This window comes from Benincasa hispida, chromosome 10 (assembly GCF_009727055.1).
Source record: "Benincasa hispida cultivar B227 chromosome 10, ASM972705v1, whole genome shotgun sequence".
NCBI lineage: Eukaryota > Viridiplantae > Streptophyta > Magnoliopsida > Cucurbitales > Cucurbitaceae > Benincasa > Benincasa hispida.
This window is the reverse complement of record NC_052358.1, coordinates 12,577,127-12,649,215: the sequence shown is the minus strand read 5'-3', so window position 1 is coordinate 12,649,215 and position 72,089 is coordinate 12,577,127. Positions and strand designations below refer to the sequence as shown.

Genomic DNA, 72,089 nt, shown 5'->3' with positions numbered 1-72,089 from the left:
GGTAAGTTGGTTATCATATTTATTTATAATAATATCAATTATTTGATAATTAAATCTTTTTCTTTAATAACCGATTGGGTGGGAGATTATTGGTGATTTTATGGTAACCGTGAGATAAAAAGGAAAAATGTTTTCCTAAATTTAGAAGTTACTTCATTCGGAAAGAACTCACGATAAATGCTATCAAGTGAAAGTATTTCACTAAGCGATAGCTCACAAAGACTAAACGATCGTGGAATTTGACTATACAATAGTTCATCAGCTGATCATAGCTAAACAATCGCGTGGCTTTGTCTATACGATAAGTTGTCATTTACTAAACGATCAGGCACATCGTCTATATGATAGACGCTTCTTATCTCCCACTTGCTTGATCATCTACACGATCATTGTTCTCTAGTCTCTTCCTCAAAGCCAAGGTCATACAGAGCCCACAACTCTTGGATTCTCACACCGATAATACCAAGGTAACCATTGTGGTGGTGTCCTCACTAAACTCGATTGGTTTCGAGGAGTCGTTTGGTCGTTCATTGGGTTCATGATCATTATGTTTGTTGTGTTCGTGCTAGTGATCGTGTTGCACCGGTCGTCGCGTTCGAGGGCTGTGTTGTTGTGGATGCTTATAGATTGATCGAGGGAGTTTGAATAATGTTTCTTCAAAGGTATGCATACTCTATCCCTTGATATTCTTTGAAAGCATGCTGTAATTTCTAGTTGTGCATGACTTGTTAGTTTCCGTTTCTTGTACTGTAATTGTTTGTGTTCAATTTCGAATGGAATTTGGAACGATCCTTCCGCTGCTCATGGAAATCCTCATGCTTGATTTCCTTAAACTAGAACATGAATAGGAACTGAAATTGGGTCATCCAATATCTCAACTTCCTCCTGTTTCACCTTCGATTGAATAGTTTCCCATTGTTCTTCCAGGGTCCTGAGGTTTTTTTTGGCATTCAACAACTATTTTCGAACGGTCCAATATGATGTATCCTACCCAAAAACTATTAGGAACGTACTACGACATTGAAAAGCACACACTGACATCGTAAAATACTAACCTCAACAACTTTGGTAATTGAGGTTATGGATGTCTTGTCCTTGCGACTAGTTGTCTTCCTCTTTTTGACCCATTCTCATCGTCCATCGTCTGTATTGTCTAAATTTCAAACCAGATTGGTCTGAATGAATAAACTTAAAATAACATCGTACATAAAACATATACAATACCAACCGATTCGGTCTCAGTAACTGAGGTACTATATGCCTTGCATCTACGTTTTGTTCTCGAGCCTTTTTTATGCGGACTAGGTACAATGATGTCGTCGGGATGAACATATGATTCATATTTTAATAGCAACATAAATTAGCAGAAATAGGAATTTGTGAGAGGGTAATCTTATTTATCTATTTTCACATACCTTTGGTTCAATAGAATCATTCTTACCGTTGCCATTGGCACCTGAAGGCACAGTTTCCATGAAACTCACATCCTGTGAGTCAACTGTAATGATCTCCTGCCTCCAAGTGCCAGTTCCAGAGGACTACAAATATCCTTAACGACAGTCTTCATTGTTTCACCATGTCATTGGGATGAACATGTGATTCTTATTTTAATAACAACTTAAATTAGCAGAAATAGGAATTTGCAAAAAAAGTAATTTGATTTATCGAGTTTCACGTACCTTTGATTCAATAGACTCATCCTTACCGTTGCCACCGACACCTGAAGGCACAGTCTCCATGACACTCACGTCCTATGAGTCAACTGTAATTATCTCATGTTCTCTGAGTGCCGGTTTTAGAGGACTACGAATAACCTTTGTTTCTTCAAGCCTTCCTTCAGAGGGATCCGGATGCAATATCCCCCCAGCTCCAGATGGGCCACCAACATCCTTAGTCACAATATGATGGAAATTGGTTTCGGGTTCTACGTCCACATCATTAGACTGCAACATCTTTTCCCTACAAGCGCGTTAAAGATACTTTAAGCAAACATACAAAATTGTAAAGAGCGTATATGTTCAATGGAAATCGTACCTTCAATAGTTTCCTTAGATATCCCATCATAGTAGAGACATGTCGTTGTACATCAGCAACCTTATAATGGAGGGCATTGAACTCAAACTTAACACTGGCCTCAAACTGATCCAGACAACCCTCCAATCGTCTTATTTCTCCCACAGCTTCAGATGTCAATTTCAAGACATCGATCTTAGACCTCAAATCGAACTTAAATATATTTATACGCGTGTAAAATCATTTGAGCTCATCTGTCACCTGGGTATCCGATATTCCACAATGCGTCGGATGTGGAGAATTGTCAATATTGATGTTTGGACAGGAGAGATCTTCTTCCCTGGTTCTGCTTATGAGGGTCATCATGTCCATGATCACCATCGTCGTTACCCTTGTTGTGACGGCCCCCACCCTTGTCGTCATGATTGTGGGCAGCATAACCATGATCGTGGGTAGTATCACCATGATCGGAGGTAGCATCACCATGATTGTGGCCAGTATCACCATGATCGTGGCCAGCATCACCCTTAGCACGACGATCGTCACCTTCATGAACAGGAAACGGTGGGTGGACACGTACTTCAGGGGCAGAAATTATGCGATGCATGTAAGCTTCCTCGTCCTTGGTTGTCTCGGTTGGTACCAGTCATACTGTTGTAACGGGGTTTCCCTATATGTAACAACTTAGGGTCATAAGCAACATAAGCAACAATAAATCAAAAAAAAAATTACATCCATTACCCGTCGTCAATTGAAAATATCTTTATGCAATAAGACGTGTATTGGGTTTTTCCTGCTTTCCCATCGAGACAAGCGTGGAATGACTATCTCACTAATACGAATTGCCACAAGGCTTCAGAGCGTAGAAATCATCCCATTCATCCACACTACAAACATAAAAGTATAATCAAATTATGAAAAACATTTGACGATAATATAAAAGGAAGTGTGCGTAGAATATGTACGTGAACTAACCTGAAAAGCGAATGACAATTCGTACAGGTTATATCTAGCTAACGTTCTGGGTTCTACTCGATTGATAGCATCGGTGAGAATTCTCTTTAGACTACTAATTGCCTTCTAAAAAATCACACTACTCCAGTTGTAGTTGCAAAAAATCTCCCAATCATCCATAATACCGAGGATGATATAGTCAAACACCTGCTTCTTCTCCCTCCCTATCATGACCAACTCTATGAAATAGGCAAGTGCCACTTTCACCACATTCTCGTCACTTTTAAAGTCCATAGCAAAAAAATGTTCCTCGGCTTGAGTCAGTTACAATCTAGGCCTATTGTTGAAGTATAGGTTTCTAAGCCTGGTAGGGTTAGGATTATTCTGCACCACTTGCTCCGTACCCTCAACCCAGTGATGAGGTCAAATTCATCCTTACCAAATGACACCTTAGAGCCAAACAAATTAAAGAAAATTACATTCGGTCTATTATCCACAACCTCATTGAGAAGTAGGTGATATATCAATTCATTGAGGGGGAGAGTACTATCTAAAATGTGTCCAAATATGGTTTGTCTAAACATGTCTAACTGGACCTTGATTAACTTCATATGGATCATCATACAGTTCTTAGCCAAAGAAGAACACGAAGAAAACGAAGTCTTAAATAATCATGCTGGCTCGATTCTCGACTCCATAATAGTTACCTATACGTGCCACAAAACATGGTACGGTGTTAAAATCCCTAGTGAAAGAAAATACTCTTAGAAAGGACGAATGTCACGAGACAAAAGACATAAATTAACTAAACTTTACGGACTATAGACTATCTTTTGTCTCATAAAGTTGAGTTCGTAAGTAAATTTTTATCTCGTGAAGTAACTTCACAAGACAAACTTATAACATTATGAGACAAATGAGATAGTCCATCGTTTGTCTCATAAAGTTATAAGTTTTTCTCGTGAAGTAACTTCTCAAGACAAACTTACAACATTACGAGACAAATGAGATAGTCTATCGTTTGTTTCGTAAAGTTGTAAGTTTGTCTCGTAAAGTTACTTCATGAGACAAAAGACATAAATGAACTCAATTTTACGAGATAAAAGACTAACTTTTGTCTCTCGTAAATTCGAGGTCATTTCTGTCTTTTATCTCATGAAGTAACTGAAGGGATCAGATCCCGCAACGGAAGCATTTCGACGAGGAACACATTTCATCCTACAGTTCGATTTTACATTAAATGAAATCGTTACACTAAATAGAATAAATAAACATGTAAATTAGCATGCTTTTAGGGAAAGGACTAGAACAATTCTTAGCTTTGTAGATTCCCTAATGTCATGAACAAGTCTCTCCAAGGTTCCAACGAACGAATCTCCAAACGGTCTTGATCACGTATAACTCCTTGAACGATCTCGAACACTACCACGAGAGAAACCTCGTTATTCTCTTAGGATTCCAATAGAGGATAAGTGGTATCCAACTATTGGGAGAGGGAGAGAAGAATAGTGTTTTTTGGATAGTAGAGAGGCTCATAGAAAATTATGCACAATAACACTAGGAAGTTGTGTATTGTCAGAGTTTCTCTACAATGAAACTGTATTTTGTGTTTTGCAAAGGGTCATAAGGAAGTCTTTGCATAGGGAAGGGTCGAGACCTTTCCCTAATATATTTTCTTTTTTGCAATTAATTAAATAATGCTTATTTAATTAATTAACCTATTTAATTAAATAACACATATTTAATTAATTTGCAATTAAATAACACTTATTTAATTTTAATTTTTACAATAAGTAAATAACCAATTATACATTAAACTCAATTTAATGTATATATTTCATATGCATCACATGCATATGTGCAATACCTCTCTATTAATTAATTCTTTATGGATCTAATTCACTTGAATTAATTAATTTGAATTTTATTCAAATATTACCTTCCAATTTAATTATAGATCATATCCATAATTAATTATATATTAATCACATTAATATATAGTTTCCTCAAATGAATTTGAACAATTCAAATTATCCCTTTTAAGTATCCTCTAGTGAGCTAACGAGGGAACATGGTGGACCTGTAGATTAGAAGCTCCAACCATATGAGATTAATTGGTTAAACTCATTAACCAAAATAATCAATATTCGTTAACTGTGGGTATACTTCACCAAAGACCACAACTGCACTTTTCTTGCTACAGATATATTTTTGTGTTCACAGATATAAACCAATACCAGCAAGTTATTCCTTCACGAGTGTTCGTAACACCAACTGGATCAAATTACCGTTTTACCTTGGGTTACCTCAGAATTCTTAAGTACCAGTACTCCTCTAATGAACAACCTGTTTATGGTCCAACCAATAAATAGAAACCCCTCTTGGGCCAATGAGAGGGTAAGACCCTTTGTTCAAGTCTCAGAGATACCACTTAAGGGAACACTCATCTACTTACCTTTAAGGTGGGAAGGAGTGAATTCCATCTTATATCATTATGTTTCCAGCTCCCCACTCGGTCTTGTCCCCGAGATGATAGACATATTTGATCGACGATCTGGTCAGCCTCACCCATACAAGTCAAAGGACAATCCCTCGTGAACAGGAGTTCATAATATACTCAAGATTAAGACTAAGTTGCCTAGGTCATCCAATTGAAAAAGGAACCTAACTAGTTAACGGTGTTACATCTAGTGGTTACTATTTCGTGGTCCAGTCTTATGCAAACTCATTGCATAGGATACCCCCACTTACATGTCATTTACACGAATGCGGTGGATCCTGTATCAAATATAAAGTAGACTATATCCATAGTATTATCATGATAAGGTACCCAACATTATCCCTATACTATGGACCCTTTAGGCTATATCTTAAACATTGATCCCTGTATGTCTCCACATATAATTCAAGACTCATAAGACAACCTTGGATGTTAGTTTATTGGATTTAGGGTTATTAAGATAAAATAAACAAATAACACAAATAATAACCTTTATTGAATTAACAACTCTTTATTGATGACGGTCAATTAATAATGTTTAATATCTACGAATTTTAGAGCATAAAACCTAACAGTAATTTCACAAGACAAACTTATAACATTACGAGACAAACGATAGAGAGCTTTCAAGTAATTTTACAAACTTCCCACTGTTGCGAATACTTTCACGAGACAAATATTGGCAATAACATCATGAGATATTTGCCTTGTGAAATTCACCCAAAAAAATGCAAAATCAAACCTAGACGAACATTTATCCCACATAGGATATTTGTCTCGTGAAGTTCTTTTAAATTCGTTAAAGTTCAAATGATGAAAAAGGATTTTGGGTTTTTCACTATCGATTCCCTACCAAAAATCACACCGACTCCCCTTTATATAAACAATACAATTGATTAATAATTTAGAAAGAAAGAAGATGGAAAAGGTACTTGTGTACTTTTGTCAAAATCTGAATCGGGTGAAGGGGAAACGGAATACGTCTAACGACCACGAAAGGTGGGTCTTATTTGTGAGAAGAGAGTCCAACAATGGTTGAAATTTTCACGGGAAGATGAATAAATTGAACTCAATGAGAAGAAGAAAAGAAGTAAAAAAAACCCTAACTTCTACGAGAAGATGAACAAATTGATTTTTATTGAAGGGTAAAATAGTATTTTCATATATTGGATCTCCTATTAAAGTCGGAAAAGATGGAAATATGTTAAAGAAACTAGATATAAAAAATGACGTTACTTTTAAATTGGAAAAAACTTTTCGAGTCAAAATCTACAATTTCCCAATTTTTTCCTTATTCTTATTCGGTCAAATATCGGGAATTTGCCACATGCCGTCCATAATGCTTTCCAGATCGACCGGGTTCATCGTTTCAATTGTATAATGCGAACTCCGGCCACCGAGGCTGGTCTCTTCTTCTTTTGAATTCAAATCACAGCAAAAGAGAAGATCCGGAGACCTCATTCAACCATGAGATTCCATATTTCGTCTGCAATTTTCCCTTCTTTGTTAATCTCTCTCCTCCTTCTAAACACAGCATCCCTCTGCAGAGCTGAAGTTTTAACCCTAACTGCCGACACGTTCTCCGACAAGGTACCATTTCAAACCCTAATTTACTCATCAAAGGTCCCCTTATGTGTTCTTTATGTGCCAAAACATGTAGGCGAAGGGAATGGGTCTTTTGGCTTTTGAACACTGTCTGACGTTGTCAAGCCTATTTTTGTAGTTTTGATTGATGTTCCTCTAAAATTGATGATTCGTCACTGAACCCAATTGTTATTTGGTCTATGAGCTCTATGCATTGCATGGATGTGACCGATTGGTTTGAGATTGAAATTGCTACTGTCCACTGGGATGCTACAATTTTTGATCCGCAAGAACGAACTGCGGCAGCACCGAGGAAAAAATGAAGATCCTATTGCCCAAATTAATTTCACTAATAAACTTTATTCTGAATTTCATCGTATGTTTCCAATCACCAGTAGAAAATAGCTTTTGGTATTGGGTTTCGGTTGGAGTATGGGCAAACGAGGAACCAACAGTTGAGAAGGAATTACATGCTCATGAAGATCAAACTAACTTGTTATGAAAACGTATTGTCTCATTTAGAGTGCAAGTGTATTGTTCAGCAGGATTCTGATTAGTTACATTTTAGTTTTGTTGTTCCTAGATTTAGTAACATTGGTGAAACTTGTTAAGACAAGGCTGCTCAGAAACTGTTGAAAGACCGTAAAATTTAAATTTGCAAATTATTTCATTTTTAGTAGGCGAGCCATTCTTAGTCTCACTTGGTTATTTCGACAGTGTCATTTCAAATTAAACTCTTGATTGATGGTAGGTAAATCAGCTTTCATCTCTGGCTTACAGTTTTCATCTTCGGCCTTCATGTTTTTATGCTGTTATGTTTCCTTTGGTTTATACCCTAACGGATTTTAATTTTACTTCTATCATCCAAGAATGCGTAATCAAAGTTTCAAAATAACAGTATCAATCTTTGAAAGGGTTAAATCTGATTAAGATTTGATGCCACTGTATGCCATTTAACATTGTTTCTCATGATAGAGAGTTGTATTTTGCAGGTAAAGGAAAAAGATACTGCATGGTTTGTCAAGTTTTGTGTTCCTTGGTGCAAGCATTGGTTGGTATCATTTCTCATTTGTAGTGTCCTGGTTATTTGTCCTGCCATTAATCCGTTGTTTAGTATTGCATAATTACTTGCAACATAAATTGTGGATTTCAGCAAGAATTTAGGATCATTATGGGAGGACCTGGGGAAGGCAATGGAAGGTGAGGATGAAATCGAGGTTGGAGAAGTTGATTGTGGTTCTAACAAACCAGTTTGTTCTAAAGTTGATATCCATTCATATCCTACATTTAAGCTTTTCTATGAAGGGGAAGAAGTTGCAAAGTATACAGGTACTTTTCCTCCCCCTGGCAGTTGCATTGCTTTATTTCGGTTATCCTCATCGTCCATGTCCAATATTGTTCTGGTTCTTTTCCCCCCCTTAATTTTGTAATTTAATGACTTGCAATTTAAATAGTGAAGCTTTTTCATCTATGCACATTCTTCACTAGTCAGCATACACAAATTAAAAAAGATCAGCTCATTGGTCTCAAAGCTCCTCACTGTATCTCCTCCCTTTAAATAATCAGGTTGAGCTTGGTTCTGAATCTTATTAAATGTTTTGAATAGACATTCTTCAACTTTAATGATTTTCAGATTAAGTTAAGTTAGATGGTATAACCTAACCTATTATATATCCACATTCCAGTTCTCTCAAGTTCTCAACCTCGTGGTTCTACTATAAATGAGTTATGTTTGTCAATATTGGAAAATTGAATGAAATGCCCCGTTGCATTTTTACATATGGAGTATGTAAGCAGTAAAAATTATTTTTGGATTAGGATGATTTACTAGCTATGCTTCTACAATGACTCAGGGCCAAGAGACGTTGAATCTCTCAAAACCTTTGTTCTTGAAGAAGCTGAAAAGGCAGCAGAAAAAGCGGAGCAGGACAGTGATAAAGAATTGTGATTATAGGTAGGACAAATTTTTAACTTATTCAGAGTAGTTCTTTGCCCCTTCCCTCGAGATTCCATTCGCTTAGTGCACCAATATTTGATAAACATATTTGATTTATACAATCAAATAGATTCTTTTCGATGCAGTGTTGGACTATATACACTTGATGCTCTTGGCATCCATAGACCATGAATCTGGTTGTTCATGAACTAGACCATTGATCATCACGGTCGTTTTTGCACTGTGATTAGAATGCTTAAATTTGGATAGATTTGGACCGCGATCTCGGTACCATTGTTTGCTCCCCCTTCTGTTTAGACTTCTCCCCCCACGTTTTTCTGACATTTATGGGTAGCTGCCTTTTGGTTGGGTTATGCCAAAGAGAGGTAACAAAATTGGATTAGAGTATTTTGTACTTAATAGGTTGATTATATATTATACCTTACATTATATGCAGACTTTTTATTTGGAACATTGGTGTTTATTTCTCTTGTTGATAGCAATATGCAAGCTGGGTACTGCCAATTCTGTGTAGTTTACTGAAATCAGAATGGGTGATTTTGAAAACCAAATCATGGTTTGGGTTGATGGTTCTGGTTCTGAAGTTTCAGATAATTTTTTTTTTCCCTCTAACTTTCGTAGAGAAAAAAAATGATAGAAAACAAGGACAAAAAAAAAACAAACCCACAAAGAAAGGGAGCTTCCTCTACAAAAATGGACTCAAACCATGCGAAATAACGCCTATTGAATAGTTACAAAAAGTGTTCAAAATTGAAACCTATAAAAAAAACATGAAAGTGAAGGAGGGACCATACTTCACTAAGGTTTCTTTCCACTTTCCTTAACACAAAACTCATAACATGGTGCACACACCAACAAGCTATAAAAAACAGTCACTCTCCTGAAAAAAAAAACGGATGGAGAAAGAAATCCTAATCATAGCACTGGTGTCTTTGTGACTAGCGTACTACTTCTTGTGAGGGATCTTTGGCACTTCAAATAATGTTTGTAAATCTCAGTATTTGTCCGTAAAATTTTATAAAGTTCCTTAACAAAACCCATTTCATATGCCAAGAAAAATTAAGATTCGGCTGAATCCTATGGAATTGGAAAGCTTTATAAACAATATAGGACAGGGCAGGCAAAGGATGGAAGCTCTGTGATTGTAGTAGGGGGAAAGAGAGTGCTCGCTGGACTAGGATTTCATTGTTGGCCATTATTTTTCAAGAGGTGTGATTTTGATGGATGGAGAACTAGATTAACGGCCTGATTTCATTGTTGGCCATTAATTTTCAACCTAGAAAGGATTAACATAGCAATCTTTTCAATAAGGTCAATAGTTACGTGATCGTAGAGTGGTAATTTTTCATTGTTCTACTCACATTGTTGTTAAGCACAACTGCATCAAAATTTACCTGAAACGAGTACAAACTTGTTTCGTAACAAAAATTGTTGCTTAGTTTTGATAGAAATTTTCTTTTTCTATGGTGGAAGATTAAATTATTACCCAATTTAAAACACATTGTTATAAACTAAAAGTTGGAAGTTAAATTATTATAAAGTTAAAAACAAAGGGACTAAATTCAAATCATACGTGTCTTTTTAGGTTTTGCTGGTTAAGGAATTCAAATTCTGTTTTATGTTTTTAAATTCATCAAGTATAGTAAATATGTGTTTGGTAGATATCTCCAATTTTGTTTTTAAAACTATTCTCAAATTGTGTCCAAACAGTGCAAATTCTAAATTTAGTCCCTAAATTGCAAACAGTTCTCAAGATTTTGGATTTTAAATTCTAAATTGTAGAATTATATTAAATAAAGATAAAAAAAAATTAGAAATAAAATATGTCTGGTCATAAAATATTTTAAATTCATTTTTTTAAAAAGAAACAAGATATGTATTATGTACAGTATTATTAATTATATAATATTATAAAATAATAATTATATAAAAAATTTAGGTTAGAAGACGCGATTGGTCTCTAAAATTTTTTGTGGAAGTAACAATTTAGTCCTTAAACTTTAGTTTGTAACGATTTAGTCTTTATACTTCCAATTTGGTAACAATTTAGTCTTTGAACTTTAGTATATAACAATTTAATTCTCATACTATCAAATTTGTAACAATTCAGACCCTAACATAAAAAGACAATCAAAATTAGATGCTATTTTTTTTATTATTATTATTTTATGATGTAGACTTTATATTTTATACAAATATTGAGTCTCTAGTCAGTTTATCAGTTTATTGATGCAAGAAATCTTATTAAACTTTAACACTAATTTCTAAAATAGGGATTAAATCATTACAAATTTTAAAGTACAAGGACTAAATTGAAATTATAGAGATTAAATCGTTATAATCTAAAGCTTAGGGACTAAATTGTTACTTCTTTGAAAGTTTAGAGAGATTTTTAACAATTTTTTTAACATAAACCATATTCATAAGTAAATTAATTATAATTTATTATCAATTAAATATTAGTGAGTAACTACAACTAATTTTATTATTTATAAATATAGTATCAAACATATTTTAAATAATTGTTCAAATTATAATATAATTTTTGAAGTTGTTACCAAACATATATCTAAAAATATAAATACAACTTTGTTTTTATTGATTCCGTTGTTTTTAGATTCTCTACCAAACCGATTAACCTTTCTTTCTTCTTGGTCTTTTCCATTTTGTTTTTTCACGTCATGTTTTTGGGTCACAAATTGCATCTTTGGGAGTAGACCGGGTAGGCAGGTTCCGGGTAAATTCCATAATGTGCTCATGGTGTCTCTGCTTTCCAAAACCCAGAACCACTACCGGATACCGGCTGCGGAATAAAATAATCCCATTCGCCATAAAACCTCAACATATCAATCTTCTTCACTGTACTCTCTGTCCCCCATACTAACTATTTGCTTATCATGCATAACCATCAAACTTTACTTTACGTTATTTTCAAATACAAGAAAATGAGTAAGTTTATTTACGAATATAATAAAACGTCAGTGTTTATTAGTGATAGCGAGGGATTGATACTAACATTTTGTTATATTTGAAAATATTTTCAACAGTTTTTCATTTAAAATAATTATCCTAGAAATAAATATATAAAAACTATTTCTACTTTTCATTCATCAATATATTTTTTGTTTATTAATTCTATAGAAAAATACTCCCACTAAATTTTCTGTAACTAAGCTCCAAGTTGGTAAATATCTATTTCTTTTTCAAATTGATAATTCAACTTTGGGTCGTACTCGTCTCACAGGTTTCAAGATTATCCTTCAATGCAACGAAATCAAGGTTCTTGAAGTTATGACTATCCGTGATGCTTTGAATAACAACCTTTCTACCAATGTTCAAAATATCATGATGAGGTATAATTGTCTAGAGGTCGTTCATCTCCTTAATGATAATGTTTGATCTCTTTGAGATCTCTTTTTTTAGTGAGTAGATCAAGTCTTTAGCAGTTGATTTGCGGTATGTTTTCTTCTCTCAAGTCTCATGTAAAGCGCTACTACAATTTTTTGGCTCATTCCCTTTCAAGAAGGGTTTTGGAAGAGCAAACTTCGTCTCTTCTTCTTTCCCCTTAATCGAAGTGGTTTGTTTTGTCACCATGAGTGGTTGTGTTTTGTTTCCTCAATTTTTTTAATGGTATGTATATATATTAAGTTAAGTTCATTTATTAACATTTCTTTATCTATCGGTGAAGAAGTTTAATGGAAATTATGAAATTAGAAAGTATTGTTTCTTAAAACACAATACCAAAAATAAAATCGTTATCAAATTGCTTATTTGATTATTCAAATCTCGATGATATCAACCAAATAAGTAGTTTTTCCTTAATGATAGATCATATCAAACAATGTTAAAATTTAAAAAACAATCTAAAATTCTCATTGCCACTAAAAAATTATAACGATAGTTTTACTATTAACATAACATTAAGAAATAAAAACTGAAGTATGTTACTTAAATTAATTAAAAATAAGTTAAAAAAACATATTTGGTCCCTAAATCGAGTAACAATTTAGTCTTCGAACTTTGGTTTGTAACGATTTAGTTCATGAACCCTCAATTTTGTAACAATTCAGTCCTTAAACTTTATTATGTAATAATTTAGTCATTATACTTTTAAATTCATATAACAATTTAATCCCTAACTTAAACAAATTTATCAAAAGTACGTGTCAATTTTTATTATTTTATGTGTAGGTTTTGTATTTTATAAAAATATCAAGTCTCTAATTAGTTTATTGGTTTATTTATGTAAGAAATTTCATTAAATCTTAACACTCATTTCTACGATAAGGAATTAAATTGTTATTAATTTTTAAAGTTGACCAAATCGTTACATGATAAAATTTAGGGATTAAATTGTTAACAACTAAAATTCAAGATTAAATTATTACTTCTACGAAAATTTAAGAATTAACGATTATTTTTAACCTTAAAAATATCAACATGTTAGGCAATTGAAAGGTAGTTTCATCCCTCAATAAAATTAATTAATATCCAATTAATAATTTAACTATTTTTCGTTTTTCTCCCTACTTCCTTTTGTGTGTATGCATGTCCCCCATGGTTGAGACAAAAAGGCTAATGATGTTTGTGACAAAAAACAGCCATACTTTTTAAGAAATAATTTACTAAAATTTTAAATAAATTGCACTTTTAAATTAATGTTAATTTCTATAAATAAAGTTCACATTTAAATTTCTATAAATAAAAAAGTTCATATTTAAAAATAGTTTTTTTTTAATCTAAAATTGGTTTTAGAAATAAATTTAAAATTTTCGGAGTAAATTAGACAATTTCTTCACCTCCGCTTTCTGCCTCATTTGTTTATCCCTCGTTTCTTGAATCGGCGGGAGCTCCCCCATTCCGGCTTCTCCATTTTTCTTCGTCTTTTTGAGGTTTGATTCTATTACAGCTTGATGGATAGTTTTTGTATAAGATTTATTTGATCTTCGTACGTGCATGACGTTTAATCCATTGTTGTATAACGGATTTGTTTCAATAGGTGGATCTATCTAGGTATTGATTCGTATCAGGAGGATTTGAATGTTATCGTCTTTGATTTAGTTTGTGGTATCTTTTAATCGTTTGTTTCGGTCTAGGAGGATTGATTTTCTGTTTCGTATTTGTGGAACTAGTCGAATGCTGCGATTACGTAGAAGAGACTATCATCAATGAATAATTCTAAGACTTTTGGATGATCTTATTAAGGTTCGTTAAGTTTCTGGGGGATTTGGTTTTCTTTTTCTTAAATGTGAAAGAGGAAATTTCATCGATAATGTGTTTACGGTTTTCATATCCTAAAAGATATACGAACTGGATTATGTTTATTTATAGATTTAATGCAAATATATCGAGGAGATATCCATTTGGATTACTTGTACAGAGGACATTGTTCGGTAAACTTACCGTTTGGTTTACCATTATTAACTCTTTCAGGCTAAAAGTTTATAATGGGGAAAGAGAAGGCCCACATTAACATTGTGGTCATTGGTCACGTTGACTCTGGGAAGTCTACCACCACGGGACACTTGATCTACAAGCTTGGTGGTATTGACAAGCGTGTCATTGAAAGGTTTGAGAAAGAAGCTGCTGAAATGAACAAGAGGTCCTTCAAGTATGCCTGGGTGTTGGACAAGCTTAAGGCTGAGCGTGAACGTGGCATTACCATTGATATTGCCTTGTGGAAGTTCGAAACCACCAAATACTATTGCACTGTTATTGATGCCCCTGGACATCGTGATTTCATTAAGAACATGATTACTGGCACCTCACAAGCTGATTGTGCTGTTCTCATTATTGACTCCACTACTGGTGGTTTTGAAGCTGGTATTTCTAAGGATGGTCAAACCCGTGAGCACGCTTTGCTTGCATTTACTCTCGGTGTCAAGCAGATGATTTGCTGCTGCAACAAGGTGAGGTTTCTGTTTCGCATATATGCTTTTTGATCATGTTTGTGACCTTGGTTTTCTTTTAGTGTTCGTTGTTAGCTTAGCTTCTGCATTCACCTTGTAGATGGATGCCACCACCCCCAAGTACTCCAAGGCAAGGTATGATGAAATTGTCAAGGAAGTTTCTTCCTACCTCAAGAAGGTTGGATACAACCCTGACAAGATCCCATTTGTCCCCATCTCTGGTTTCGAAGGAGACAACATGATTGAGAGGTCAACCAATCTTGATTGGTACAAGGGTCCAACTCTCCTTGAGGCTCTTGACTTGATCCAGGAGCCCAAGAGGCCCTCAGACAAGCCACTCCGTCTTCCACTTCAGGATGTGTACAAGATCGGTGGTATTGGAACTGTACCAGTCGGACGTGTCGAGACTGGTATCCTCAAGCCTGGAATGGTTGTCACTTTTGGCCCTTCTGGATTGACCACCGAAGTTAAGTCTGTTGAGATGCACCACGAAGCTCTCCCTGAGGCTGTTCCTGGTGACAATGTGGGATTCAACGTGAAGAATGTTGCTGTAAAGGATCTCAAGCGTGGTTTCGTTGCTTCCAACTCAAAGGATGACCCTGTCAAGGAGGCTGCCAATTTCACTTCTCAAGTCATTATCATGAACCACCCAGGACAAATTGGCAATGGTTATGCTCCAGTGCTCGATTGCCACACCTCTCACATTGCCGTGAAGTTTGCCGAGATTCTAACCAAGATAGACAGGCGATCCGGTAAGGAACTTGAGAAGGAACCCAAGTTCTTAAAGAATGGTGATGCAGGTATGATTAAGATGATTCCCACCAAGCCCATGGTAGTGGAAACTTTCTCTCAGTACCCTCCTCTTGGACGTTTTGCCGTGAGGGACATGAGACAGACTGTTGCTGTTGGCGTCATCAAGTCTGTCGAAAAGAAGGATCCGAGTGGTGCTAAGGTTACCAAGTCCGCAGTCAAGAAGGGTGGAAAGTGAACCGTACTTACAAAACCTCACACAACTCTGTCTGAGGCTTGCAAGTATAATTGTCAGAATAAAGACCTGGTAAATTTTCTTGATGCTGCTTTGTTGAGTCTTTTAATTTACATTGGTGATTATAGTTGTCGGCGTTGGTTATTAGGAACCCAGTCTCAGAATTGGGTGCTTGATAGACGGTGGCACAACTATAACTATAGTCCTTTTATCTTTGTTTGGTCTTCTGCTTTATTTGTCCTAAGTGGCTCAAAAGTTTTCGATTTCTATGTTTCTTGGGATATACATATACTACATATTAATATGAAAGACTAATGTCATTGCTTATTTTCACAATGAAGAAATTACTGTCTTTCTAATTTGTTTGATAGCATATGTTCAATTTGTTGCACTCTGACCTTTGGCCCTAAAATCGTTTAAGCTAGAATTGCTGTTCTTGTTATAAAATATTTCATACAAATTTTGAAACTCTTCGAATCTATAAAAGAAGTTTCGAGGAGATCTATCGTAAAAAATGAAGAAAATATGTGAAGAGGACCCTTGCTTAAAACTTATTCTCCTCCCTCACTTCGATGTTTTTTTGCCTCTCCTTCTACCTTGATGATTCAGAGTTGCAATCGTTCAAGTCTCCAAAATGTTTCATACATTAATTTATTCTACTTTCGAAGTTTTGTCTCTGTACTTTTCTCTAAATTTGAATTGTATATGAAATTATTTTTTTCAGAACATAATCAGGAATCATACACATATGTTTGGTAAATTGAATATTAGAAAAGTAAGTTCTACTATCTTTCGAACAAACACCTACACTCGAAAATCTGTAATTAGTCATCAAAGAGCCACATATGACATATATTTGATAAATTGAATATGGAAAAAGTCATCCATTATCTTTCAAACAAATATCTACATTCGAAAAAAAAATATATGAGTTTACTAAAAATATAAAAACAGAATGGATACGCAAATATTCTCTCCCTATTTATATAGTATAGATAAACATAAGGGAATGTGAAACGTGGTCTCATTTTGTTCAAACATTTCTACTTTCGTATCCCAACCTATCTTCTCTCCCGTCCCTTTCCCACCTCCTTCATTTATAATTTATTTTAGCTTTGTTATGCTCAATATCTCGTTTCATCTTTTAATAATAAATAAATAAAACAGTCTTATTTTGTTTGTTACAACTTACAAACTTACATCTTCATCAATTAAAATCTACTAGATGACAAACAAGTTCCTGAAATTTTGCTACATTCCATCCATAACAAGTCAAATTTTTAACCATTTAGAGCCAAATAGTTCCCAAGCCCAACTCAGATCAAACAAGAACAATACATAAAAACAAACCCAGATCAGAATTGACAAAATATATGAAAAGAAAGATCCAAACCCAACAAAACCCAGATCCTTTTTTCTAATCTAAGCAGCTTTTGCAACACAAATTAAGGTGATTTCACAGAATTCATTGACGAAATCCTCAAGATCTCCCTCTTTAATCGCTTCAAACAACCTGTTTTCCTCCATGTTTCTTGATCTTTGCATTCTCGTTCTCATGGCTTTCCTCCTTCGATCATGATCTGCCATCCTACAACTCCCAAAAAACAGAGCAACATAACAATATAGTGTTTGTATTCAGAGAAAGAGAAAAGTTAGGAAGGGTCAAGGAAACATACTCAGTAGAGAGGGAATGATTAGAGAGAGTGAAGGCTGAAACACAGAGAGGAAGACCTTGAGATCCAGTCTTGGATTGCATTTCTCTGACGAGAGCAAGAAGAAGAAGAAGAAGAAACAGAGGAGTTATAATTTCAGTTGTTTGAGGTAGAAAAAAAGAAGAACAAAAGAGAGAGAATAAAGAATCTAAAGCACGGGTTTTGGTTTTGGGGCTTTTTGAGGGGCCTTTGGTGCCTGATTAATTCTCCGTGTCTTAAAACAAAGAAAGTAGTAAAGTGAAGTGAAGAAAAAAATGGGTTGTTGGTTTAATTAAATTTAGGCTAGGAAATTTTTTTGGTTCTGGTTCTCAAACTTTGATGAAATTTGAAAGTAACCTTAGTGGGTAACAATTTTGTCTCTATATTTTCAGATTTAATCCCTATCGTGAAATATGTTATCCCTATCGTGAAATATGTTAATATGTTTTCATAAAATTTCTTACATGTATAGATTGATAAAACTGACTAGAAATTAAATTTATTTATAAATTGTAAAGATCAAGTCGTTAAGTGATGTTGACAATTGGTTTGGATGAAATATGCAAACGAGGTTCAAACTTTTGTTGACCCCATTCAAAAATCTATCTTCTGGGGGTCTATTAAAGGCTTTCTTTTGATCAACTGCAAGAGTAATCATGTTGCATCTAACTTAGTTTACCATGTTCAAGGATTCCGTTTTTTGACGATTTGGCTTGAAAAACCGCTCTTCATGGGTGGATTTTGCTTTACTTGTTGATTTGTTAGTTTTTTAAGGCCTTTTTTTAATCTTTTTGTTATACTAAAAAAAGGATAGATTAAATTGTTACCGACTAAAGTTTATGATAGGAATTAAATCGTTACAAATTGTAAAGTACAATGACTAAATCATTACTTATTATAGTTTAAGGACAAACCATTACAAAAAAATTTGATAGTACAAGATTAAATTATTATCAACTAAAGTTCATAGATTAAATTGTTACTTGTATGAAAATTTAGGAATCAAAAGTATTTTTTAACCTTAAATTTATCATAATTCACCAGCTTAAACTTTTAAGTGATGATTTAACATGATATTAGACTGAAAATGATAGAACTTTTAAGTGATGATTTAACATGATATTACTTCGAGAATAATTGACCAATACTAGAATAGTTATTGAAGTACGACCATATGTTATATTCGCGAGCGTGTAACACATAATCGAAGGAAAAGTAGCAAGCACAAACCAAAATTTGAAGGACACTACACTTATTATTCATAATTATTCATATTTATGTAACTTGTCCTTATTGCATTTACCATCATTTATCTCTCTTTACTATAGTTTGTTACCATCATTTATGTCTCTTTTTACTATAGTTTAATGAGCACTACTTAGATGTACAATTTTTGAACAATTCAATTCAATTGCGTACAAAAAGAAATATATATTTAAGAAGAAGTAAGAAATATATTTAAAAAGAAGTAAGGAGTTTATTTCATGATAAAATTAGGATTATGATATAATATTAAATTAGTTTTCATCTATCAATTTAAACTTCTGAATCAATTTATGATTTAAGATGATATCAGAGAAGATGGTCTAGTAAAATTTAATATGATATCATCTAACAAACACTTTAGTGAGATGCATAAATATAGTCATATAGGTATAGGATGCACCTAATTATTTTTCTAGTTTTATTTTTAGTGCTTTCTTTCTTTTGGTTTCAATTTTTTTTAGTGGTTGAAATTGAGTTTACAAGATATCATTTGATAATCATTTTGTTTTGATTTTCTATTTTAAAAAATTGAACTTATAATGTTTACTTCTAACCATAATTTTCTTTCTATATTAGCTAAATTTTTTTAGAATCTTGTCTATAAACGAAGTCATAATTTTTTAATCGAAAAATGTCAAGTTTTTAGAAGTGAAAAAATGGAGGTAGTTTTTCGTGAATTTGGTTTTGTTTTTTAAATTTGACTTGGAAATTAAATGTGTTTTTAAGGAAATTAAAAAACTCACGAAAAATGGTGAGGAAATAAACATATTTTTAAAAAATAGAAAAAATAAATAAATAAAATGATTACTAATCAGGATCAAAGTAATATTGACTTTTATCCCATCTAAAGGTAAACTTGGTTGCGAATCAATTTCAAATGCCTCAAGTAGTAGGTTTTTGAACTTCCGATTTTGAGTATAATCAAAGTTCTTAACTCACAAAATTTGTATCTTCTATAGAAATTTGATCTCATAGAAAGTAAAATGTTATGTAAATTCGAAAGTCAATAGACTTTAAATTTCTTTAAAGTATATGGACTAAATAATTAAATACAACCTTACAAGTTTTAAGCAGTTTCACAACTTTAAAAATGTTAGAGAAATAGAAATTTTTTAAAACACAAGCCTAAGCATAGTTATGCAAGTTCTAGTATGAACTTTGTAATTTAACCTTCATTTTTCTAGCTGAGTGAAAGTCTATAATCTTCAATAATTGATGCTAATTATTCAACATTAGATATTGTTTTGGGTAACTTTCATTCAAATGTTAATGATGGGATAAAGGATGTAAAGGGAATTGTTAGATTATCTGTATAATGTAGTTAATGGCATAGTTTAGTTATTAATTTATACTAATTAGTATTTAATTAGTGTTAAATTTTCAATCTTCTTATTTTCTTCACATGTCTATGCTTTTCTTTCAAGGTTTGGCCCTTCTAAGTTCTATAAAAAAAATTTAACTTCATATATTATTCTTTCCAATTCTTTTTTTTTTTTTGAAAAAAAGAAAGAAAGAACATTATACAGAGGTTTTTTTTTCTCCTTGTGAATTTTTGGGAATACCGACATTTGTAGAGTACTTTCATTTAAGTTTTGGTGCATTGATTTATATTTTTATTTACATACTTTTGTATTTTTAATAGGATATTGAAATCCATCGCCTTTCATACCGTTAATAAAATAGGAAGAAAATATCAAAATGAGCATAATTTAACTAACATATAAAGGTATTAGTGACTACGAGATCTATTCTTCAAATTTTTCTACCATTTATTGTAATATATATATAGAAAAGGAAAAGCTATTGAACATTGTTCTAAACTTTATGTTTTTGAGGTAGAAAATGACAAAACACAAGGGGAAAGTTATATCTAAATCATTGTTCTTTTGCCATTTCAGAATGAGTAAGAAAGAGGGGGGAAAAACAGAACAGAACAAAGACCTGAAAATAAATGAAATTTTCAATTTTTTTTTGTACATTTTTTTTTAACGAATGACCCATATAGAAATCTCATTGCGTTAATATCTAACGACCTAAATTTAGAAAACAACTAATACTAACTTCTTTTGTTTTTACCACATGTAGGAATCCCCAATTAAATAGGGAATGGAGAAGGGAGCGAGGATAATTTTTGTTCCCTCGGCTAAACGGGGACAGGGACGGAGATTTATTCCCCGACCTCATCCCGGCCCCACCCCGCTTCTTCTCCTTCTCCTTCTCCTTCTATATAAATTATAATAATAATAATATATTATTATAATTATTATAATAGTTATAATTATTATTATTATATTTATCTATATACTTTTAAAAAAAATGTGGTATAAAAAAGTTAGTTATTTTTTAATTTTCATTTCAATCTTTTCATATTTTAATACATTTCTAAATTGTTTTAACATTTAAGACTTTCTACATAAATATTGTAGTATTTAAAAAAAGAAAAAAAAGAAAAAAAAAAAAAAAAAATAAGAAAAAAAAAAAAGAAAAAAATAAAAAAAAATAAAAAAAAAAAAAAAAAAAAAAAGAAAAAACAAAAAAAATATAAAATAAAAAAAAAAAAAAAAAAGATAAAAAAAAAAAGATAAAAAGCAAAGAAAAAAAAAAAAAAAAAAGAAAAAAGAAAAAAAAAACAAAAAAAAAAAAAAAAATTGGGAAGCTTGACCTAGTAATTTAAATTTTAAATTTTAGAAAATTATAGGATTAAATTATATTTTCACACAATATAATAGTATTATTTTTATAATAAATTTTTATACTATTTTTTTAATAAAAAATTTATTGGAAATAAATATCATTTAATATATATAATTTATTTGGTTGAGAATAAATAAATTTACTAAAAATGAATATATTAAAAAAAACAAACGGAGAATTTTTTCCACGGAGAATCCAATTTCGTGGGGACAGGGAATGAAATAGAGGGCAGGAATAGGGACGAGAAAGTCTTCCCTGTTCCCACCTCGTCCCGTGGACATCTCTAGCCACATGCCACTTAGATCGCACTTGCTACTTTTTTTCATTTCTCTCGCTCATACTCCATGCTCCCCCTCCACTCGCGCTACATTCTTCCATCCCGCTCTTGCTTGCCCTTTGGCCACCGTCTGACCGTTCATCACCCACTCCAACGAATGCTCACGCTCGCACTTCAAGCCACCAACCAACTGTTCATCATCCGCTCTAACAAATCTTCACATTCGTATTTGTAGTCACCAAGAGAAATAGAGCAGAGTACGAGAAAGAGAGAGAAAATAGCGAGCGCGACTTAAGTAGTGTATGTATTCTTTTCAAAATCAGGTCATTCAACATTAGTGCAACGTAAATTTTTATATCATCTAGTAAAAAATGATAATAATAATAATACAAGTTATATTGCTGTTGTGTTCGCTGGAGCTGCTGCTGACGTACGAGGACTGACCTCAGAACATGACATTGCAAATGTAATAGGTAACCAAACAGCCGCCTTTAAAGAGATATCAAAACCCAACCACCCAAAACAAAATAATAATAGTATTAAAATAATAAGAATGAATTAAGTTGACTTTTCAAGCTACAAATAATGCATTCAGCAAATAAATATACATCAAACATTAAAATATGCAGCTGGATCCTTTCTGGATGGAAGAAGAAAGCTTTTCTCTATACAACGTAGAACCCAACAAAGAGTCTGCAACCAGAAGCAATGGAAGGTTTACTTCGCAGAAGAGATGGCGCCGACGCTTGTTCTTCTCGGTTGGAGGTCTGGTATCGGCGTCATGTCTTCTACGCAGCAAACCGCTCGATTTGAGTATAGATTGAGAAAAAAAAAAAAAAAAAAAAGGAAAGCGTTTTGTGTTCAATCTACCCTCCCATTGTGGTTCACGTGAATCTCTTGTTTGATGTATTAAAATGTTCATACAGTTGGTTAGTGAAGAGGTGAGAAGGTATGTTAACTTAAGCTTTTCGGTTTAGTGTTTCATTTAGTATCGTATTATACTAGAAATCTGAGACTATACTCTTGGGATGTAATGTACTTTTTATTTATGCAGTAGTTTAGACTCTGTTTGATAACGTTTTTGTTTTTGAAATTTACATTTGTTTTCTCTCGATTTCACAGTTGTGGTTTTCACAAACATTTGAATTACTAGTCAAATTCTAAAAATTAAAACAAGTTTTTAAAAGTCACATTTTTAGTTTTCAAAACTTTAGCTTGGTTTTACCTGGAAACTTATGGGTCAAATTAGTTTTTATAAGCTTATTTTTCAAAAACCAAATGATCATTAGAGAGAGTCTTATAAATTGGTATGGTGCTAATATCTAGATCTATATGATATCAAATATTTTAAAAGGAAGGTTAAAACTAGAAAAGTGCATTTATTCTAATCTATCCAATTAAAAATTAAGATTTTATGACAATATAAGACTGTTCTTGGAATGACTGTTCTTGGAATTACTAGCTGATACAGATAGTCTATAAGTGGTTGATTCCCAGATGTAAAGCCAACTTGAATGATGTGGAGGAGTGAAGTGAAGTAATAGTACGGTTCAAGAATGTTTTTTTTTTTAATTCAACGTGTAGAGATAGAAGGATTCAAACTTTTGATCTCTTGATCGAGTATATATGTCTAAACTAACTTAGTTATATAAAAGTTTGATAAGTATCTTTGTTTTGTGTTCATTCTTATAGCAATTAATTTAGTTTCACATGAGGTGAAGAAGTGGGAGGACTTTAATTGAAAACAAAGTGGTATTGTGTTAATTGAAATGGAGTTGAAAAGTGTTTATGAGGGAACTAGAAAATTCAAAATATCAAAGGCATTTGTTGAGTAGTTGGCTGTCATAAGATGGTAAAATTAATAGCCTGTCATAATATGGTAAAATTAATAGCCTTGGATGTGAATTCCTCCTTGTAACTGTGGGATATAAATTTGGTATACTTTTCCAATTTTTTCCTTTGAATAATTTACAGTTGTTTATAGGATTGGCAAAATTTCCCGCGAAACCCCCCTAATCGAGACGAGGAATCCTCGATTTGACCGGGGATGGGATCTAACTGGGAAATTTTTTCAGGGCCCCATTTGGGGACGGGGATGGTATCCCCATCCCGACCCCGACTCCGATTTTATATAGTTATATTTTTAATATTTTATAAATATGTATTTATAATATATAAAACAACTTTATATGTATGTTTATAATGTATACTACAGTGTTGTGAGCCAATATTGAATATATAAATTCTAAATTTAAGTCCAAAAGCCAAGCCCAAACTTAAAAAATTAAAAGAAAGAAAAAATGGAGGATCACCAGCTAAGGCCCCTAAATGACCGCTCAGTGATAAAGGAGGTAGGGGTGCAGAGACAGCCAGGAGGTTTGCCTAGAATCAGCCACCCTCAACGAGTCCATAAGAAGTGATCCCATTTTTTTCATCGGGTCCGGGTAGAGACCAAAGGTCTTGAACGACCGATCCGGCAGAACAACTCAAAAGATAAAGAAGTATCGTTAATTTCTTCATGCTCGTTCCAAGTTCGAAGTATACCAATACCTATGACAGGTATAAGGATAGAGATCGCAACAAACAACTCTCGTGGGCCCGAATAAAAAAAATAAGAATTTTGAGCATTAAAAAGCTTGTATCCATAAAACATCTGGCGTAACATAGATAATAAATAAATAGGAGTTAATATCATTTGGCATACCAAGATTAGCACGGTTAATAATATCAGCCCAGGTATTAATTACACGACCTTGACTATCAACTACAGATTGGTTGAAATTGAAACCAATAGACGCATCACGAGTTCCATACAGATTACTTCTCAATACAACTTCTTTCAAATTCATTAAAATTTCATTCACCGTGCAATGCATGCCGTTATCGATAGACAGAAGAATCATGGTATGCACTTCCGTGTACTAGCTAAAGCGTTACGTATGTCTGGTGGAGACCATATTCACGCCGGTACCGTAGCAGGTAAACTTGAAGGGGAATTCTTAATTAATAATAAGATAAATCAATTTTTGGGTTTTTGGGGGAACTCCATAGATTTAGGGAATTGGTTACTATTCCCGAATCGCACAAAAGAGATAAAAAAAAAAACAAAATAGCTATTAAACAATGTCTTTGGTTTACTAGAGACGTTGACATCGTTTTTTAGCTCGCGGAAACAAAATACTTTTCCTAAGGATTATTTTAAATAGAACCAAGCTAATTTTGGAGCAGCCTTGTGATAATGAAACCAACCGGCAAAAAGCATTAAGGCTGCAAAGACTAATGCACCAATTGCGGTATAATAGAGTTGAATTCACTAGTTATTCCAGATGCTCACCACAGCTGAAAAAACCCAGAAGTTATTTTCCCTATGGGGATCTAATAAGGGATTCCTCGTGAGGAACGGGAAATGGGGTCCCGACGGGGGAATCCCCGCCCCCGTCCCCACCTTCATAATGGCGGGGACAGGGGTGGGGATGGGGGGAATTTCCCCCACGGGGCTGGGACGGGGGACCCTCTCCCGCCCCGTTGCCAACCCTAGTTGTTCATAACATCATATTTTATGATTATTAATATAAATTGAAATACAATCTAAATGTGCATTATTTGTCTTAGATTTAGAATGGTTTTTAACGTGATTTTATAAGATTTGATGTGTTTGATAGTGATTTCTAGGGTTTATGTTCGAGATTTGAATTTATAGTCAAATGAGCCAAAAAAGACCTAAATACGATCAGGGAGGTCAAAACCGAGCAATGGATCAAAGAAAGCGAAGAAAAGAGAAGAAAAAGCCCAAAAACCTTAAAACAAGGCAGAATCGGGCACTAGGCTGGTGCTGCGCTTGGCACTTTTTTCTCGAGAGGAGAGTTTTCAGGCACATTGCATAGCACCGTGGTGCTACTATTCCATATTTGAAAATTTGATCATTTTGGCAAGTTCTTGGACTCCAAGTCTGAAACCTCTATAAATTGGAAGTCTCTCAATTGTTCAAGGCATGGAATTATGGACGAAATTAGAACCTAAGGAAGCTACAAAATGAGAGAGTTTGAGGGATTATTTTGGAGGCCGTTCGAGTTTCCAATGTGAAGACCGAGATGTTCTTGATGGATTCAAAAGATGATGGAGGCTTCGATAGTAGTCTCTCTTTTGGTTCCCTTTCTTTCTTTACTATCTATGTTTGAAATTATGTATGAGAGTATGTTGTTGCAAGTTATGAGTGGCTACATTCATTAGTTTTAGAGTGTTGATAGTTAACAATAAGATTATGTTTTAGTACTTTCATGGATGTTTGTTGAATCTTATGTTTTTCGATGATATTATACTTAGTTCTTATTGATTGGCCTTCAATGAATGTTAGATTAAATATTTTAATTGATGGATTTAATGTTTAACGGAATTATATTATTGAATCATTATTAATCTCTCATGAAAATAGTTAGGTTAATAGTGAAGATTGTTTATAGCAATTTTTAATGTCTTGTTTCTTAATTTGATATCAAGAAATTAGTTATAATTAAAGTTACATGAGAATAGGTTATTTTTGGAAGAAAGTAATCTTAAGTTTCTAGACTTAAGCATATTGTTATACATATTCCATGAATAGACTAAAGTAGACCTAATGAAGTAATTAATGGATTCAACACCCTAGGACACTTAATTCTTGAATTTTCAAAACTCTTTTATTGCTTTTCTTTATTGTTTTAGACTCAACTCGATTTCGATTTCTTAGCTAAAATTGAAATAATTCTGAGGTAGATAAATAATAACTGTTTGTTTGATCCTTGAGGACGATACTCAGCTTCGTCATTTTAATTAATTTAACTTGACCATATACGCTTGCGTATTCACATCAAGTTTTTGGCACTGTTGTAGAGATAAAAATAACTGTTTTTATTTAATATTTTAAGAATAGGAGATATTATAGACTAAAGGTTATTTGTGTTCTAAACTTGGTGTTTTCTTTTGTGCATGTCTCGCATTAAGAACATTACTCTTTTTCCTTTTGATTCTAAAATTGAACGTACTTTAAAGAGAAAACTTAGGAATAAGCAAGAAGCAAGAGGAGAGATGGCCGAGAAAATGGAAAAGTCGTCGATGCGTGCACTTACACATATCAAGTTTTTGGCACGTATAAAGTTATTAATATAAACAACGATATAATAATTCATATTATTTGTCACTACGAGTATAACTCAACTAATATAAACTTGTATTATTGACTTTGAAATTGAAGTTTCACCTCCTTGCCTTACCTATTGTCAAAATAATAATAATAATTTTAAATACTACTTTGATTATTGTACTTTTGGTTTTGTTTCATTTTGGTCCCCATACTTTCAAAATGTTCATTTTCGTCCCATCATTCTCATTTTTACTTTATTTTTAAGGGATCAGAATGATTTTAAAGTTTAAAGACCAAAATGAACCCAAATCAGAAATACAACGAACATTTTGAAAGTATAAAGACTAAAATGAACCAAAGTTGAAAGCATAGAGACCAAAATGCACGTTATAAAAGATCAAATTGAACCAAAGCCAAAAGACAAGGGACCAAAATAGTATTTAAATAAATTAATTAAGGGGAAAAACGTTGAATTAAGAAGACCTTTTTTTCCAAGAGAGAACTTCAATTTTTCAAACATGGCCTGGCTAATCGTATCTCGCCCATTATGTAGATAATTGGAAACCTGTGCAAAAGTAATCGAAATCATTCTGCACTTTAGATTGTGAAGGATGAAGGATTCTAAGTACACATTTGTAAAGAGTTGAGAAATAAAGTTGAGATGAACCGTTTTCATGCAGAATATAAATCTTGCAACTAAAATCCAGAACAAGCCATCATCAAGAATTTTTTGTTTCTAAAACCAAACATATATTTAGTTTCAACTTTCAACCAGCTTCCTAGAACAAGCCAGATTTAACTTTACTTTATGTGAATCAAAGAGGTTCAGGCAATTGAGTCGGCAGATTAACAATGAAAAAGCAACCGATTGTGATTAAAAAAAGAAGTCAAGACAATCAAATCAAGCATTCACTGAGTTGGATATAACTGATAGTTTTAAGTAGAGATTCCATACAAATCCAAGATAGGAACGAGTATCTAAGACGAATCTAACTTTGATCTGTCAATTGTTTCACATCTGTTGATCTGAAGAACGATTCACAGAAATGGAATCTGAGATAAACGAGGCAGCTCCAATCTACCATGACCCCTCAGCACCAGAAGTTGGATTCTCGAAAGCAGAGTAGTTCCAGAATGTTTTCAAAGAGTAGGGTTGGGAGATTGTCACACCTTCCTCAGTTATTTTTGCAATCTGAAAATTCCAGATTCAAATGCATGAGAATACCTTCCAGCCATTCAAGTCTATAATCAGTGAACAAAACACATGTTTCAGAACTAGAAGGTAGCTATGATCAGAATTGGGTTGGGTTGGTTGAGTGATTTTGTTAGGGACAATATAAATAAAAAATAAAGGGACTCTAGTAGAATATGCTGAAAACCATAGAGATCCAACTCTTTCTGATATTAAAAGCTTGACAGTTTCCATGAAAACCAAATGTTATAGTGTTAGATGATTCTGTGAGATTTGTACTCACAAATATGTAAAGCAAACAAAGTAATGACTGTAGCTCATAGAAAAATCCAAACCTGGAGCTTGTTGACAGCAGACCTATCACGGTACAAGAGTACCCTCATGCATTTCTCCAGCAATTTCACACCTTCTTCAAAAGTCAGGTTCTCGTGCCACTCATCGCGAAGAATTGGCCGTGCAAGGTGATTGCCAAAACCAGTAGTAACATGGTCATCTTCAAAAGTTACACCAATCATATTAACCTGGAGCAAAGTCCAAATTAATAATAATAAAAAAAAAAAACATAAACTTATTTGAATGAATCGATGAGAACCAGAGATCTACCGTGCCAAGATACTTTTGCCCATTCTTCACCCCACCTAGAACAAGTGAGTTCCAAAGTGGGTTGAACTTGTTCCGCCTGTTATACATCACTCGAGTTAAGTAGCTATGGATCTCCTTTGGCCCCAAAGCATTACCATCATCCCACATGTTATCATACAACCTGCACCATTCAATACAATAACAGATTTCATTCAACTTCTGAACCAAAATAGATGCACAGTACAACTACAAGCAACTGAATTCCAATGCAGAACACCATCCATTCCCAATATGAATATATATAAAGAAGCATGACAATAAAGCAAATCATCTTAGGCTTACATGAGCTCATCAAGATTTCGCAATAACTCCTGAAAGTCACTAATTTCACCACTAGCACCAAGTAGAGAATGTTTTCCAATAGCTTTGATTCTCTCCACACTCTTATACCGCAGTGTAGAACCATAGGAGCCTGTAGTTAGTTAAAACGCCATATAAATAAGTAAATACAGACAGGATTGCCTTATAATTTGGCAATACTTACAACTGAGATTCAAAATCATATAACGAAATAAACATCACTTCCAGAAGTATTTTGCTATCAACTAATAAAAAGTGATAAACATGCTGACAGTTATCATCAATTTTCTTACGAAGACATAATAAAATGGAGGGGATTTTCCACTGACCTCCCAAATCAGCAACCATTAAAATCCCATCTTTGTATTTGATGGCAACCACGGATGTACCAGTCACATAAGGATACCTATTCAACAGCAGAAGTATCCGATTCAAAAACCTCGATTTTGCCATTCATTCACCGCTTAACTCTATATCCGAAAATCTTAGGTCTTCAAAACCCCAAAACTCCCAGCTCCAAAATACGAAACGTATAGTCTAAGACCAAAAAGTACCTACAAAATCAAACGGAAAGAGATAGATAACGTACTGGGTTCTTTGAATTGGAGCTTCCGGGAAGAGAATATTGTGGTTCGCCTGGTTGGAATCAGCGGGCTGCATTGAAAAATCGGAAGATCGATAAATGTTAGAATTGGAATGTAATAAGGAAAGGGGATGGGATTCAGCTGATGAACTTACACTCATATTCGGATCGATTAACTTCGGCCAAATGGATTGGGAACAGAATCAATGTCGAGCGTCGCAGCGAGATTTGAGTTTTTCGACCGCTTTAGTAGAGCTCTTCTTTTCCCTTCGCTCAAGAAATGATTTTGCAGGTCGTCCTCTTTTCCCCAGCTGTGACCCTAAACGCCGTCGCTTTGGGCCTTTTATTATTGCTTTATATATACACACACTTCTGATTACTTTTCAGAGTATCTAATTTTAACTTGGGTTGAAATAAAGGTTAGATTTTTGTCTATTAAATCCTTAATTAGTTATTAATTTAATTCTTGTAATTTTAAATATTAGGCAATTCTTATAAATTGAAAAGTACCCAAACTATTTACAATCTATATCAAAAAAAAAAAAAAAAAAAAATCACACGGTAATCGACTTTTCTTTTTAAAAATTTCCTAAAATACCTTTTTAGATTTGAACTCCGTGCGCGGGCCTGCTCTTCCTCCTCCGATAGATCAGATAAAGCTATATACATATTTTTACCATTAGTTTCTTATACAATCTATCACTGTCTATCACTGATAGATCAGATAAAGCTATATGCATATTTTCACTATTAATTTCTTATACAAAGCGGATCGTATTCGTAGTGTCACCTAGATAAGATATTCAGTTTTATCCATTTACTCCAAACCATGATCCACTTGTATGTCTCTACATACATGTTTAAACAACATATGATAACCTTGGATGTTAGTTTATTGTTTTTGTGGGTTAATGCTACTAAATGTCAAATAAAATATCTCATATTTTATTAAATAAATAAAATGTTTGTACATTACAATTACAAACTACAGGATCCATGAGATTTAGGACATCAACCCCAACAGCTGAGACTTCCCCATTTCCTTTTTCTCCTTCTTTTCTTGAGGGGCTTTGTTCTGTTGGGTTGTATGTCCTAAAACTCACCGTTTGTAAAATTAAACATATTCTATTTACAATAAAAATGTTATTGAGGTTTATTCAATAAAGATGTTATTGAATATGTAAATTGCACTTGTAAAGCCTAAAATCCAATAAACTAACGAACTTCTGGCTATAGTATGAATACTTAAACTTTATGTAAAGACGTAATAGAGGATCAGGTTTGGATATATAGTCAAAACGGTCTATAAATATAAGGATAGGGTTGGGTAACTTATCCTGAGGACACTATGGATGCAGCCCGCTTTGTATTTAATACAAACAATATGATCAGGAAATCGTTCATGTGTAGACATGCGAGTGAAGACATCCTATGCAAAAGATGTTTGTATAAGATAGGACCACAAAATAGTCACTTTTTCTTTATTACTACCATTCACTGTTAACAATTATTATTTCAATCTGATGAGCTAAGGTAACTGATCTCAATCCTAAGCTAATTATGAACTCATGTTTATTCGAGATTATTCTTTAATCTGCATAGATGAGAGTGACTCAATAAGCCTCCCATTTTAGGGGTAAGACTAGGTAGATAGTTGGGGACATAGTTATTCGAGATTATCCTGGTCTTGAACAAAGAGGCCCCACCCTCTTTATGATTGAGGGAGATTCGGTTTATTGGTAGGACCATAAACCAATTGTTTATTAGTGGATCAATGGAGAATTAAGGAGCAAGATGTATTATAGGGGTAAAACGGTAATTTTGACCCAACTGTTAATATGAACAATCTGTAAAGGAATGACTTACTGATCATGATTAAATCAAGTTGACAGAAATATATCTACAGTGAGGAGAGTGCAGCTACTAGGCTTTAGTGAAGTGACCCGGTAGTTAACGAATGTTGATTAATTCGATTTAAGGAGTTTAATCAATTAATCTCGGATCGTTGGAGCTCATGATCTATAGATGAAGGGATCGAATTTCGTAGCAGAAGCGTCTTGTGTGAGAACACCTTGCATCCTGCAACTCGATTTTTACAATAAACAAAAGCGTCATAATAAACTGAATGAATAAACATGTAAATTAGCATGTTATTGGAGAAAGGATTAGAACGGTTCTTACCTTTGTAGATTTCCCAAGTGCCACGAACAATGCTCTCTAAGGTTCCAACGAAAAGGATCTCTAAATGGTCTTAATCACGAACAATTCTTTGAGCGATCTCGAATACTACCACGAGACTTACCTCGTTAATCTCTTGGATTCCAATAGAGGGATAGGTGGTATCCAACTATTGGGAGAAGGAAATGAGAATAAGGTTTTTGATAGTATAGAGGTTCAGAGAAAATTCTGCATGATAACACTAGGTAGTTGTGTATTGTCAGAGTTTTTCTATAATGAGAATTGTGTATTCAGTGCATTCCCAAAGGGCCATGGGGATGACTTTATATAAAAAAGGGTCAAGCCCCTTGCCCAATATATATTTTTCTTTTCTATAATTAATTAAATAACATTTATTTAATTAATTAGTCCATTTAATTAAAAAATACTTATTTAATTAATTAGCCTAATTAAATAACAATTATCTAATTTTAATTTGCACAAAAATTAAATACCTATTTATACATTAAACCCAATTTAATGTATATAATATATAATTAATTATCATATACATCCCATGCATTTGTGCAAACCTCTCTATTAATTAGTTCTTTGTGAATCTAATTCACTTGAATTAATTAATTTGAATCTTATTCAAATATTACTTTCTAATTTTTTTTTTATAGATTATATACATAATTAATTATATAGTAATCACATTAATATGTAGTCTCCTCAAATTAATTTGAGCAATTCAAATTATTCCTCTTAAGTATCCTCTAGTGAGTTAACGAAGGGACTTAGTGAACCTGTAGATCAGAAGTTCCAACAATATGAGATTAATTGGTTAAACTTATTAGCCAAGTTAATCAATATTCATTAGCTGTGGGTACATGATGCGGTGATTTATCATGCGATGAAAGGGTGTGTGGATGCGATGATTATGCAAGTTTTCCTAACAAAGCCCAAGTATAAGCCTTCTTAAGGTGCTGGTAAGTCCAGGGTCGAACGCAAGGATTACTCAGACAGATATGCGACAGACTCTATCTTTGATCTTATCACTATTTTAAGTTTAAGAAGTTGGATGGTGATTGACTTTGATTTCTTAAGGCGAAGGAATTAAATACAAAGCGATAGAAGAATGGTGTTGTAACAAATATGCGATAAAGGGTTGAGAAGAGGTTTTGCTAACATTTCTTAAGATATTCTACAAGTCATGCGATCATGCTATACACAAATATTAAGCACTACATTTCTCAATGCATATAGGCACATTTCCTATGTCTAAGATGCATGCGATGTGTAGGGAATGCAACAGATAGAACTTATTTCTAAGTCTCTACTCTTGCTTAGGAGATCTAATCTGACTCTTTCAAGCCTGGATTCTATGTCTTTAGACTATTCTTTCAAGTACTCAAAGTGATGAATGAAGCATACATAAGACAAGATGATCGCATGAAGTGTATAACTTAAGTCATGCTAGCTAAGTACTTCTCAACCCATTCACAAATTTAGCTACTCATGTATGGCGTGAAAAGAATGAACATAGATTGAAATGTAATTTCCATTCTTGTAAATAAAATGCTCAAGTACAAAACAATAGACGATGTAAGTGTTAAGCCAGGTAAGTAGTGTCTTGCTTCCTCTAGCGTTTACATGACTTTTAGCACTCCAAATATTTTCTAATTTGTAAACTCTTGCTCTCACAATGGTTTGGTGTGGGTTGGTGTTTCTCTTCCATGTTGTTCCAGCAGTCTCTCGACCTCCTGAAATTAATTCACCCGCGGTTTGGTAGCATTGAATGGTATTTATAAACTTTCAGAAAAAAACAGTTTTTCATTTCACTAATGATTACGTGGGTGGGCAACATTAATTTTCATATCCTGTCGTGCCGTTTGATGGTCACCGGAGGTTCAATGGATTTTCAATGATATGGTCTTCAATGGCAGCCAATTGAATTTCTGATTTGACCGTTATCGGCTTCACGTCCCATCACGTTTTATCACATTAGGTCACTGCCTTTGTGTAAGGTCATCACGAGTTCGTCTTTGAAGTACCATTGGATCCCCAACTCAGGAGATCGCGCTATCGCCTTGTTTCTGCACAAAAATATAAGATTAACTCAGTTTAATTGCTTTTATGCGATGAGAGTTAGCGATCACAATTTTGCTTTTAGTTTGATGTGTTCGATCGTAATATTTCCTATTTACTATCGCCTTCTCTCATTGTTTTAATAATTTGAGCTTTAATAACTTGTATTTCTACAAGCTATCACACCCCCAAATTTAAAACAATGTTTGTTCTCAAGCATAAACTAAAGATTTCTCAAAATTTCAATTGCCTTTATCCTGCCTAGACTTCTCATCATGCCTCATTCAAACCTCTGAACCATTGCCATTATTAATTTTTATCCTAATCTCTTCCTAAAATATAACCTTTGGGGACAACGAGCTTAATATTAAAAAAAAAAAACTTTACTCATTTCCTAGGACATCGCATGATTTATTTAAAATCTTATCAAACCGGGGTATTCAAGTGGTTTTGGTCTTCACATGATTTAAATCTTAGTTTTGTGATCTTGCACTGATCCGAGTGCCCAGCCTTCGTTTTGGCTTGCCCTCATGGGTGTCATGCGGACATCTAACTACGAGCGAGGCGCTCTTTTCAGTCAAAACTCATGCTTATCTTTTTGTTTGGCAGAGGAGTTGCGATCACTTAGTTTCTGCGTTGATCACGATTACCGCCTTCGTTTTGGCTTGCCCCCATGGGTGTCATGCAGACATCCAATTACGAGCAAGATCTGAGCTCAATGTCATATATATATATATAGAGAGAGAGAGAGAGAGAGAGATTGAAACTCTATCAAGGCAGAAAATATCACCCCCTAAATTTAAAACGAATCCCTCATTGCTGAAAACGAAATAATTCATGCGATGGACTCAGAAAAATTTGTAAAAATAGTTTTGAAGTAAAGCTAGTATACCAATTTTAGAAATGTTTTGTGAATTGAATGTCCTGAAATTAATCTGGTGCTAGTTCATGCGAGAAGATAAGAGGCATATATTTCATCATTGAAGTCGTAATGGGCAAAGGATAAATGCAGGGACCAAATGTTAAAGTAATAAAAAATTTAGAATTGAGTCAATCGAGAGAGAATGCGATAATAGAATTCGGTAATATTAAATTGAAACTGAAGTACAAGAATTGAGATAAAACATTAAGGCAAGGAACCCCCAAATTTAGTTTTCGCCCGTATCATTCTGATCGCATCCTTCGTGAGAAGCTTCAGATAGGTCTAAGGCCGTGTCCAGATGGGGGGGGGAAGTGGTGGTACCACCATGAGACGTGACACGACACTTTCAAAGTAATTTACCATGTAACGAAACTAGCCGTGCTGTCTCTGAGCCATCTTCCTGATGAATTCACATGTTTGCCTCTACTGATCGCGTATAATTTTCTTGAGCTCCTTATTTTCTTTTTGTAACTTAGTTACTTGAGATTGGTTCACAAAGGTCATTGTGAAGAAACTTATACCATTCATCTTCAAAGTTGACGTCTGCGGTCACATTGGGGTGAGCTTGTGGCTGTTCGCCATCAGGCTGCCACATACCAGTCTCACCAATGCCTGAGCTATTGCCTTTTTCAATATGAGGTGATAGTTGACTTGGGTCATCAATAGAACATGGCGGGCTCTTTTGGTGCTTAAGCGATGGTTGGGGAGTTGGGTGTTGAGCGGCCAAAGGAAGGACGGCGAGAGAATCGTCAGTGGAGCTAGGGGATCGAGACTTGATAGATGGCGTATTTTCTGGAGAGGGTGGAGTGTTGAGATCGATGCCAACTCGCGTTTCTGCAATGATGGGTAGAGGAGTGGATTTTTGAACTTTAGGGGAGAGGACCAGGTTTTTATCAACCATTTGCTTCTTTTGCTAGGGGCTTTTAGTAGCTGCGGATTTGGGAGGTTGCTGCTTTTGAGGAGTCATGGATGGGCCTTCTCCTTATGGTGGCAATCTCATCAGTCTATGTAGAGACTTGTCTGTGAGCATGGCCTTGAATGCCACGTCATTTTCTTCTTCAAACCATTCTTGCACACATAGCTCTGTAATGAGCGACGGGAAGAACAGCTACCCTTTTGGTTTGGATAACAGTGTCCAAATTTGGTCGACGATCATCTTTCCAACGTTAATTAGGATGCGACGCATAATGCAATAGATCGTCATGACTCTTTCCCGTGAAATGGTGTGGTCGTGAGTTGTTGGCATCAATTTTCACTTGATGAAGTAAAGCCACACGTTGGCTTCAAGGTCAAGTCGTGAGGCGATAGCGTCTTAACTCCTTTGACAGAAATGTTCCATTGCTTTCAGGGCAATGCTACCGCCTTCAAATCCTTTTTCTACTCCTCAGTGGTGGGGTTTCCAATGATTTGGTTTCCTTCAGCGTCACCAGTGTCTTTTAAGTTGAAAATTCTATTGATCTTTGAGACGCCAAACCCGATTGAGCCATCCCCAATGTCAACCTTATAGCGCCCCGAGTGGGGTTTCCTTTCATAAAATGTAGCAACTGTGGTCGGCTTAACCGTCTTCACTCCCGTGCAAAAATCGTGCCATCCTAACGCCTCGATCGTTTGCGCGATGAAGTTAGGGAGAGGCAATGCAGATGGCAGAAAAGCCATCTCCATCAAGATCGAAGGTCTCTTCTTTAGCACCTTTTCCTCCACCAGGGGTGCCTTACCCTTGTTCTCTCTTCGCACCGTTTGTTTCTTTGGTGCCTTCTCTTTTCCTGCTGCGCTATTTCCAGTGCCTTTTTCCTTAGCCTCTTTTGCTTGCGTTCTTTGAGGCTGACGCTTAGTGTACTTTCCTTTCTTTTGGCCAGTTTCCTTTCCCTGTCACTTTTTTCCTGCATTTCTCGCTCAAATTCTATCGCGGTCCGCTCTATATTGTCCAAGGATTTTTCAGGTTGGGGTGGCGGACATTCTAACTCCTCATCGCATAGTTCATGATGAAATTTAGTTGCGGTGATGAGTGCTGACGCATCCTTTCGAAGGCTTCCCAGACCCTCACATACTTTCTTTGCTTTTTTCTGAAACTCCTTGGCCAATGCCTCAGCAGATGAGGCTGCAGCACCAGAACGACTGCTTTTCTTAGGTTTGCGATCGCTTGAGTGTGGTTGGTTGACGAATTCCTCATCAAGTTGCTCGAGTGGTTTGAGGGTTTAAAGGATATCGCCATAAACCTCGCGTTCATCTCTTCGCCTGACCTTGCTTGCAATGGAGAGGTCTTGAGGGTTTTGGCCGTGTGATGAGGATGATTGCGAAAGGGTAGTGGCTGAGAGATTAAGGTAGGAGCGAATGGATGGGCGGAAGCCACCATAGCTGGTGGCGCGTATGTGGGTGGTGGGGCGGTTGGGAAGGCAATGGGCTGCAACGAAGTCGTCGGTGAGACAACTTCGAATGTGGAACCTGGGTTGGATGAATGGGTTGAGGTAGGGGTACCCTTGCTACTTGCCATTTGGAAAGGAGGTTTCCGGAATCTAAAGGGAATGATGGTCGAAAAGGGATATGCTAATTCATCGGAGGTTAGAGGGCTCGAAAGTTTTGAGAACAGTGAAAGTAAAACGTTTGAATAATAGGAGAGGGGAGTTTAAATAGACGAAGAAGGAAAAGGGATGGGGTTTTGTGCAAACCTAATTATTACCTGACGCCACATTAAATAAGGTGACAATTTTTTACGTCTTTTCAGTTTTCAAAGGAGACGTACGATTTCCTTACCTACGATAGGCTAATATTGTAATCGCGAAGAATTGGGCTTCTTCAAATGCTCAACTGATCGCGTGTTTTTTTCTTTTAAGCCCATCGCACTAATCCATTGCGATCAAAATGACACAATCAAAAGGATAGAATGAAGTACGAAGTTGAAAAAGAGTTGATAGTCATATAAAGTAGTAAATATGCAGAAAGTAAAATAGATTCTGAAAGAAAACAAAAGGATACACAAAAGGATATACTTCGTCCCTGATGAATGTATACCGCTTAACATCACAGGGACTGAGTGTTTCTTCTCTATTCTAGCTTACCTAAGTCAATGGAGGTTTTCTCACGCTAGATATCCCCTCCATGATATAGCTTCACTCTCTGTCCATTCACTTTAAATGCGTTGGTTCCATCTTCGTTCACCATTCCATGCGGGAATACTTCCTTGATTATGAAAGGCCTGGACCAACGCAACTTTAGTTTTCCAGAAAAGAGACGCACCCTGGAGTTGAACAACAATACCCTTTGACCTACCTTGAGGTTTTTCTCACAAATATGCTTATCATGCCATCGCTTGGTGCGTTCTTTATAAATTTTGGAATTCTCATACGCTTGTAATCTCCACTCGTCCAGCTCTAGTAGTTGAAGTTTTCTCTCTTCTCCTGCAGCCTTAAGATCAAAGTTGAGTTTCTTAACTGCCCACATCGCCTTATATTCCAGTTCCAACGGTAGATAACAAGCCTTTCCAAACATCAATGCATATTGTGACATGCCTATGGGTGTCTTATAAGCAGCCCGATATGCCCATAGGGCATCATCTAGTTTCATGGCCTAATCCTTCCTCGATGGGTTCACCATCTTCTCTAAGATTGACTTGATTTCTCTGTTAGAAACCTCTGCTTGCCCATTTGTTTGAGGGTGATACGTGGTGGCGATCTTATGGTGGACACTATATTTGATCAACAGTTTACTAACAATGTGATTCACACAGTGGGTCCCTTCATCACTTATTATGGCACGTAAAGTGCCAAAACGAGTAAAAATGTTTTTCTGTAAGAACTTAGAAACTATTGCCGCATCGTTTTCAATGCATGAAACAGCTTTAATCCATTTGGATACATAGCCGACAGCCAATAAAATGTATTTATGACCATTTGATGATGGAAATGGTCCCATGAAATCTATTCCCCAAACGTCGAATAGCTCCACCTCCAGAATGATGTTCATTGGCATCACATTTTTTTTCTAAAATGCTTCCATTGTGTTGACACTTGTTGCATTTCATGGAGTATTCTCATGCGTCTTTAAACAGAGTGGGCCAGTAATACCCACATTGCAAAACTTTTGCTGTCGGGCGCTGTCTGCCAAAATGCCCTCCATAAGGTGATTCATGACATTGAAACAATATGCGATGGAATGTAGTTTCTGGAACACAAAGTCTCAATATTTGGTCTAGTCCCCTTTTGTAGAGATTTGGATCGTCCCAGTAGTCAATTTTTCATTCATGTATGAGTTTTTTGTTTGGATGGGGTGTATAGTTTTTAGGAAATTGTTTGCAGACCAAGAAGTTGACAATATCCGCATACCAGGGTAGAAGTTCTTCAATCTTGAGCAGCTGCTCATCAGGAAATGTGGCATTCACCACTGATTGGATGCGATCCACTTTTGAATTTTCTAATCGTGATAGATGGTCAATGACCTTGTTTTCTATTCCCTTTCGGTCGATTATTTCCATATCAAATTCTTGGAGTAAGAAAACCCATTGGATTAGTTTAGGCTTCGCATTTTTTTTGTCATCAAATATTTTATCACGGAGTGGTCTGTGTGGACTATCACTTTTGACCCCAACAAATAGGGTCTAAAATTTTCAATAGCAAAAATCACTGCTAAAAGTTCCTTCTTGGTAGTGGTGTAATTTTCTTGCGTGGAGTTTAGTGTCCTGATAGCATATGCGATGGGGTGTAAAATTGTCTTTACTTTTTGTGCCAAGACTGCCCCCATCACATACCCACTGGTGTCACACATCAGATCGAATGGCCTCACCCAATCAAGTACGATCAAAATTGGTGTTGTGTCAAAGCGTCTTTTAGTGTTTTGAATGCAGTGGGGCAGTGTGAATCAAAATCAAAGGGTCTATCAGCTTCTAACAACGTATTCAAAGGTCTAGCGATTTTGGAAAAGTCCTCCACAAACCTTCTGTAAAACCTTGCGTGCCCTAGGAAAATCCTTAAAGCTTTCACATTCGTTGGAGGTGGAAGTTTTTTTATAGCTTCAATTTTTGCTTTGTCCACCTCTAACCCATTCCTTGAAACCTTGTGCCCTAGCACAATTCCTTCCTCGATCATAAAGTGACACTTTTCTCAGTTCAACACCAGATTAATTTCTTCACAACTTTTCAGTATTTTCTCCAGGTTTTGCAGACAGATTTCATAGGTTTGTCCATAGACTAAAAAGTCGTCCATAAAGATTTCAATTGAGGCTTCAAGGTACTCGAAGAAGATCACCATCATACACCTTTAAAACGTACTAGGTACATTGCACAATCCAAAAGGCATGTGACAAAAGGGGAATGTTCCATATGGACATGTGAACGTGGTCTTTTCTTGATCTTCTAGTGTGATCATAATTTGGTTATAGCTTGCATACTCATCAAGGAAGAAAAAATAATCATTCCCCGCTAATTTGTTGAGCATTTGATCAATGAATGGTAGGGGAAATTATCTTTCTTTGTTGCCGCATTGAGTTTCCTGTAATCTATACAAACCCATCAACTCGTGATGGTCCTCATGGAGATCAATTCGTTGTTTGCATTAGGAACCACTGTCATCCCACCCTTTTTGGGAACACATTGCACGGGGCTGACCCACGTGCTATCTACGATGGGGTAGATAATGTTGGCATCTAACTATTTGATGATTTCTTTTTTGACAACCTTTTTCATCACAAGGTTCAGTCTGCGTTGAGGTTCTATTGAGCTCTTTTGATTTTCTTCAAGCCGGATTCGATTCATGCAATGCGTTGGACTAATACCTCTGATGTCTGCGAGCGTCCATCCAATCTCTTTAATATATTTTTTGAAAACACTGACCAACGCGGTTTCTTTTTCTTCAGGTAACGCAGAGGATATGATGACTGGTAAGGTTTCATTCTGGCCAAAAAATACGTACTTCAACTGGGTTGGTAGAGTTTTTAGTTCTAGTGTAGGTGGTTGCTCTAAAGAGGGCTTTTGTGCTTTTCTTTCTTCATCCAAATTCAGCGTTTTATCATTCTTCAACATCTCTGTTATCGCATGGCAAGTCTCAATGGATGCTAGAACATCCTCTCTTTCTTCATTCTCTTCCTCGGATTCCCAATTTCCAATGCAAGTTTGTTCATCATCGGAATCAGATAAGCCTTCCTCATCTGAGAACTTCATGGCCTTGATAATATTAAACCTGAGCTTCTTTCCGTTGACGCTCATTGTGATTTCTCCCTTATGCACATCTATTTAAGCATGACCAGTAGACAAGAATGGTCGTCCCAATATAATTGGAACATCTTTATCTGCCTCATAATCTAAGATAATGAAGTCTGCAGTTAGGATGAATCTGTTTTTTGTTACCAAGACATCCTTTAATTTCCCTTCAAGGTGCACCAAGGATCTATCGGCAAGTTGAAGAATCACTGTTGTGGGTGTTAGCTGTCCCACATCTAATCTTTTGAAAATTGAAAGGGGCATTAAGTTTATGCTTGCCCCGAGATCGCATAATGCTTGGCCAATATAGATTCCTTCTATTAAGCAGGGTATGAAACTGCCTGGGTCACGCATCTTTGGTAGAATTATAGTGTTGTATTCTTGTGTCAATCCCACCGTGGCGAATCTTCCTGTGTTTCTCTTCTTCGAGACGGTGTCCTTAAAAAATTCCGCATACAGAGGCATCTGCTCCATCGCTTCTATGAATGAAATATTAATGTGTAATTGTTTCAATATTTCCAAGAAGCGTTGATACTGGCTGATAGCTTGTAGAAATACAAGCTATTGTAGCCTTTTACTTAAAATTATGAGGACTAACAAGCAGAATATGCATTGATAATACTAAGAATTCATGAGAAAAGTAAAGCTTGCGTCAACCGGCACTAAAAATCTCTACAACCCTATATTATGCGTTATTCTGCGTCAAAATGTCTATTTTTGTAGCTATCGCAGGAATCGATCGCATGCGTTGATCCTAAACCATCGCAAAGTTGATCGCATGTGTTAATCTTCAAGAAGACAAGTTCATCGCATGGATGTTGCAGCTACAGAGTAATAACCGTGATAGAAGGTTGATCGCAAGGTGGGTGGAATGCATTGGTACTTCAGGAGAAACGAGCATGAACGTATACCTTGGGAGTATCAACAAGATAAGGTGATATTGATATTGCCCATACCACGACAAAGGTAGCAGTGAGTCAGAACACAATTATTAATGCTGTCGGCGTTTGAGCTCTATAAATAGCACTTGGATCTTCACTTCAAACAATCCGAGCTTCTGCCTTAAGACAGATCCTTGTGATCACATATGAGAGCATGAGCAAGATTTTCTTTGAGGATTCTCCACCTCCATGGACCATTCCAAGTGACTACCAGAGTTACTCTGGAGATAGAGCTCGAGAGAGATGACTCCACCATCCATCCATGGCACTACCAGCAGCCTTGACGCATTTCTGATGAAAAGCAAGAGATTGTTTTCATCTAGCCTTCCACTTCTCCTCTTATCTCTGTATTGTATTACATTTTGGCTTAAGACATTAATACATTTTTTAATCAATGCATCTATTAGTTCCTTTAACTTCATCTTCTTCTCCTTTATCATCGTCTACATTCATCGTTTAGTTATCAAGGGTAGTCACATACTCAATCGTGCAGCTTAGAGATAGGATGCATGTAGTAACCCATCGAGAGGTGTGCATTGCGAGAGTATAGTGAGTTAATCTTCTTTGCTTGGTGTGTTGTGGTAGCAAAACTTGTCTATGAGCCATCGCAATGCTTGTCTATGAGCTGATTAGCCACAAATAATCGCCTGAGAGGGTGGGTAGTGGAACACACTAAAGCAAAGTATGCATTGTTCCTAGAGATAGGCACGATCTTATGCTCGACGCAACCATGCATTATAGAGATAGGCATGCGGCTGGCCACCGAGAGGTGCAATGCGTTAGTGTGGTAAGCTGGGATTACTCCTGTGACCTAACATAATGAACATTATTATGCGTTAACGACTGTTGCATCTCTATCAATTCTCATAGTTAAACTTCCATTGCTCAATTTGTTTAGTTAAGAGTAGGAGTAGCACATATTCCATTAACTTCTGTCTTTTTACTTTTATTCATCGCTTCAAACACATCACTTCACAAACATTGAGTTACAAGTCCCTGTGTTCGATCTCGATCATCCCAAGAAACTTGCGTTCTCGTTATACTTGGCGCGAGAGCAAGAAAACTTGTGGCAGGAATGCATGGTCATCGCATTCGTACTTAAATGCATATTGTATCTTTTCTAGTCCAACGCATGACCATCGACACATGGAGATCAACGCATAGCATAAGACAAGCATATTTATTTTCCTTTCTCCCTTTCTTAAACACAACACTACCCTTCATTGTTATGTTTCTTTTTCAGTATTTGAGGAAATGAAGGTAGTTGTACTTCCAGTGTTTCATGGTTTGGAGGCTTAGAAGTGATCGCATCTTTTAGTTCCCTGGTTGTCTTGGACTTCTTTGATTCAGTTTGCAATAGAGACTTCTTTGATTCAATCGCAGGTTGCTCCTTTGATTCAGTCTTGCGAGGCTTCTTTCTGGCTTCTATCGCTGCTTGACAATGTTCTTTCCTGGCATTCCCTAGATTGCGTGGAAGCTCGGTTAAGCTAGGCAATGTCCCTTGGGGTCTGTTATTTAGCTCTCCCGCAATTTGTCCCATTTGAGTTTCTAAATTGCAAATGGATGTAGCTTGGTTTTGAAGGACTGTTTCATTCTTTTTGATGTATTCCTTCAACAAGTTCTCCAGGGATGATGAGGATGATGGTTGAGAACTGTTAGCTTGCTGTTGTCCATTAGATCTATGGAAGAACCCTGGTGGTCCCTCTCTCTGAGCCACAGGCTGACTGCTTTGATGTTGGTTGTTCTTCCAAGAAAAGTTGGGGTGATTTCGCCACCCCTGGTTGTAAGTGTTTGAATAAGGATTGTTTTTGACAAAGTAAAATGTTTGAGGATTTCGTGGGTATTTCTCAAAAGAATGCGATTCTTCACATAAGACACAGCCAGTGCTTGTTTGCTCTATTTCATTCATTAGCCCATTTCGAGCTCCTGAATTGTTTATTGCGATGGCTTGCAACAAGTTTATCATCGCATTCATCTGATTTTGTAATGATGAGATGGCACCATTACTTGAATTACTTTCTTTGGGCTTCGTTCTTTGATCGATTTCTTGCCAATCTTCAATGTTTTTTTGAGATGCGATCAAGAATATTCTTTGCTTCATCATATGTTTTATCCAGAAGACCTCTTGTTGCTGCGGCATTGACAGCTGTCTGCGATACAGAGTTAAGTCCATGATAGAAAATCTCCATTTGGAGGCAATCAGGTAATCCATTGTGTGGGCAGCCATGTACTAGCCTCTTAAATCTCACCCATGCGTCACTAAGTGATTCATCTTCTTCTTGTTCAAAATTGGTGATCAATCTCCTTCTTTTGGCATTTTCTGTGGATGGTCATTGACTTTGATTTCTTAAGGCGATGGAATTAAATGCAAAGCGATAGAAGAATGGTGTTGTAACAAATTTGCAATAAAAGGGTTGAAAAGAGGTTTTGCTAACATTTCTTAAGATATTTTACAAATCATGCGATCATGCTATACACAAATATTAAGCACTATATTTCTCAAGGCATATGGACACATTTCCTATGTCTAGGATGCATGCGATGTGTAGGGAATGCAGCAGATAGAACTTATTTCTAAGTCTCCTCTACTCTTGCTTATGAAATTTAATATGACCTTTTCAAGCCTAGATTCTATGTCTTTAGACTACTCTTTCAAGTACTCAAAGTGATGAATGAAGCATACATAAGACAAGATGATCGCATAAAGTGCACAACTTAAGTCATGCTAGCTAAGTACTTCTCAAATCATTCACAAATTTAGCTACTTATGTATGGCGCGAAAAGAATGAACATAGATTGAAATGTAATTTCCATTCTTGCAAATAAAATGGTGTAAGTGTTAAGCCAAGTAAGCAGTGTCTTGCTTCTTCTGGCATTTACACGAGTTTTAGCACTCCAAATATTTTCTAACTTGTAAACTCTTGCTCTCACAAGGGTTAGGTATGGGTTTGTATCTCTCTTCCGTGTTGTTCCAGCAGTCTCTCGACCTCCCGGAATTAATTCACCCTCGGTTTGGTAGCATTGAATGGTATTTATAGACTTCAAGAAAAAATAGTTCTTCATCTCACTAATGATTGGTGGATGGGCAGCATTAATTTCCATACCCTGTCGCGCCGTCTGATGCTCACCGGAGGTTCAATGGATTTGCAACGGTATGGTTTTCAACGGCCGCCAACTGAATTTCTGATTTGACCGCTATCGGCTTCACGTCCCATCACGTTTTATCACATTAGGTCATCGCCTTTATGTAAGGACATCACACGTCTGTCTTTGAAGTACCATTGGATCGCCAACTTAGGAAATCGTGCTTTGTTCCTGCACAGAAATACAAGATTAACTCAGTTTAATTGCTTTTATGCGATGAGAGTTAGCGATCGCAATTTTGCTTTTAGTTTGGTGCGTTCAATCGTAATATTGCCTATTTACTATCGGCTTCTCTCATTGTTTTAATAATTTGAGCTTTAATAACTTGTATTTCTACAAATTATCAATACATTCCATTAAAGACCCACAGTTGCACTCTTAGTCAAAATACCATTTTACCTTTGGGTTACCTCTGACTTCTTAAGTTCCAATGCTCCTCTAATGAACAACGTGTTTATGGTCCAACCAATCAACAAAAACCCCTCTTGGGCCAATGAGAGGATAGGGCCCTTTGTTCAAGTCCCGGAGACATCACTTAAAGGAACACTCATCTACTTACCCTTAAGGCGGGAAGAAGTGAATTTCATCTTGTATTATTATGTTCCCAACTCCCCATTCAATCTTGTCCCTAAAATGGTAGACATATTGGGTTAGCGATTTGATCACCCTCACCCATACAAGTCAAAGAAAAATCCCTCATGAACAGGAGTTCATAATATACTCAGGATTAAGACTGAATCCCCTAGGTCATTCTATTGAAATAGAAACCTAACTAGTCAACGATATTACATCTAGTGGTTACTACTATTTCGTGGTTTAGTCTTATGCAAACTCATTGCATAGGATACCCCCACTCGCGTGTCACCTACACGAACGCGTTGGATCATTACATTTGTATCAAATACAAAGTGGGTCATATCCACAGTGCTACTAGGATAAGGTATCCAGTCTTATCCCTATACTATAGACCCTTTAGGTTGTATCTTGAACATTGATCCATGTATGTCTCTACATACAGTTCAAAACTCATAATGTAGCATTGGATGCTAGTTTATTGGATTTAGGGTTATTATGACAAAATAGACAATAATACAAACAATAAAATTTATTGATTTAACATCCATAACTCTTTATTGATGATGGTCAATTAATAGCACTTACTATCTACGAGTTTTTGGGCATAATATCCAACAGTAGGTCCATTAGGTCTCCCTTGTAGCTCACAAATGGATTAAACCTTAGAATAGTGTGATGGAAAAATTTGAAACATTCAAATTCAAATTAAGAGAATTATTAATTATATGTGATATAATTAAACGTTTAATTATCAAATTAAACGAAATTGAAGAATATAGACAAAAAAAAAACTTGAGCTGGTGAGATGAGCGCATGCAAGATCTAAATTTTTTAGAGATATTATTTCTCTCTAGTTCTTGACGCAAAAACCAGAAAAATTCTCCAATACCCTTGATTCAACGTCATTTTGGAATTCACCTTCCAATCTAAGGTCCTAAAGAATAGTAGGAAAGATCAAGTAACAGTCTTCAAGCATTGGAGTGAAGAATTCAACCGGATTTGCAATTGGAAGAGGATTCTTCAAAGGTAATTTCTGAAACCCTACTTCTAAGTTGATGAACATGCTTGCTTGATTGCTAAAATTTTAATAGAATTAGAGTGCTTAAGATCCAAATTGCTTCCGCTTGTTGATTGCAACACCAACAACTGGTGTTAGAGTATGTTTTAAGCACTCAATTTACATTAATTTTAGCATATAGTGGGTGATTATTCATATGATGGATGAATATGTTCTAAAAATGGATAATTTAGGTATTGACATCTAAATTCTATTCCGGTTTGTAATAATTATTGTAATTGTCCGATATTTTATGGGCTTTAATATGTCTTGAAGGGTCTGTAAATTTACTAGAGTTAATAGAGTTGATTTTAGGTCGTAATTATTCGGTTCTAGTGAAGAGAACAACTTGTTTTTTCTGAAGTTTTTTGCTCAAAGACCCGAGAAGATCCTCCTAGACCCGGTCCATGACCATCGACCCATTTTGTGAAGTTCCAGCTGTCTCGTGAGGTTGCGCTTTAGCCGTTTCGTGAAGCTTTAGCCATCTCGTGAAATTACGCTTCAACTGTCCCGTGAAGCTTCAGCCATCTCATGAAGTTCCAGTTGTCTCGTGCACTTCAACCATCCTGTAAGCTCCAGTCATCCCATTGTTGGAATGTATCAGCAATTAGCGGAAGCAACAAGGATCAATAAGTACTCTAATTCATTAATTTTGGCATAAACTAAAGCATGCTCATACTAAAACAAGAGGGTTTCAAGTCATACCTTTGTAGAACTTCTTCAAATCTCGATTTCAACTGCAAACTTCTCCAAATCTTATTGTAGACCACCTCAAGATCTTCCCCACTATTCTCTTGAAGCTTTAGATTGAGTTGTAGAACTCAAAATAATCTTGAATTAAGGAAACTTGGAGAAGAGCTCACTGCATCAACCCACTTGAAGAACACCTTCTTCAACACGAATTTTTTAGCAAAAATTCTATAGATGTGTCATAATTCTGCTCCAATCTTCTTCATATATTGCATGACCTTCATGCAAAGAAGATGATTGCATGAGACGCAGCTCATGCTTGGAGTTATTGAAGCCAAATGGGTGGGTTTTGTGTGAACAAGTTGAAGGTGTAATGGAAAAAACTATTTTTCCATTTGTGTTTTTCAAACATTTTCAAATTTTCCAAAATGATTTCAAAAATCAATTTGATTTCTAAAATTGAAAATATTATTAAGTTTACAAAATTAATTTTCTCAATAAAATTAATAAGTAATTATTTAAACAATATAAATAATCTTAATTAATTTAATATCAAATATTAAATTAATTTTACACAAATTCACCTTCATATATTTAAATCATATTTAAATATTAATTCTTCAATTCTGTTTAATTCTTAAAATTAAACGTGCAATTATATCTCATATAATTATTAATTCCTTTAATTCTAATTTGAACGTTTCAAATTAACTTATCACGCTACTCTAAACTAATCCATTTACGAGCTAGTAGGAGGACATTACGGACCTACAGATCATGGGCTCCAACGATCCGAGATTAATTGACTAAACTCATTACACCGAATTAACCCCATTCGTTAACTAATGGGTCACTCCACTATAGCCCATAGTTGAACTCCCCTCACTGTAGATATATTATGTCCACTCGATATAACCATCATTAGTAAGTTAACCCTTCACATGTTGTTCGTAATAACGGCTGGGTAAAATGTCTATTTTACCCCCGAGATTACCTCTTGTTCCTTAAGTCCCACTGATCCTCTAATGAACAATTGATTTGTGATCCAATCAACAAACTGAGTCCCTCTCGGGCCAATGAAAGGGTGGAGCCCCTTGTTTAAGACCCGGAATCAGCACTTAAGAGAACAACCTCTCTACTATCCCTAAAAGCGGGTAGGAGTGAATTCTTTCTTGCACCATATGTCCCCAGTTATCTACCCTACCCCTAAAATGGAGATTTTTTTAGTCGGTGTCGTTGAGCCAACCTTCACCTACGCAAATTTAAGGATAATCCCAAATAAACGGGAGTTCACAGTTAGCTTAGGATTAAGGTCAAGTTACCTAGGTGCTTTGAAATAGTCAGTCTTAAACAGTAAACAACGTTATAAAGTAAAAGTGACTGATTTTGTGGTCCGATTTTCTACAAACCTTTTTGCACAGGACAACCCCACTCCTCATGTCATAACATGTACGAATTAAGATCACTTCATTTGTAGCACTTTACAACTCTTTGTAACAACTACAAAGTAGGCCGCATCCAATAGTGTTACCAGAATAAGGCACCCAACCTTATTCATATACTATAGATCATTTTGACTTTTTCCTCGAACCTAATCTATTGTTATATCTCCACATAAAGTTCAAGTACTCATGTAATAGTCATGGTTCTTTTAGATTTATTGGATTTCTAATAAGCAATACATATATTCAATAACAACTTATTGAATTTTGAGAATAAATTTTATTGTTTACAAACCACGAGTTTTAGGACATAAAAACCCAACACCCATGCACTCCAGCCATCTTGTGAAGCTCCAGCCATCTCATGACTCATCAGCTCTCGCGCACCAGCTGCACCATCCAAATCGCCCGCTTGACTGAAGTTAACTTAGCCAATTCAAATGGTCTGGACCGATTCGGTTCGACTAGTTTGATCGATTTTTGGAGTTTTGGAGTCGGTTCAAGGGGTTTTCAAGCGATTCAAAGTGTTCGGAGGCGGTTTGAGGCAATTTATTGTTTATTATTGTAATAAATTTAGTTATTTTCTAGCTTAGGATGCCAAAATCGATTCATTTTTAGTGTGGTTTATTTAATTGCGCATTATGAATGTATAAATTAAATAGTTTATCTTGTATGTGCATAAAGCATGCCATGTAGATTTAAAATCTCACCATAAGAAGCATGCATTGAAAGTATGTCATAATTAGTTATAATATATAGTATGCATGTGTTAGGGTTTCATGTGTTTAATATAAAATGTTATATTAAATTGTGAAATGGCCTGATGTTGTTATGGATTGGAAGCATGTATATATTTTATAAAGTGTTATAAAATAAATTAGACATTTAAAATCTATAACAAATATAAAATACATGCTCACCTAGGGTTAACAAATAACAACTTATTTTAAATAGTTAAAATAGGTCGTTGTCTTGTAAAACTTTGGTTACAAACTCACATAGGCTAAAATCCTATCTAAGACTGAATGTACTTAAGTTGACAGTTTATGGAACACCTACTACTTGAGGATTTTAGCTGGTTCTTGAGCATTGTTAACCCTGTTTTATAAGCATGCGTGAGCGATTTGAGGTAATAAAATGGTTTATCACTTAGATATTGCAGGTTAAATCCAAATAAAACATCATACTTGGATAAACACCTAGACTTAGGTTGTTTATTAGCCAGAATATACCTAATTAAATATTTACCCAAAATAAATAGAACACTTCAGTGAGAGATTAATAATATATATGATATATTATTTTTTAGCTCTCACGTCCTTAAGAATTCACACCGTGAGATTCATGCTCGACTTCGTGTCACTCTCGGAGTGACCTCCATTCAGAAAGTGTTTGCATGGGTCAATAGCAAGGTGAAGAGGGGAAGTAGTTCATAGTAAGTGGGTGGAGGATATGTGTCAACGTGTCTTGCGGTCTCTTCCATTAGTTTGGACTGTGAGATTCCTATGCTGTGCTTGCTTTTCGTTTTTAGGTGACATAAGCTAGTCATCTTTTCAACGACTATCCACTAGGAGGGTTGTAACATGAGATTCAGAACAACTCAAACTTCAAAAATGGATAGGATCTTTTTGGATCATTCCCAACCTTGGACTCTCCAGTTCGGAAGCATTGTTAGGGATGATCTCTAAGGTCTAAAAATGGAGGGTTATATTTACAAGAGTTACTAAGTGTTAAGTAAGTTTTTGACCAAACTAAATAACTATAGGAATAAGAGTTATTCTGGAGTTAGAATTTAGTTAAGAATGTCTTGCTTTAGTGAAGGAATATTTGAATGCCCCTCAGTAGCATCTATTCTGACTCATTAAAGTATCGTTGCAAATAAATAATGAAATATGGGTATGTTATTACCTTTGCTAAAATTTGATTGGGTTTAAAAGCAATTTACTGATTGGAATTTGTTTATATTTTCAGCATGTCAAATTCTTCCAAATTACTGGCTCTCGATATTTTAACGGTCATAATTTTTCAACATAGAAATCAGATATAAACGCAATACTAGCAATTGATGGTTTAAGATTTGTTTTAACAGAGGAATGTCCTCCCCCTCCCAGCTCATCTACAAACCAAAGAGTTTGGAATGCATATGACAGATGGATTAGGGCAAATCAAAAGACTCAAATCCATATCTTAGCAAACATACCCGATATACTAGCTAAGAAATTCAAGAACATGGTTTATGCTAAAGAAATCATAGATTTATTACAAACGTTGTTTGGACAAACAGTTAGGAACGATATTTTCGAAGAAGTTTATAACTATGGCATAAAGGATAGAACCTTTATTAATGAACATGTTCTAGATATGTTAAAAGTAATAAACATGAGTGTCATAGATGAGGAAACTAAGAAAGCACAACAAAGTAAATATAATTTACTTGTCATTGAGACATGTTTAGTGGATAATGATAAATTAACTTAGATATTAGATTCAGGTACTGCTAATTATATTTGTGCTTTCGCTTAGGAAATTAGTTCGTGGAGGCAGCTTGCAAAAGGCGAAACAACCTTTAAAGTAGGGACCGAAGAGGTTGTCTCAGCTAAAGCAGTGAGAGATATAAAGTTATTTATTGAAGATAGATTCATTTTACTTGAAAAATATTTATTACATTCCTGGCGGGAGGAGGAATTTGAAATCTATCTCTTGTTTGTTAGAACAAAAGTATAAAGTCTCTTTTGAATTTAACGAAGTGTTCATTATTTCAAAAGGTATTAAAATATGTTCTGCAAAATTGAAACATAACTTATATGTGTTAAAACCAACTAAGGTAAAAGTTGTTTCGAATATAGAGATGTTTAAAACAACTAAAACGAAAAATTTCTCCTAATGCTTATCTTTGGAATTTAAGACTTGCCACATTAGTCTCAATAGGATTGGGAGATTGGTTAAGAGTGGACTCCTAAATCAGTTAGAATACAACTTTCTACCACCATGTGAATTATGTCTTGCGGGTAAAATGACCAAAAGATCTTTTACTAGAAAAGGTCTTAAAGCCAAAGAACCATTGGAACTTGTACATTCTGACCTCTGTGGTCGAATGAATGTTAAAGCACGAGAAGGGTATGAATATTTTATCAATTTTATCAATGATTATTATAGATATGGCTATATTTACTTGATACATCATAAATCCAAAACCCTTGAAAAGTTCAAGGAATATAAGGCAGATGTTGAGAACCAATTAGGTAAAAAGATCAAAACACTTCGATCAGATCGAGGTGGCGAGTATATGGACCTAAAATTCCAAGATTATTTAATAGAACACAGAATTCAATATCAACTCACAGCAACTGGTACACCTCAACAAAATGGTGTAGCGGAAAGGAGAAATAAAACCCTGTTGAACATGTTTCATTTGATGATGTGTTATGTTCAGTTGCCTAATTCTTTCTAAGGACATACAATAGAGACTAATGTGTATATTTTGAACATGGTTCCCTCAAGAAGTGTTTCAGAAATACCTTATGAGTTATGGAGAGGGCGTAAAGGTAGTTTACATCACTTTTAGAATCTGTAGATGTCTAGCACATATACTGGTACATAACCCCAAAAAACTAGAATGTCGTTCAAAAGTATGCCTCTTGTAGGCTACCCCAAAGAAACAAAAAGGTGGTTTATTTTATGATCCTTAAAATAATAAAGTATTTATATCGACAAATGTAACCTTATTAGAGGAGGACTACATAAAGAATCATCAACCTAGTATTATGTGAAATAACCACAGAAGCTACAGACAAATCAACAAGGGTTGTTGATCAGGCTGAACCTTCATCAAGAGTTGTTGATGAAATTAGTTCTTCACATCCTTCTCAACAGTTAAGAGTGCCTCAACGTAGTGGGAGAGTTGTTCAACAGCCTAATCATTACACGGGTTTAACATAAACTCAGGTCATCATACCTGATTATGGCTTAGAAGATCCATTAACTTTTAAATGGGTAATGGAATATGTGGATCGAGACCGATGGATAAAAGCCATGAACCTCGAAATGGAGTCTATGTACTTCAATTCTATTTGGAAACTTGTAGATCAACCAGATGGGGTAATACCTATTGGTTCAAATGGATCTACAAGAGAAAACGAGACCAGCTTGGTAAGGTACAAACCTACAAAACTAGACTCGTGGCAAAAGGGTTTTCCCAAAGAGAGGGGGTGACCTATGAAGAAACCTTTTATCTAGTTGTCATGATTAAGTCAATTAGAATACTCTTATCCATTGTTGCCTTTTACGATTATGAAATCTGGCAAATGGACGTCAAGATGACCTTTCTGAATGGTTATCTTGAAGAAAATATCTATATGTCTCAACTAGAGGGGTTTATACAATAGGGTCAAGAGCAAAAGATTTGCAAGTTTAAAAGATCCATTTATGGGTTGAAACAAGCATCTCGATCCTGGAATATGAGATTTGACACTACGATCAAATCTTATTGACTTTGAACAGAACTTTTACAAACCCTGCGTTTACAAGAAGATTGTCAATAAGACTATGTCTTTTCTGGTTTTATATGTTGATGATATTCTACTCATCGAAAATGAAGTAAAATTTTCAGCTGACATTAAGAGATGGTTGGCATCACAATTCCAAATGAAATATTTGAGAGATGCACAGTATGTTCTTGGAATCCAAATAGTTCGGAATTGCAAGAACAGAACGCTAATGTTATCTCATGCATCTTATATAGACAAGATGTTATCTAGATATACAATGCAAAATCCCAAGAGAGGTATGTTACCTTTCAGACATAAAATTCATTTGTCTAAGGAACAATGTCCTAAGACACCTCAAGAGATTGAGGTTATGAAACAAATTTCCTATGCATCAACAGTTGGAAGTTTAATGTATGTCATGTTATGTACCACGCCCATACATATGCTATGCAGTTGGAATAGTCAGTAGATATCAGTCTAATATAGGATATGATCATTAAACTGTCGTTAAAAATATCCTCAAGTATCTTTAGAGAACGAGGGACTATATGCTCGTGTATGGTGCTAATGATCTAATCTTTATAGGATACATTGATTCTGATTTTCATATCGATTTAAATTATAGGAAATCAACTTCGAGATCGATATTCACTCTGAATGGAGGAGCTATAGTATGAAGGAGTATAAAGCAAAGTTGTATTGTTGACTCCACCATGGAAGCAGGGTATGTAGTTACATGTAAAACAACCAAGGAAGTAGTATGACTTAGAAAGTTCTTGACCAATTTGGAAGTAATTCCAAATATGCACGTGTCAACCCTCTATGGCGATAACAGTGGAGTAGTTGCAAATTCCAAAGAACCAATAAGTCATAAGCACGGAAAACACATCGGGTGCAAGTACCATCTCATCAGGGAGATAGTACACCAAGGAGACGTGATCATCACGCAAATAGCCTTAGAAGACAATTTAGCTTATTCATTCATAAAGGCCCTCACGACTAAAGTGTTTGAGGGTCACCTAGTTAGACCATGCTTACGAGATAGATAAAACTAGGGCAAGTGGGAGAATTATTGGGTATCTGTGCCCTAGTTTATTGTGTTCTCTCATACTCAATATTGTATATGTAAACCCACTAGAGTTTTAGTCCAGGTGGGAGTTTGTTGGGTTGCATGTTCTAAAACTCGCATTTTGTAAAATTAAATATGTACTATTTACAATAAAGATGTTATTGAGGTTTATTCAATAGAGATATTATTGAATATTTAAATTGCACATGTAAAGCCTAAAGTCCAATAAACTAACGAACCTCTGACTATAGTGTGAAAACTTAAACTTTGTGTAGAGATATAAAAGAGGATCGGGTTTGGGTATATAGCCAAAATGATCTATAAGTATAAGAATAGGCTTGGGTAACTTATCCTAGGGATATTATGGATGTGGCCATCTTTGTATTTAATATAAACGATGTGATCCCAAAATTATTCATTTCTAGACATGCGAGTCAGGGCATCTTATGCAAAAGATGTTTCCATAAAATTGAACCACAAAATAGTCACTTTTTCTTTATAATTATCATTTACTGTTAAAAATGACTACTTCAATATTGTGACCTAAGGTAACTCCATCTCAATCATGAGCTAACTATGAACTCTTGTTTATTCGGGATTATCCTTTAATCTGCATAGGTGAAAGTGGCTCAATAGCGCCGCTCAATAAGCCTTCCATTTTAGGGGTAAGATCGGATAGATAGTTGGGGAGATAGTCCTACAAGATGGAATTCACCCTTACTCATTTTAGGGTTAGTAGATAGGTTGTTCCCTTAAGTACTGACCCCTAGTCTTCAACAATGGGCCTCACCCTCTCTATGACTGGGAGGGATTCGGTTTATTGGTAGGACCATAAACCAACTATTCATTAGTGGATCAGTGGAGACTTAAGAAACAAGATGTAGTGCAGGGGTAAAATGGTAATTTTGACCCAACTATTAATACAAACAACCTGTGAAGGATCGACTTACTAATCATGGTTAAATCAAATGGACAGAAATATATCTACAGTTAGAAAAGTACAACTACTGGGCTTTAGTAGAGTGACCCAGTAGTTAACGAATGTTGATTAATTCGGTTTAAAGAGTTCAGCCAATTAATCTTGGATCGTTGGAGCTCATGATTTGTAGTTCCATTAGGTCCCCTACTAGCTCACAAACAGATTAAACCTTAGAATAATGTGATGTGAAAATTTGAAACATTCACATTCAAATTAAGGGAATTATTAATTATATGTGATATAATTAAACGTTTAATTATCAAATTAAATGAAATTGGAGAATGAATACTATTTAAATATGATTTAAATATTAATTACACGAATAAGGATTCATGTTTGAGGAATTAGTGTTTAATTAATTTAATATTTGATATTAAATTAATATAATTAATTAAAATATTTAATTAATTATTAAAAATTAAATTTATACAAAATTAATTATGGAATTAATTTTTTTAAAAACTAATGAATTTTATATAATATTAATTATTAAATTAATATTTTATAAAATNAATTAAAGAAAAACTCTAAGTGAGTTTTTCCCACTTTTAACACTCACATTTCCACCCAAAATTGTTGTAGCTTGAGTGTCATCCTCTTGGGTAATTGGATTACATGATGGAGGAAGACAAAAACAAAACTTGAGCAGATGATATGAGGGCATGCAAGATCTGAATTTTTTAGAAAAAAAAATGTTTATCTCTAGTTCTTGATAAAAAAAAAACCAGACAATTCTCTAATACCCTTTATTCAACCTCATTTTGGAATCCACCTTCCGATTTAAGGTCTTAGAGAATAGTAGGGAAGATCAAGTGGTAGTCTTCAAGCATTGGAGTAAAGAATTCAACCAAATTTGCAGTTGGAGGAGGATTCTTCAAAGGTACTTTTTGAAACCCTACTTCTAAGTTGATGAACATGTTTGCTTGATTGCTAAATTAATGAAATTAGAGTGCTTAAGATCCAAATTGCTTCCGCTTGTTGATTGTCAACATCAACATGTTCATTGTCTTTGTTGTTGGTTTCCTTTATCTCTTCGGTTTCTCATTCACAACTTTGCTATCATCACCTTATACTTTTGGTCTAAACTTTCTACGTCTCCCTTTTCCTCCAACAACCTAAAATAACTGTAATAAGAAAGAATGTTAGTGATATAAATATTAGAATGGGAAAACTATCTATCATGATATCAATAACTATTTACATCTACGTAGCGAGAAATATATGAACATAATATTAACAAACAATTTGATTTATCAAAAAATCTCTCACTATCTACCATTGATAAATAGTGACAGTGGTTTATCACTGTCTAATAGACAGTGATAAACCACTATCGCTCTATCTATCATGATATGAACATGTACAAATATCTAGCAAACTATCACTAGTAAATATTTAGCTTATTTTCACTTGGTTGTTTTCTTTTCTTTTCAATTCTTTTATTCTTTTCATTGTCATTTTCTTCATTAGTCGCTTCCTCAATACAATCTCCTCTTTCTTCTTGCTCAACAACATTCTCTTCTTCCTCAACGGGCTGCAATAAAGTATTTTGAAGTAATAATACAGTGTTAGACATTGATAATATTCTATAAATATCATTGATTATATTTACATTTTTTCTCATTATTAAAATTTGATCTTCTCTCTTTTTTTTCCTTCTTTATCAGATATCTCTAGATCAGATTCTTCGAATTCTTCAAGCTCAACTTCCTGCAAGAGATCCAAAATTCTAAAATACTTAAGAAGACAATCTATCACTTTCTTTCATAGTGTCTATATATTTACCATATTCTTCTCAACATTATCAGTTTTTTTTCCATATGTTCAACATCTTTAAATTCATGTTGCTGCAATAATATAATATGTTATTATTTCATAAAAATCAAAGGAAGTTATAGAAGTATATCATTGTCTTTCAGTAATAGACACTGATAGAATTCTATCAATGTTTATCACTGATAGTAGGGTTGTATGTTGGTCGGTCGGTGCCAGTTTTTGGAGGAAATTGGTACCGAAAATCGACCAGTCAGTTTGTATGCTTTTGGAATCGGTTTGCAGAAATTGTATCTTGGAAACCGACTGACGGTCGATCGGTCAGTTTGGTGGTTTTTTTTCTTTTTTTCTCCCTCTCTCCTTCCTCCTCTCTTATCTAAATTATAATGATTTCGTTTTATTTTAAATTTGTTGAAAATTGAAATGGTGTTTGGTATAGTAATGTTTGGTGTTGGTCATTTGATTAGAAACTTCAAATTTGGACCAAATCTTCCTTATTTTGTTAGATGTGGACCACAACTAGACTATACATCTAATCTAGGGCTGCCAAGTGCCATTAGAAGTTATTTTAAAATCAATATTTTAAACAAAAACATTGGAAAAGAATCATACATGTTACATATTACATAAGTACAAAATAAGTCATAGACTCATACAAATACATTTAAGTCATGTTCTCAATTTCTTTTTCTTGTACATATTGTATAAGTCAAAGTCTAAAAGACATAACATCCAGTCACCAAACAAGATAGGAAATACATATTACATACTACAACATATTAGATATGACATAAGTCCAAAATAACATAACAGATACACACCACATAATATAAGTCCAAATGAAAAAAGGAAATACATAACAAGTCCAAATTAAAAAGAAAAAATACATAACAAGTCCAAATTAAAAATGAAATACCTAACAAGTCCGAATTAAAATTCAATCTAAGAAGTCAAAGTCGAAAAAAGTCTTCAAAATCTTCATGTCTTTTTCCTCATCCATGATCATTCTGAATCCTACAAAATTAACAAATGTACAAAAATAATAATAATAAGTCAATATCGTTTATGATTTCTCAATTCTTACCTTAATAATGGTAAAAAAAAAAAAAAAAAAAAAGAAGTAAAACTAATACAATACCTTCTTTAACCGTTGAGTCTTCCTTGAATTGTTTGTAAAGATCAATATCTATCTATTTAGAATAAAGCCAATTTTGAGTACATATAAGAGCCTCAACTGTTCTAGGAGCCAATGAAGAACGTGATGAGTCAACTATACGTCCTTCAATACTAAAAGTGGACTCAGATGCTATCGTCGATACTGGGATTGTCAATATATCTTTACTTAGTGCACTAAGAATCTCAAACCGATGACTATTATGAAGTATATCAAAGGTTGAGGTTGTATCATTCTTAACAAGAGCTTCAAGAAAATACACATCAAGTTCATTCGACTTATCAAACTGGGTTGCGTCAACGCTTGAGAATCTTGAAGCAAATCAATACTTTTTCTCTACACCCATTGTTTGAACCGGAACCCCATCCATAGCCATATTAGCAAACGCACTATCATTCCCACAAAAAAAAAAAAAAGAACTATATGCATTGAAGAGCCTTCTCAAAACATCCTCCACTTTATTTGTCATATTTTTAGCTTCAATTGACACTAACAACTTGTTGAATGTTTCGTTTTATGACCAAAAACTCATGGTTTGTAAACAATAAACTCATTCTGTAAATCAATAAAGTTGTTATTGAAGTTAGATTCAATAACGTTGTATTGAATATATGAATTGCTTATTTTGTTTTAGAAATGGATCCAATAAACTAAAAGATCCATGACTATTACATGAGGACTTGAACTTTATGTGGAGACATAAGAGTAGATCAGGTTCCAGTTAATAGTCTAAATGATCTATAGTATATAAATAAGATTGGATGCCTTATACTGTTAACACTATCGGATGCGACCCACTCTGTAGTTGTTACAAGAAGTTGTAAAGTACTATAGACGAAGTGATTCTGATTTGTACATGTAGTGCTATGAGAATTGTGGCCATCCTTTGTAATGAGTTTGTGCAAGATTGAACCAAGAAATAAGTCACTCTTACTTTATAACGATGTTTACTGTTTAAGACTGACTAATTCAAAACGACGACCTAGGTAATTGGACCTTATTCTTGAGCTAACTAGGAACTCCTATTTATTCGGGATTATCCTTAGATTTGCATAGGTGAGGGTTGACTCAACAGTGCCGGCTCAATAAGTCTCCCATTTCAGGGATCAGATCAGGTAGATAGTTGGGGACATAGAGGGCAAGATGTAATTCACTCCTACCCGCTTTTAGGAATAGTAGAGAGGTTGTTCCCTTAAGTGATGACTCCGGGTCTTGACCAAGGGGCCCCACCCTCTCATTGGCCCGAGAGGGACTCGGTGTGATGATCGGATCACAGACCAATTGTTCATTAGAGAATCAGTGAGACTTAAGGAATAAGAGGTAATCTCGAGGGGTAAAACAACCTTTTGACGCAATTGTTATTACGAACAACCTGTAAAGGGCTAACTTACTAATCATGGTTATATCAAGTGAACACAATATATCTACGGGGAGGGGAGTGCAACTACGAGCTTTAGTGGAGTGACCCAGTAGTTAACGAATGGGGATTAATTCGGTATAAAGAGTTTAGCCAATTAATCTCAGATCGTTGGAGCCCATGATCTGTAGGTCCACTAGGTCCTCCTACTAGCTCATAAATGGATTAGCATTAGAGTAGTGTAATAAGTTGATTTGAAATGTTCAAATTTTAATTAAGAGAATTAGTAATTATATGAGATATAATTACACGTTTAATTTTGGAATTAAACGAAATTGGAGAGTCGATTAATATTTAAATATGATTTAAATATTAAATTCATGAATAGAGGTTCATGATAGTGGAATTGGTGATTAATTAATTTGATATTTGATATTAAATTAATTAGAATTAATTAAATTATTTAATTAATTATTAATTATTAATTNAATTATTTAATTAATTATTAATTATTAATTTTATTAGAAAAATTAATTATTGAATTATTTTTTGTAAAATTAATAAAAATTCAATTTTAATTAAAGAATTAAAATTGAAAATTTAATTTTTTTTAATTTTAATTTTGGAAAAGTTTCAAAATTGAAATAAAATTTAAAAAATTAGAAAAGTGGGAATTTCTCACTTCTTCACCTAGTAGCTCATTCATAGTTCAACTAATTTTACAACTCAAATTCTAAGCTTAAGCTGGAATTTATGCAGAAGGTTTGTTGCTTGAATGTCATGTAATATAAACTTCAGTTTTGAAGTGGAAATCGGTGATGCATTGAAGATATTTTTATTGAAAAATCTATTTGAAGAAATGTTTTTCACACTGTTGGAAAACCAGTTCTCCACCTCAATTTTTCCTAATTCAAGCTTCTTTTGAGTCCCACAACTCAATCTAAGACTTCAAAAGAATGGTAGGGAAGACCTTGTGGTGGTTTACAACCAAAGGATAAGGAGATTGCAGCTGAAGATCGTGATTTAAGAGGTACTTTAAAGGTTAGTGTTGAATCTCTCTGTTTAGTTTATGAGCATGTTAAATTTGAAGCCAAATTTAATGAATTAGAATGCTTAATGATCCTGTTTTTCTTCTGCTGCTTGCTTCCTTACTCCACCAATTGGTATCAGAACATCATTTAAGCATTCGATTCGATTTAGTTTTGGCTTGGTGGGTGTTTTTCATAAGTTGTATGAAAATGATGAACTAATATGATTTTTCTGAGTTTTGGCATTGATTTCTCTTCAATTATGTTGTAATTCTTGTAACGGTCTCTTATTTGATGGGCCTTAATGTGTGTTTAAGTGTCTATAATTCGATTGAAGTCATTAGAGTTGCAATTAGAATGTAATTGAAGAAAGAAGTGAAGAAGGTCGAGCAACAGGAACTGGATTTTCGACCACTACCCAATACTCGATGCTCGATGCCCCAATACTCAATGCACGATGCCATACTTGATGAGTAACTCAATAGTATTTTGTTAAATACTCGATGCATGATGCTCATACTAAACGGTATTTTGTGAAATACTCGATGCATGATGCCATACTAGATGGTATTTAGTGAAATACTCGATGCATGATGTCATACTCGATGGTACTTGATGCTCATACTCGATGGTATTTTGTGAAATACTCGATGCACGATGCCATACTTGATGGTACTCGATGGCATACTCGATGGTATTTAGTGAAATACTCAATGCATGGTGGCATACTCAATGTTTGATGGTACTTAATGGTTTTTGCCCGGTTCAACACAGTTTTGAGCATTAGAGGTTCGGTTTGAAAGGTTCGGGTTCGGTTCAAGGCAGTTTGAATGATGCATAAGTGTTTTGGAGCCAGTTTTTGCTAAACTTTGTAATAATTAGGCCTTTATTTGCTTGAAAATGCCAAACCTAAAACCATATCAGTTTGTGTTTAATTATTTATGCATGTGATGTATGTTATAATTAAATAAATCTTGTATGTGCATAAAGTATGTCATGTAGATTTAAAATCCCACCATAGGAAGCATGTTACATACATTAAAAGTATGTTATAAAGTGTTATAATATATAATATATAATATATAATATGCATGTATAGGGTTTCAAATATTTTAATATAAATGTTATATTAAATGTTGAATGCCTTTGATGTATGTTATGATGCTTAACATGTCTAAAATTTTGTAAGTTGTTATAAAATTGGGTTAGACATTTAAAATCCATAACAAAGATATTTTGCATGCTCACGTAGATTAACCACCTGTTTTAGTAGTTAAAATAGGTCGACATCTTGTAAAATATGGTTACAAACTCAACCAATATATAATCATGTCTAAGGCTGGGGGTATTTACGTTGACGGTCTACGAAACACCTCCTACCTGGAGATTATGACCGAATAATTAAGCGTTATTAACCAGTTTTATGAGCAATACGTGAGTGGTGTGAGGTTTTAAAACTAGTTTATCACCTAGACATCGTATGTTAAATCTAAATATAAACGTTATACTTGGATAAACACCTAGACTTAGGTTGTTTAATTACCCGAAACAAACCTGAGTAAATATATATCCAGACAAATGTTAGGAAACTTCAGTAGGAGCTTAATAGCATATATGATATGTTATTAGAACACTTTAATGAGAGTTTAATAGCATATAAGATATGTTATTAGAACACTTTAGTGGGAATTTAAGAATGCTTCAGCAAGAGATTAATAACATATACAATATATTATTTTTAGCTCTCACGTCCCTAAGAGTTCACAATCGAGATTCATGTTTCGCTTCGTCGCCTTGGGAATTACCTCCATTCGAAAAGTATTTACATGAATCGAGATCATGGTGAATAGGGGAAGTTGTTTATAGTAAAATCAAAAGTGGTGTTTTGATTTTTATTCTCATGTCCTAAGATGTTCACACCGTGAGATCCGTACAAGACTTCATGTTGATTATACCTTAACTGCTCCATTCGGAAAGTGTGTGCATGGGGTTAAGATCAAGGTGAATGAAGGGAAGTTGTTCAATGTAAAATTAAATATATGATATATTGATTTCAACTCTCATGTCCCTAGAAAGTTCACATTGTGATGTCCATACAACGCTTCGTGTCAATTATACCTCGACTGCTCCATTTGGAAAGTGTTTGTATGGGTTAAGATCAAGGTGAATAGGGAAAATAGTTCATAGTAAGTGGGTGAAGGATATATGTCAACGTGTCCTATGGTCTTTTTTATTTGTTTGGATCATGAAATTCCTATGTTGTGCCTGCTTGTCGTCTTTAAGTCAACCTTGCTAGTCGTTTAACGATGTCTATCCCCTCGGAGGGTTGTAACATAGGATTCGAAACAATTCAAACTCTAGAAATAAATAGGATTTCTTAGGATGTTTTCCAACCTTGACTTTCCAATTAGGTAGCATCATTGGGGCCAACCTCTGGTCTGAAAATGGAGGGTTACATTTACGAAATTACCAAAGTGTTAATTAGTTCTGACAAAAAATGGTAGATAAATGACTATCATAATATGAGTTATTCTAGAGATAGTATTTAGTCAAGAATGTCTTGCTTTACTGAAGGAGTATTTGATTACCCCTTGGTAGCACTTATTCTGATTCACTATAGTATCGTTGCAAAAATAATGAAATTTTGGGTACATTATTACTTTGCTAAAACATAATTGGATTTAAAAGCAATTCACTAATAAAATTTGTTTATATTCTTCAGAATGATAAGTTCTTTAGTACAACTATTGGCTTCTGATAGACTTATCGGGGATAACTATGCTACGTGAAAATCAAACTTAAATACAATACTGGTGATAGATGACCTTAGGTTCATTTTAACAGAGGAATGTCCTCCCGTTCCTAGCTCAAATGCAAACCGAAATGTTTGGTATGCATACGATAGATGGATCAGGGCTAACGAGAAAGCCTGTGCCTATATTCTTCACCATATCTGATGTATTGGCCAAGAAACATGAGAGCATGAGTACTGCCAAACAGATTATGGAATCTCTGCGTGGGATGTTTGGACAATCTTCCTTCTCTGCGAGGCATGATGCAATCAAATATGTTTACAACTGCCGTATGAAAGAAGAGGCCTCTGTTAGAGAACATGTCCTGGACATGATAGTCCATTTCAACGTGGCAGAAGTAGACGGTGTTGTCGTTGATGAAAAGAGTCAAATTGGTTTTATTCTTGAATCTCTTCCTAAGAGTTTCTTGTAGTTTTGTACAAACGCACTATGAATAAAATAGAGTATAACTTAACTATGTTTCTCAATGAGCTTCAGGCTTACCAGACCATGATAAAAGCAAAAGGACTGGAAGCAGAGGTAAATGCTACTACTACTACAAAAAAAAAAAAAATGATCGTCCTCTAAAAAGCCTGATATTTCTTCTTCTTCAAAGAATAAGAGTATTCCAGTAAAGAAGAACAAAGGGAAAGGGAAAAAGAAACCCACTGGCAGAAAGGGCAAGGAAAATGTTGTAGATAAAGGAAAATGTTTCCACTGTAGTGAAGAAGGGCACTGGAAGAGAAACTGCCCGCAATACCTTGCGGAGAAAATAGCAGAGAAAGCAAGACAAGGAAACTGGTTCCTTGTAAACTCCAAGTTTTGAACAAAGGAGAATTTCTCAAAACAACCTGTGGGAAATGTAGTTGTTGTTGAAAGATAAACTTGTTTACTTTTGTTATTGTAAGAAATTTATTTTATCTTTTGTAAAGAACATATTGTATAAACCTTTTTGTTATAAATGAAATGTTCATTAGCAAAAGTTTTATTTGTTCTACCCTATAGCAACTTTTGTTAGAACTAACCAAGTTAAAAGCCATTTGCAAATATTTAGATATTTCAAAACGGCTAGTATCAATATAGGCAAATAGTTATTTAACCTAAGTAATAAATTTAAAACACTTGAAGAATTCAAGGTGTATAAAAACTTGTTAGGTAAAATAAATCCAGAATACTTCGATTGGATCAAAGTAAAGAATATAGAGAGTTTGAGATTTCTGGGGCTATTTTGATGGAACGTGAAATCCAGTGAAAACTCTCTACACATAGTTGCCTTAATTGTTTTGAACATTATTCTAATTTTAAGGTATATTCTGAAACTCCATATAAGATGTGGAGAACTCATAAAAGCTGTTTATGATATGTAAAAGATGTTTATATAATTCATAAATCTAGAGAAAAAATCGACACATATGTTATGTCAAACCCTTAAGTGTTGAAATATTGTTCAAAAAGGCATGTCTATTTGTAGACAACCCAAAAGTAGTATACTTTTCATGTAAAAGAAAATTAAGTATTTGTGTTGACAAATACCAAATTCTCTGGAAAAATATATGAGATCACCATGTACTATTTGTATTCCATAATAGCAAGTGTATATCAATAAGAGTTATTGATCAAAGGTTATACTGTAACAAAAGTTGTTTAGATAGGTCAGATGCATTTTACTCAAAGAGTTGAGGGTACCTTGATGTAGTGGGATAAATGTATGACAGCTCAGCCATTATTTGAGTTTAATGGAAACTCAAGTCACCAAATCTCGGTGACATCATCGAGAAATAAAGAATTGCAAAAATAAGATGCATTCCCTATATAGTTTAATGAGAAGTCCATAGTATACTAAAGTGTTTACAACAATCCTCTCAGGTAAAGTGTTTGAGGATCACCTAGTGTAACTAGGATTACAAGTTGAATAACTTAGGGCAAGTGGGAGAAAACCCCATGGGTATGTGATACCTAAAAGTAAACCATGGGTATGTGATGACCTAGTTTATTATATTTCTCCATAAAACTAAAAAACTCAGTATTATATATTCATATGTATATTACCACTAGGAGTTTTAGTCCAAGTGGAAGACTAACAAACTCAGTATTATGTTGGGTTTTATGTCTTAAAACTCATGGTTTGTAAATAATAAACTCATTCTGTAAATCAATAAAGTTGTTATTGAAGTTTGATTCAATAAAGTTGTATTAAATATGAATTGCTTATTTCATTTTAGAAATTAATTCAATAAACTAAGAGATCCATGACTATTACATGAGTACTTAAACTTTAAGTGGAGAGATAAGAGTGGATCAGGTTCGATTAAATAGTCTAAATGATCTATAGTATATGAATAAGGTTGAGTGCCTTATTCTGTTAACACTATCAGATGCGGCTCACTCTGTAGTTGTTACAAGGAGTTGTAAAGTGCTACAGACGAAGTGATCCTGATTCGTACATATAGTGACATAGAAATAGGGGCATCCTGTGTAATGAGTTTGCATAAGATCGAACCAAGAAATAAGTCACGCTTACTTTATAACATTGTTTACTGTTTAAAATTGACTAACTCAAAACGATGACCTAGGCAACTTGACCTTAATCCTGAGCTAACTATGAACTCCTGTTTATTCGGGATTATCCTTAGATTTTCATAGGTGAGGGTTGGTTCAACAACGCTGGCTCAATAAGCCTCCTATTTCAGGGATAAGACCGGGTAGATAGATAGGGACATAGGGTGCAAGATAGAATTCACTCCTACACGTTTTCAAGGATAGTAGAGAGGTTGTTCCCTTAAGTGCTTAGTCTGGGTCTTAAACAAGGGGCCCCACCCTCTCATTGGCCCGAGAAAGACTCGGTTTAATGATCGGATCACAGACCAATTGTCATTAGAGGATCAGTGGGACTTAAGAAACAAGAGGTAATCTCGGGGGTAAAATAGCCATTTGATCCAGCCGTTATTACGAATAACCTGTGAAGGGTTAACTTACTAATCATGGTTACATCGAGTAGACACAATATATCTACGGTGAGGGAAGTGCAACTATGGACTTTAGTGGAGTGACCCAATAGTTAACGAATAGGGATTAATTCGGTGTAAAGAGTTTAGCCAATTAATCTCGAATCGTTGGAGCCCATGATTGTAGGTCCACTAGGTCTCCCTACTAGCTCATAAACGGATTAGCCTTAGAGTAGTGTGATAAGTTGATTTAAAACGTTCAAATTAGAATTACGAAAATTAGTAATTATATGTGATATAATTACACATTTAATTTTGGAATTAAACAAAATTGGAGAATTGATTAATATTTAAATATGATTTAAATATTAAATTTATGATAGTGGAATTGGTGAATAATTAATTTGATATTTGATACTAAATTCATTAGAATTAATTAAAAAATTTAATTAATTATTAATTATTAATTTTATTAGAAAAGTTAATTATTGAATTGATTTTTTGTAAAATTAATAAAAACTCAACTTTAATTAAAGAATTAAAATTAAAGAGTTAATTTTTAAATTTTAATTTTGGAAAAGTTTCAAAATTGAAATAAAATTGAAAAATTAGAAAAGTGAGAATTTCCCACTTCTTCACCTAGTAGCTCATTCATGGTTCCACTAATTTTACAGTTCAAATTCTCATGCTTGAGCTAGAATTCATGTAGAAGGTTTGTTGCTTGAATGTCATGCAATATAAACTTCCGTTTTGAAGTGAAAATTGTTGACGCATTGAAGAGATTTTTGTTGAAAAATCTATTTGAAGAAGTGTTTTTCACATTGTTAGAAAACCAGTTCTTCACCTCCATTTTCCTTAATTCAAGCTTGTTTTAAGTCCCACAACTCAATCTAAGGCTCTAAGAGAATAGTAGGGAAGACCTTGTGGTGGTTCATAACCAAACGACAAAGAGATTGCAGCTGAAGATCGTGATTCAAGAGGTACTTCAAAGGTTAGTGTTGAAACTATCTGTTTAGTTTATGAGCATTCTGAGTTTGAAGCCAAATTTAATTAATTAGAATGCTTAATGATCCTGTTTTTCTTCTGCTGCTTGCTTCCTTAATCCAACATTGAAACAATATGATAAAAACTTTAACTTATATCACGGAGCTAACACAACAGCGACATAAAATAGCAAATTGGTCTTCTCAGTATTTCCCCAATATTTATCAAACTTAGCCTCCATGCTCTTAGCCACATTCACAAGAATTGGATTTTCACTATCCATGGAATTTTCTTGTATGCAATTATGAATATGCTAATTTAGTGGAAAATCACGTTGGAAGTACTATATAAAGAGCCTGAAATTTTTAAAGTGACATTGTAAAACATTTCCAAAAACCTAACCAACATCTGAGCATTCTCCTAATCATCTTTGGTAGGTTGGCACTCACTCACAAAAGTGGGTTCTTCATCCTCCGATCTATCAAATGCTTTTTCAAACTTAGTAGTTGTACCAAACATCATATATGTAGAGTTCCATCTAGTGTTAATGTCAAGGCACACTAAACTCTTACAAACAATCCTTTTAATTTCAATATACTTCTTAAATTTCATAGCTCGTACAGGAGAAGACCTCACAAATCTAACGGCATTGCGAATTCTACTAATGCACTTATAATGCTCCTTAAATGCATCACAAACAATAAGATTCAGTATATGGGCACAACATCTAATATGCAAAAATTCACCTTTCAATAACAATCCACTATTAAATCTCTTAACAAGATCAACCACAGTTGTATCATTTAAGCTTGCATTGTCAACAGTCAAAGTCATAACTTTATCAATACCCCAACTCTTTAAATCCTTTTCAATGGTCCTACCTATGGTTTCACCTCTATGATTTTCAATGGTAGTAAAACTAAGAATCCTCTTATGTAAATTCAATCAGAATCAATGAAATGGGCAGTTAACACCATATAATTCATGTTTTGTCCAGAAGTTCAACAGTCAGTAGTGAGAGAAATCCTATATTGTTGTGTCTTAAACATGTCCTTCAACTGTTTTTTTTTTTCACAAACATAAATCTTAAGCACATCCCTAGCCATGGTTACTCGTGCTAGAATAAGAAACTTAGGCTCATATAAAGCAATCGATTTGTTTATGAATATTCGAAATCCAATGTCCTTCATAAACCTAAAAGGTAATTCATCTAAAATCATCATCTAAACAAGGGCTCTCTGACAACTCTTCAAACTAAAGGACTCACAAACAAATTTTGAATCAGAGTCACCAATAGCTTCTTTGGGTTTGAATACCAATTGTGTTTGTCCTGATTCTTTCTTTCTCTGATATGGATATTTCTTACAATTTGATAAATGGTTTTTCAAGATTCCAGTCCCATTTCATTTAGAATGACAAGCATACTTTATCCCACAATATTTAAATTTAGCGTAAGGGTCATCAGGATCACAATCATTAATTTTCTCAAAATGGTCCCAAACAATAGAGGTTTTAATATTCTTACGATTCTTCATTGGACTACTTGTTGTTTCTTTGGCTATGATTGGAACCTCTGTTAGATCCTGAACTGTTGCTGAATTTTCTGGTGTATCCATATCTACCTTGTAAAACAAACATTTTCAGATTTTTTTAGAAAAAAATACAACATTAAAGTTACAAAATTAAAACTAAAATAGTAAGCTCCAAAATAAAGAGAATGAGACGTACTATTTGGAATAATCCAGCTTAAAGTTGCAAACAAACACTATTGGTGGTCGTGAAAGAATTCATAATGGACAACACATTGAGTTGGGGGTCGGACACTGGACAACACGAACGAACTCTCCAACTCCAACACCGGACAGTCGGAAGTAGTTGCATGAAGGAAATACTTAATTCCAACGTTAGACAACAGTCACATAAAGTTCGTGAAGGGAAGGGAAGGGGACAGTCGGCCGACGGTCATGCGTGCAGTGTGAAGGTCGAAGGATGTCTGATGGTGTGGTGGTGGCTGTCGGCTGGTTGTGAAATGAAGAATGGAGATTGAAGGAGAAGAAATGAAAATTTAGGGTTTGTTTAATCTATATGTCAGTCAATTGGTCGGCTTTGCTATATTTTACGAAATCGTCCGACTTATCGATAAAAATTACTTTTAAAAAACCGACATCTGACTGATCACACTGAGATTTCGACCGTCCGCCACCAAAACGGTCAGTTTCGGCCGGTCGGATCATTTTTGGTGACTTTGTGTACACCTCTAATTGATAGGCAGTGTGATAGACCTCAGAAGAATGAATGAAGTGATAGACTTCTATCAGGAAGTGTCTATCACTGATAGACACTAATAGACTTCCTGATACTGATCGAATTCTATCAGCATTTATCACTTTGATAGAAGTCTATCATTTAGATATTTACCTTATTCTGAAGTTGATCAGCTTCAACAACTTTCTACAATAAAACAATATATTATTATTTAATTTCAATTTCTATCAGTGATAGGTAATGATAGAAGTTTATCCATAGAAGTCTATCACTATGAGAAATGCTTCTATCAATGTCCATAAACATTTTGTCTATTAGTTTAAAAGAGGAATCAGACCTTTTCATTTTGTATCTGACCATCCTCCAACTCTAGTGTCAATTTTTGTTTTTTTCAGGTTTCCAAAGATAGAGTTGGAATAAGTTCGAAATCATCTTATGTTTCGAGCACTTGTGTCTGGGTGTCAGATTCCTAAAACAAAAAACATTAATCAAACACAAAGATAATGAAAAGAATGAGATTCCTATAACAAAAGATAGAAATCAAAGACAAACAAAAAGGTATTGATGGATAGTGATAGACTTCAATCACTGTCTATTAGTACAAAAACATGTATACAAACCTTTCCATCATTCTCAATCTCAATCAACATGAAAAAGAAAGTCTATATTTAATAAATTTATAGTTACAATTATAAAATGAAATACCACATACCAAATACTTACCCCAGATATGTCATTTGTTGCATACTTGATCATCTCGTCAATATTACTGTTTTGTTCCAAAACTTGGAGGCTTGAAGAAGGAGCTTTATTTTTCTACATACTCAGTCTAGGCTCTTTTCATGCTCTTATGGAAATTTTTGTGCAAGATTTTCATATGGAAGTGTATCCTTTAGGTCATTCATAAATGTTTTCAACAAACTTAGTATTTCTTTTTGTCATTTTTTTAAATCCTTTTTTACTTTCTTTTAGTTCTTGGATATCTTCCATGATTCTTTTCGCAATCATATTTTCTCTTCCTTCTTCTTCAGTTAATTCCTCAAGTCCTTTATTTTTCTTTTACCTTTCTTTTTTCTTTATGCTCGTCATCCATATCTCTTTTCTCCATTTCAATGAATTACTGCATGATGCTTGATTCAGATTTTGTTGCTTGTAGTGGAACCATACAAAACTACAAGTAAACACGTTTTGAATTATTAGAAAACAATACTAGATCGTGATTGTGATAGACAGTGGTAGAAGTTTATCGGTGTCTATCATAGACTTCTATCACTGTCTGTCAGTGGTAGGCAGTGATGGACTTCTATTATTGTCTATCACTTTTATCAATGATAAACAGTGATAAGTTTCTATCACTGTCCATCAGTGATAAACAATGATAGACTACTATCTTTGTGTATCAAACAAGTGAAAAGAAAAATAATGTAATGAAAAGAAAATGGAAATAAGGAATTACTTGCATCATTTGTTTTGAATATGTTTTGATGCAGAATTCTCAATTCATCTGGTTGCAGACTCTCACATCTTACGATTTTTGGACCTTGGTAAGAAATTTTTCTTCCAAGACCAACATCTAATGATGAAAGTTTTTGAATCGTTTAAAAAACCCAATACGTCAATATTAATTGGAATCCTTGTAGGTATACAACATCCTTCTCTATTTAAGAAGCTTTATTGAAGAGTTCATATGTCGGGTTATATGATAATCTTCCCCTGAATATTCTTGCAACTATTCTTGATTGTCCATTATATCACAGCATTTTCAATTAATTATGTTGTGTTGTTGCCTCGTGAGTAAAATACTCTCCAAGATGTATAGGTTTGCTAGTTTAACCCTAACCATGTGATCTTTAGAATCATGTAACATTTTGAATGTTCTATCTGATCACTCCTAGTAACCTTATCATCATGGAGGAAGAAAGCATTTTTAAGTTCTGATACATGATCTCCTTTTTCTAAATCTACCATAGGAAATTGATGTCCTTCCAATTCTGTTATTAAACAAAACTCCTTTAATTTGAATTATACTATTTGTCTATTCAAATTAAAAGCCAAGACATTTGGTTTCTCGGTAAAGACTTGTCTTCATACTAGGTAGATCAGTAATTAGGTGGAAATTTTTTCCATTTTAAGGTTAAGAAAATGTTCGAAAGGATTATTTCTAACTTTAGATAAACACTCTTCATCCAATTTCTTTTTTATTAGTTGCAAGACTTCTAGATCTACGTATACCATGACCCTTAATTTTTTGTTGGGATCCTCCATGATGAACTCATGATCCACCTGTTCAAAAGATAGTAATCTATCACTGTTTATCAGTGATAGAACACAATCAATGTCTATCAATACAAGATAGCGTCAGC

General features: G+C 34.6%; 5 protein-coding genes and 1 long non-coding RNA gene across 8 annotated transcripts; 2 read left to right on the top strand and 4 right to left on the bottom strand.

Annotated features, from left to right (window-relative positions):
• Positions 1-6,745: 6,745 nt before the first annotated feature.
• LOC120087794 (protein disulfide-isomerase 5-1) lies at positions 6,746-12,596 on the top strand. 3 transcript variants are annotated; one of them, XM_039044697.1, is made up of 5 exons: positions 6,746-7,057; positions 8,044-8,102; positions 8,205-8,380; positions 8,905-9,005; positions 12,253-12,596. In XM_039044697.1, exons 1-4 carry the CDS (start codon positions 6,935-6,937, stop codon positions 8,997-8,999), a joined length of 453 nt encoding a protein of 150 aa, XP_038900625.1. In that variant the 5' UTR covers positions 6,746-6,934; the 3' UTR covers positions 9,000-9,005; positions 12,253-12,596. The 3 variants fall into 3 exon arrangements, with proteins under 3 accessions (XP_038900625.1, XP_038900626.1, XP_038900624.1); XM_039044698.1 differs by lacking the exon at positions 12,253-12,596 and adding an exon at positions 9,134-9,459; XM_039044696.1 differs by lacking the exon at positions 12,253-12,596 and having other exon boundaries at positions 6,750-7,057; positions 8,905-9,459.
• A 1,150-nt stretch (positions 12,597-13,746) lies between these two features.
• On the top strand, positions 13,747-16,246 carry LOC120087624 (elongation factor 1-alpha). The gene is made up of 3 exons (XM_039044459.1): positions 13,747-13,900; positions 14,442-14,917; positions 15,018-16,246. Exons 2-3 carry the CDS (start codon positions 14,456-14,458, stop codon positions 15,903-15,905), a joined length of 1,350 nt encoding a protein of 449 aa, XP_038900387.1. The 5' UTR covers positions 13,747-13,900; positions 14,442-14,455; the 3' UTR covers positions 15,906-16,246.
• Positions 16,247-17,037: 791 nt separating this feature from the next.
• LOC120088666 lies at positions 17,038-17,845 on the bottom strand. The gene is made up of 2 exons (XR_005485000.1): positions 17,579-17,845; positions 17,038-17,490 (listed from the first exon to the last, which is right to left on the bottom strand). It is a non-coding gene; the product is annotated as an uncharacterized LOC120088666 (long non-coding RNA).
• Positions 17,846-27,795: 9,950 nt separating this feature from the next.
• Positions 27,796-29,996, bottom strand: LOC120087828 (proteasome subunit beta type-4). The gene is made up of 7 exons (XM_039044759.1): positions 29,822-29,996; positions 29,673-29,737; positions 29,413-29,489; positions 29,066-29,195; positions 28,745-28,904; positions 28,477-28,662; positions 27,796-28,141 (listed from the first exon to the last, which is right to left on the bottom strand). Exons 1-7 carry the CDS (start codon positions 29,825-29,827, stop codon positions 28,028-28,030), a joined length of 738 nt encoding a protein of 245 aa, XP_038900687.1. The 5' UTR covers positions 29,828-29,996; the 3' UTR covers positions 27,796-28,027.
• Positions 29,997-37,917: 7,921 nt separating this feature from the next.
• On the bottom strand, positions 37,918-38,397 carry LOC120088927. The gene has a single exon (XM_039046366.1). It carries the CDS (start codon positions 38,395-38,397, stop codon positions 37,918-37,920), a length of 480 nt encoding a protein of 159 aa, XP_038902294.1.
• Positions 38,398-41,056: 2,659 nt separating this feature from the next.
• LOC120088926 lies at positions 41,057-41,497 on the bottom strand. The gene has a single exon (XM_039046365.1). It carries the CDS (start codon positions 41,495-41,497, stop codon positions 41,057-41,059), a length of 441 nt encoding a protein of 146 aa, XP_038902293.1.
• Positions 41,498-72,089: the final 30,592 nt, after the last annotated feature.

Excerpts from the sequence above, each read along its gene's own strand:
- LOC120088926 (XM_039046365.1), bottom strand. The coding sequence starts at position 41,497 with ATGGAGCAGATGCCTCTGTATGCGGAATTTTTTAAGGACACCGTCTCG.
- LOC120087828 (XM_039044759.1), bottom strand. Across the intron at positions 29,490-29,672 it reads GCTCCAATTCAAAGAACCCA|GTATCCTTATGTGACTGGTA; the intron begins GTACGTTATCTA and ends GCTGTTGAATAG. Across the intron at positions 28,663-28,744 it reads GGCAAAAGTATCTTGGCACG|GTTAATATGATTGGTGTAAC; the intron begins GTAGATCTCTGG and ends ACTTTGCTCCAG.
- LOC120088927 (XM_039046366.1), bottom strand. The coding sequence starts at position 38,397 with ATGAAACTAGATGATGCCCTATGGGCATATCGGGCTGCTTATAAGACA.
- LOC120087794 (XM_039044697.1), top strand. The coding sequence starts at position 6,935 with ATGAGATTCCATATTTCGTCTGCAATTTTCCCTTCTTTGTTAATCTCT. Across the intron at positions 8,103-8,204 it reads GTTCCTTGGTGCAAGCATTG|CAAGAATTTAGGATCATTAT; the intron begins GTTGGTATCATT and ends TGTGGATTTCAG. Across the intron at positions 8,381-8,904 it reads AGAAGTTGCAAAGTATACAG|GGCCAAGAGACGTTGAATCT; the intron begins GTACTTTTCCTC and ends ACAATGACTCAG.
- LOC120087624 (XM_039044459.1), top strand. The coding sequence starts at position 14,456 with ATGGGGAAAGAGAAGGCCCACATTAACATTGTGGTCATTGGTCACGTT. Across the intron at positions 14,918-15,017 it reads TGATTTGCTGCTGCAACAAG|ATGGATGCCACCACCCCCAA; the intron begins GTGAGGTTTCTG and ends TTCACCTTGTAG.